Raw genomic sequence first — 67,762 nt, 5'->3', positions numbered from 1 at the left:
TTTTAATAACATGACATCATAGGTCCCTTTTGCATTAAACCATTCATTACCAAATTTGGATTTTGTCTATCCCGGTTTATAATTTTAGGTTTATAAGGCCCCGAAACCGGAACAAAATCTCGTAATGCTTGTATCTACATATCGAGCGGAAGTAGCAGTTCCAGAATGAAGGCACAAATTATGTACTAAGTCGTTCATATTCTATGTTTTGTAACAGCCTAAGTCTACCGTTATCAGATATTGTTCGCTTTAGTTCGTTACACATTGTCGTCCGCCTCACATTTTTAAAACATGTTTATTAGAGTGAGGTTTTCACACCTTTATAAAGAATAGTTCGTTCCCCTCTCCAATAATGTGAGATCTCATAATCCATCTACATAAAGTCTGTGAAAAGTCAAAAGTAACTGACGTGGATTTAATTTATATGGTAAAAAATATTGTTAAAACTTAATAAAATTATTATCACAATTCCTCTAATATTCAATAAATCAATCATGATATTATCAAATAGTTAAATTAAATATTATATTTTTTTTTTCATTAATCTAATCTAATTCAAACAAAATAGTCAATTGTAGTTGTCGGTGATTATTTTTTTAATATATAATAAAATGATATGTAACAACTATCATATTCTAATTATTATTATTATTATTATTTGGTAATATATTTTAGAAAAGTCGGGATTATAAATGTGTGAAAATCTTGGGCAAAAGAGTAATTGTACGCAGTGATATTTAATTTGTAATTTTAAAAATATTAAAAATATATATTTAAACAATATTCTTTCCATTTCACGACCGTTGGAAATTGCTCCCTTGCTTACGTTTCTTGTGTCGTCGTCCCGTCGGCGCCTTGCAAATCAGCTTTTAAAAAAACAATAAATAAAATGCAGAATGACCAGAATGCCCCTGCCTTTTGTTTTTTATTCGAAACTGCCATTAAATAGTTGCATAAAAAATATTTCATTTTGGACAAAGATTAAGAACCGAACACCTTATTAAGTCAATGTCTTTGAAACATTTATGAAAAAAGTCAAAAAAATAATATTACAACCTATTAAAAAGAAAAGAATAAATAATAATTTTGTCAATAAACTGATTTAATTGCAAATACTTTTAAATTTATAAATATTTATTATTCAATTTAATTTCTACCATTTAAAATAATTTTAGTTCTTGTGCAATTTAATTACTAAATTATTTCCATAAATTAATTAAGCCATTATTTTAGCGACAAAAACAAAAATAAACAAAAATTTAAAAGTGACCAAAAAATAAAATATTTGTGTTCGATCATCCACTCTACCATAATATTAAAATTAATATTAAATATTTTTGTTTTGGGATTAAATTATTATGCATTATTAAAAAGACAAATGAAAAATGTGAAATTAAATGGGAATTAGGCTCTCCTAATCATATTATAAAGGAATCCTATGACATATTATTATTTTATTTTCTCGCATTAAATATTATTTTATTTATTAAAAGAAAGGGCTGGTGCTATTTTTTGCTTTTAACATATAAGATTTAATCATGCCAACTAATTTAACGGTTACTTATTGAGATTTTGACTGAAAATTCAAATTAAAATAGCATTTATTTAAAGATATCGATGGAATGTTGTTAGTTTTTTTTTAATATTTATATGATCCACTTTTAATAAATTTATAATAAATTAAAATCATTCAAGAAATTAAAATTTATCAACTTTAAATTTTATGTATATTATATTCATATATTAATATATATATGATATTTTAAACTATTTTTTAATTATTTATTTTCTTATTACTCCTGAAAATAAAATAAAATTTGAATTTTGGAGTGTGATTTAAAAAAATATATTAAAATTGAGTGGTATATTTTAATTAAAGGTTTGAAAATAAGTAAATAAATATGGTTACGTCTTAATGTCTTATTTTTTATAAAAAAAAATAAATATTTAAATGGTTTATTAAATAATAATAAGGAAAAAATTATTTGGACCAATAAGAAAATATAAATATTTATTTTCTTTCTCCTATTTTCATACATTGTGCGTGTGAAAAAGCTTAGCTGGATGACACGTGACTAAAAATAAATCCGAGTGGAATATTTGAATAGGTCAAGGGTAGAACTGTCAGACCACAATTATTTTATTTTATTTTATTTTTTTATTTTACATCATCTCTCTGTTTTATTGTTCAATTCAAGACGAGCCAAACCTGACATAAATAAATAATTAAATAGTTTTTTTAATAAATTAAATTAATCATTTATTTCAACTTTCAGTGAAAATTAGATTATAAAATTGAAATGCAACACTCAGAAGCTTCTCCTTTTTTTTTTTCCTCTCACTTTAATTTTTTTTTCCCTGAATGAGGACAGTGAGAGAATCTCTCAGATCTCCCAATTCCATCATCCCATAATCTTCTTCCATTGTTGTTCTTCAATTTCAGGTTCTTTCTCAAGCTTTCATTATGTGAATTTCGATGTCGTTCTCCTGCTTCTCTGATTCCAATTCGCTTGCATTTTGATCCTCTGTGTTAATCGCTTTGACGGCTCACTCTGCTGCAGCAATGAGGTTGTGGTCGCTGCTTGAATTTCTGCTTTGAAGCGGTTTCCGGCGGGAGTTTTCCGGAGATAGGCGGAGATGTTTAAGTCGGCGAGATGGAGGAGTGAGAAGAATAAGGTTAAAGCGGAATTTAAGTTGCAGTTTTATGTTACTCAGGTATGGTTGAGATTATTAATTTTGTTTGTTCTTTCACTTCTGTTCTAGACATTTACCTTGATTTTGGAAGTTCTTTTTTGGTATAGCTGGTTTTGGATTGTGTTTGTGTGTAATGGAATTTGGAGTATTACTTGAAGTTAGCTGAAAAGATTGTTGAAAATGAGAGAAGTATTCGAGTCGGTGATTTGATTCGCTTGGAGCTGAGAAGTTAGTGCATTAATGGATTTGAGACGTTTCTGATGATTTGAATGGACGGAATAGAAACGGATTAATACATCCATGCCCGTGAACCTTTTTAGTTTTTGTTTTATTCATTACAAACAGAGTAAGATTGTTTGGCTGGGCATTTAGTTACTTGGCCGGTTACTTAAGATTGTAAATGTAAATTAATTTCAGGTTTCACAGTCAGTGGTGGATGCACTGACGTTATCCGTGGTTCCTGGAGATGTGGGAAAGCCAACTGCAAGACTGGATAAAGTCACAGTTACAGATGGGAGTTGCAAATGGGAAACTCCAGTTTATGAAACAGTCAAGTTCGTGCGGGACACAAAATCTGGTAAAATCAATGAGAAAACCTATTACTTCCTCGTCTCAATGGTATGTATATATGGAAGTTCTAGATTTGATTTGTTTTTTTCTTGTCAATGAAAATGTACTACATATGCAGCTTAACTTGGGTGTTAATATAGGGACGAGCAAAATCAAGGGTTCTTGGGGAGGTTTCTATCAACTTAGCTGATTATGCAGATGCCACGAAATCTTCTTCTATTTCTCTTCCCCTAAAGAATTCCAATTCTGATGTGGTTTTGCATGTGAGTATTTCGAACTGTTCCCTACCTGCGTGTGTGAACCTATCATTCTTAACAAGGATTGTCGTCTTTGGATATGAACATTGGGATCTCTGTTGAGCACTGTGATTTCTCTTTCATCATCCATTGTTACTTAAAATTTTGCTTATGTTGTTTCATAGGTTTTGATACAGAAGTTGCAGGCTAAAATTGAGCCAAGGTGAGAATCTATGGTTTCAAGTTTCCTTTTTTAGAGGATATTTTGCTAATGTTTGACTGAGGGTTCGATCTGCTCCTGATGGGGAAAAAAATGACAGAGAGGGGGAAGATTTTGACAATGTCAGCATTAGATCTCAGGAAACGAGCTTGAAATCATACTTGAGCAATGGTGAAGTAGATGAAAGTATTAAAAGCAATTGTACGGAAGTAAGGCTCCATTTCCATGTAGCATAATAAGCACATTTTCCCTTTCACTGTTTTGAGATTTCATGACGACTGAGTATTTTTATTTTCTTGTAAAACATAACTGTAGAGTAGATAATCAATTGAGTTTTTCCACAGCTGTTGGTATTGTTGCTGTAATTCTTTCGTTTGCTCTGTGTAAATAGGACGAGCAGATTAGCAAGAGCCCTCATGATTTTGAACTAAATGGTGACTGTAGAGAATCAAGTGGATCTGATATTACATTGTCAAGTTCTGAGAGCAGCTCTGGATTTGATACTCCACGAGAACATCAACCTGTTAGTTTATCATCACTTCCTCGCACACCAGTGACATCCCTTTCAACAACCACTAACAAGGAGAATCAAAGATCACAATCAATATGGCCCCTTGGTTCCGATCATGGAGTAAGCATAGATGAATCATCAGATGATATGCCTCCCGTAGACAGGTCTGGACCAGTAATGGGGTCTGAAAGAGTTGTAAATGTTGAGATTGAAAAGCTCAAGGCTGAGCTTGTTGGCTTTTCCAGGCAGGCAGAAGTTTCAGAATTGGAATTGCAGACACTTCGAAAGCAAATTGTCAAAGAAAGTAAAAGGGGTCAGGATCTGTCTAAAGAAATTGTCATTTTGAAAGAGGAGAGAGATTCACTCAGGGAGGAATGCGAGAAACTCAAATCCAAATCCAAAAATAAAATGGAGTTGGAGGATAAGAAAATAGAGGCTCTTCTGGAAGAAACGAAGGAAGAACTAAACCAGGAAAAGGAATTAAATGCCAACAATCGCCTACTACTCCAGAAGACCCAGAAAGCTAATGATGAGTTGATTCTTGCGATGCGAGATCTAGAGGAAATGTTAGAGCAGAAGAATGGTGCAAGAGTTCGTCTCTATGACAGATCAAGATTTTCTGAGAATGCTGAAGGGTTCTATAATACCATTTCCAAGTGTGAATCTGTGAACGATGAGGAGCAGAAGGAATTGGAAAATCTTGTTAAGCAGCATAGTGATGCAAATGAAACATACCTTCTGGAACAAAAGGTTGTTGACCTATATAGCGAAGTAGAATTCTACAAGAGAGAGAAGGATGAATTAGAAATGATTATGGAACAACTAGCACTTGACTATGAAATACTGAAACAGGAAAATCATGGCATGTCATATAAACTGGAGCAATGTGAACTGCAGGAGAAACTTGACATGAAAGAAGAATGTACGCCCTCAGCAACCATAGTAGAGCTGGAAACACACATAGAACACTTGGATAGGGAACTTAAGCAGCGGTCAAAAGAATTCTCTGATTCTTTGAGCACCATAAAAGAACTTGAAGCCCATATCCAGGCCTTGGAGGAAGAGCTGGAGCAGCAAGCTGAAAAATTTGTAGCTGATCTAGAAGATATGACATGTGCTAAAATTAAGCAGGAGCAAAGAGCTATCCTAGCAGAGGAGGACTTGAGGAAGACAAGGTCGAGAAATGCTAGTACAGCAAAAAGGCTTCAAGAAGAACTCAAACGGGTTTCTTTGCAGATAGTCTCGACATTTGATGCAAATGAGAAGATAGCTGCTAAAGCAGTGGCAGAATCTATCGAGCTGCAACTGCAGAAGATTCAATTAGATGAAAAACTTGTGTCTACTAATAAAGAGCTTCAATCAGTTAAGGAGGAGTGTGACTCTAAGCTCCGTGAACTCTCAAACCTGGTAGATTTGCAAACAAGACAGATCGAACAAATGTTTTTAGAACTTCATACAAAATCTAAGCTGCTTGATCGACAGGAGATTCAAAAAGAGGTTTGTGAATCTCTCTCTCGAGAGATTTTGTTACTCAAGTATGAAATTGAAAGGCTCACAAGAGAAAATAGTTCTCTCAAGGAAGGAGAGAACTTGAACCAGATCAAAAACATGGAAAGAAATGAACTGGTAACAACCATCGCTTTGATTATGAAAGAAGGCGAAAAGTTTCAAAACGAGTTAAATAGAAGAAGGCATCAGAATGTTGAATATGAGATATCAATGGGATGTCTACAAACAGAGTTGGAGGTGCTTAGAGATCACTGCAGTGACTTAAAACATTCTTTGGTCGAAGGGGAGATAGAGAAAGATAAACTTAGACATCAGGTCTTTCAGCTAAATGATGACCTGAAGAAGCTGAAAGAATTCAATGGTGTTGACATGCTCTGGTATAGCGATGAACACACAGCAACCTGTGATGTTGTTGAAGCTTTTACAGAAAGCACTAAGTTCACTTCTTCGGAAAGTAGCCCAAAGGAGGTCGCTGCTCTAAAGGGGAAAATTGAGTTGCTTGAGGTATCCTCAAGATCCATGTTTTTGTAAATGGTTGATTTATTTTTCAATCAAGTTATTCAATTTATGAATCCTACTCTTCTTTCCAGAGAAAGATAAGTTTGAAAGAAGACGCCATAGAAACTCTAGCTATTAAAATTTCCGAAAAGGCAATGGATTTTCAGCTCACAATTGAAGAGTTAGAAAGCAAATTGGAAGAAGTTGTTCCTACTAACAAAATTCAAGAGGTATGATATGTGCATTATTATAAGGCATGCAGATTTTAACCTCTATGGCTGTGTTAAAATAAGCGTGTTCCACTTCATTTACATTTAATTTAAAGCACACATTTCACGAATTACATAGTTATTTGTTAACAATATTATAGTTGATTTGTCACTACAATATCGTTAGCCTTTGTCATTCTTGTGCTTGTTTCCCAAGAAATATCTGGACCTCAAGGTTACATATATTTGTACACCGTTAAATAACATCTCATGATTGAATTGGAAGCAGGAAGATAACCAAGGCCAAAGCAAAAACACTTCATCATCCATTGAATATGGAAATGGCGCGTCAGTTGGGAGGTATGTTAGAAAACAGATAATAATCTCTCTCTCTTGGAAGTTTTTGCTCAACCTCTGATTCTGTTTGCCCTTTTGAAAGAAGGAAACAATCAATTCCCTGATTCTCTTCCTTATTCTATTCTCCACAGGAATGATATAATTTCATCAAAGACCGACAAACTTGACGACAGTGACAACAATTGTGACAAATTTTCAACAGAATTAGCATTATTAAGGGAAAGAAACAAATCAATGGAGAGTGAACTAAAGGAAATGCAAGAGAGATATTCAGAGATAAGTCTCAAGTTTGCAGAGGTAGAAGGTGAAAGGCAACAGCTTGTAATGACTCTACGCAGTCTTAAAAATCGCAGGAAGATTTAGTAATTCTTTTGTAGCATTATATAGAAAAAAGTACACATTTCATGTAGAGGAAGTAGCATGATACCACACAAGACAAGACATTCCATTAGAGTGAATAAATAGTTTGTTTGTAAAGGGGAAGAAAAAAAAAAAAAAAAACCAACGGAAGCCAGAAATGCCATTATCTGGCATTATCTGTTCCATCGAGTCAAATTTAAAATATTTTTTGTTCCAGTCAACTTTTATTTATTTAATTTAAAATTATGATAATTATTTTCGAGAGATTGTCGTGAAATACACGCGAGGTCTTTTTTATTCTTCTAGGGGAAAGAGACATTTCCTTGTGAAAATAGAAGTAGATTTATGGTAACTTTTTCTTGCTGGGAAGCTCTACTTGTAATTTTGTCTATAGCAGGAAGTTGCAGTTGGCAGAATTGAAGCCTTAGACATTGTCAGATAAATGCAGTGTAGAAGATTTCATGAGTGAGCTTTACAGGTATACAAAATGAATTAAATTACATACTTTTCAATGGCTGCTCTAATTCTCTTGAAAGAATTGAAGGTGAAAAATACACGAAAAGATGCTGCAGGTAGAGTTGGTCAAGTAGCTGGTTAATTTGGGTCCACTTTGCAAGTTTGGCTGCTGGAATTGTTCCAGGTTTGTCTCCTTTGTTTTCTCTTTTGAAACAATTGAATCATATTCTATGTTGAATCAATAGGTAGACAGTCACAAGTGCCATGAGTAGGGAATGATCCAAATTAGTCTGTACTAGGACCAAACTCATAACATCTTCTCCCAATTGAACTCCTAAAGATTGTTTTCTCTTTGCCTGCACAAACCCAGATGCCATTACTTCATTTCATAATCTGTTCTGCAACAAAAGCTTAATAGCAGGTGAGATGGGGAAAACCATAGGTTTAAGTTAGAATACCATCTTAAACGAGTGGAATCCAGCAATGAATTTGTATGGCTTTAATCAAAAGTAGACGATATCATACCAATGTAGTAGTATATCGAGGAAGATTGTAGCATTTAAGTTTGAGCGAAAGCGAAAGGCCTTACCTCTGCAACAAGTCCGCCATGGCTGTCCAATATTCTGAATGCTGTTCTGCCCCAAATTCCTTCAAACCTATATCCGAAACTTGGCCGAGATTCTCCTCCACATAATTTCACATCACATCTTAACTTTTTACTGAAAAATCTGAGAACCCTTTTCACTCTAAAGAATGGTTTTATTTCCTCTGTATTTACACCACCATCCTTATATCCTTCCCAATCACATAGAAACCAGATTCTCTGCCAAAGGAAACCAAAAATAACCAATGACAATAAGCAATGCATCAAAGCTACACCAGAATATCCAGTCCTTGTTCATCGAAACCCACCTTTTGACGCAGCGTAAAGAGAAGTTTCCCTCTGAGATCCATCAAAAAGACTTCCCTGCTACTCTTTTCATCATAGTTGTCTATTCGATAAACAATCTGACCATTCCCATTGAAAACAGTAAGCCCATTTCCTTGCATGATAAGGGACTTCATCCATACAGTGAAAGTTTCTGGGTTTGAATCAGCTGTCATACAAGGAAAACAAGCAGATTCACCACCAAAGAAGAGAGATATTGAAGAAAATGAAACTTTTAGCCATTTGGGACAGAAGATTCTGTCTTCTTTCCCAGATACTTTATGGCCCTCCTTGATCATCTAATCAGCATCTCAGTTTATGTGTTGAAATAAAACTAAAATAGGAGAAGAAACTCAAAACAAAACATGGGGTTCAATGATTAGTTTATTATTATTATTATCATGCATGACGACATATAGATATATTTGTTTAATGTAAGTAAAGTATATGATTTCATAGTCTTCCATTGAGATGGAAGAAACTATTTATTTTTTGTTTGTTTTCTTAAAAGTAAATGCAAGTACTTATTTTTGCATATAATATTTATAAAGAATAATATCCTCCTATTTTACTTTTCTTTCGGAATGAAAGTTGCTTGCTTGCTACCTTTTGCAGCTATATTTAGTCCACGTTGTCTTTTATTATTATTATTATTATTATTATTATATAGAAATTAGAATGGATAATTAAGATAGCAAGTGTTGCTATTGGTTGGACTTTCATTTCTTTTTAGTTATATTTATTTCTAAATTTATTGATTAGACTTTTAATTGTTTTAGTTCTCTTCATCTTGAGTTTGGTATTGGAATCTCATTGAAAAGCTATTGGCTGATATGACTTGTTTGCCTTTTAGGTCTGTTTGTGATGATTATCATTGGGTGGATGTTGAATTTTACACGAACATGGAAATTTCAACAAATATGAGGTAAGAAATCGAACTTAATGAATCATTACTCGTAATGTATGTTAATAGAACTATTTTTAATTTGAAACATCGAATTTAAGTGTGAAACAACGTAATGTTGAACATAACCAAACATTTTTTTTATAATTTAATCGAGATAAAGTTATATAGTTTATATAAAGTATCTCGTTAAAGGTCTCAGATAATGACCTAATTTCTAGAACATAATTAGCTTGGGAATGTTAATGTCACGTTATGCACGATAGGAAGGTCTTTCAACACAAGAGATACATCACTTTCATATGCATAATTTCACATACAATACTTTTGTATAGACCAAATACTTTAGACATACACCAATTTTATGTACTTTAGGCCTCTCCAAGTATGTATCACTTTCGATATAGATATGCATCACTTTCATACACATACGTACATTACTTTCATGTATCTAAAGCCTTTGGACATACATCTCTTTCGGGAAGTCAAATTTTATGGCAACATATGCATGTACACAATATAGTTTAATAACATGATGCGACAGAAATTTTTTTGTTCATCAACATAATCGTTTTAGGGACATACATACATACTTTCCATCACACAACATTAATGATTTTCACATAATACATGACTATTTTACAAACAATCATGCAAAATATACCGAACAACAAAAAAAATACCCAACAAAGTGTTCTAAAAGTGAAATCACTAATCTCAATATATTTTTAGTATCAAAATTTAAAATTTAGGACTTAGATTACATGTTACTAAAATACCGTGTAAATAGTTTATGGCTTTATTCTGTAGCCTCCTCAACAGACGATTATAAAAAGCTAAACATTAATCGTTCTTAGGTTTAACATAGCCTATTAATGAGCGAACATAACTGTTCTAATCTTAATTAAATCGAATCCAAGAAGCCAACCTTAGGATTTTATTTATTTATTTTTAACTTAACTATAACAACAATAATAATAATAGATGAATTCATAATAAGGAAGTTAAGGCGACCTAGCTTTGGTTGACCTTTTATAAGAAAAAAAAAATTATCCTTTTTGTGCTAAAGGTCTTCTAATACAACCTCGCACCCCTTGTTTTGCACTAATCCCATACATTGATTTGACAAATTCTCTTAAACCATATAAAATGATGAATTTCAATACAAATTAGCTAATTAATTTTGTTTTAATTCAATCGTGTTTTTTCAATTATAATTTTTATCGTTTTTATCCAACTAACGTTCATATTTCTTACTCAATTTAATTCGAAATATCTATTTAACCCACAAAATTTAACTCAAGATCCGCTTCAAATGAGGTAGAAAATCCCCGTTTAAATAGAGGACAAAGAGAGTTTTCTCCGTGTTGGCTAAACAGGGTTATATTCATTGTCTCCATCCTCATCCTGCTAAGTGGCATCTCTACAAAGAACACAAAAACTATTTATACACATACTTTCCTAAGCACAACATTTTTTCGAAAACGTCCTCAATTTTAACGAAATAAGCTTCTAGTTCCAATTTCAACCTTAGGTTGTTTAGAGCTCAAGGACACGATTATACCATCTAAGTTTTAGACATACAATCCGATTAAAAATAACGATAAATATAATTATACTTTCTTAAACGATGAAATTATTGAAAGAAGACTAAGTTTATAATTTGATCAGATAATGATAGTCAACCCGAGTATAGCACCAATTACTTCTCGAAAGGTCGACAGTTCAATTCCACGCTCCAAAACGGTATTAAAAAAAAAGTAAATTATAATAAAGTATTAAATAAAGGTTTGGAGAAGTATTGGGAAGTGGAGTCATGAGAATCACGTTGAATTCATGTTTTTTTTTGAAGTATGTAGAATGGTACATTGACTTAGGATTGGTTGAAATTTTATAATTTAATTTAATTTTCATATAAAATAATTATGGGACGGTTTGATGATAGGATTTGTCACTCTTTAAATTATATTGTTTTTATGTGATGATGTTTGAGTTTAATCTAACATCACGCTTCTAATTTAAATAACATAATTAATAATTGAATTAAATATTCGCCTAATATCTCGACATTTTATTAATATTTTAATTGACATTTTCGTAAATTAATATTTTAACAATTTTATTGATATTAATATTTAAATCACAACTAAAAAAAATAAAATCATAATAAAAGAGATCTAAATTAGCGTTTAATATATAATTTAATTATAATCATGGAAAATGAGTTTATATAATATCACAAATTAATTAAAAAAAATAGTTGGCTTTTAAATTACTCCTTCCTAGATAAGTATAACTTCCCTTAATTCTTTTTATTATTATTATTATTAACTTTGTCTTTACTTTATATAATATGTTTTTTTTTTTGTCATAATTAATTAAATTTAATAATAAATTCGAAATTAGCAATTATATTTTTAAGTTCGATTATGATAAAGATTCAAAAATTATTAATTTGATCGAGAATTTATGTTTTAGCTAATTAAATTATGTTTAGTCCTTTTTTTAATAGACACTTTAGTTTGGTGTTCATGGGTTGAGTTGCGTTAGATTAAAACATTTTTTAGACACAACTTAATTGTTCAGATCGTAAAGTTTTTCAACCCAAACATTTCTTATTAAATAAGTAGCATATCGACGCTAATAAACAAGTTCCTAACTTGTTTTTATGTACCTGAGCTTGTTGATTATGTGATTAGGAGTTTATTTAATATATGTGTTTATGACGTGGTTAATTGATTATATATAGATGCATGCATAAGATGTGAGCATGTGAACTAGAAATGTTATGACTCTAGGTATGAGTTAATTATGCTATGAGCTATATATGAGTATTGTTAGTCTACTAAATCTAGGAGGTCGTCTACTTGTTACAAATAACATCTTGTTGTTGCATCGAAACGTAGAAATGTTGACTAATCTGACTAACATTGAACTTGGTAAAATGAAATGGTTGAATAATTGAAAAATGAGATTATTCAGGAATACACATTGAATGCTAAGATTACGCATTGAGTTTCTGGTAGTAGATCCATAATCAAAAAAGTGTTTGTGATTGTTCCAGAAGAAATGAAACAAAAGATACGGTAGNAGAATGGGTGACGGTATTCTGCCTAAATAGTAGACACAGGTAATAAATAAGAGAATACTAAAGATTCGAGCCATAGAATTTCTGAATTCTGACACAAGGTACTTATTAGATCTAATAGAATTATTTTGCTGTATCCAGACTAATATCAATCCAACCCATTTCATGAATAAAATGTGACCAATTAACCAACCAACAAAACTACTTGTTACAAATAACATCTTGTTGTTGCATCGAAACATAGAAATGTTGACTAATCTGACTAACATTGAACTTGGTAAAATGAAATGGTTGAATAATTGAAAAATGAGATTATTCAGGAATACACATTGAATGCTAAGATTACGCATTGAGTTTCTGGTAGTAGATCTATAATCAAAAAAGTGTTTGTGATTGTTCTAGAAGAAATGAAACAAATGATACGGTAGAGCTAGGACAGTTATTGTATGCGTGACCGTTGGGTTATATGACATTACAAGCCGTCGGAGAGTTTAGTATAGTTAGTCTACTAAATCTAGGAGGTCGTCTCGTGACCGTTGGGTTATATGAGAATTTAGTAGACGTGTTCGTCTAATTTGACCGAAAAAATCTTACATACATGTCTAGTTTAGGGTGTTCATAAACATATAAATCGAGCCTATAGTTGTTTGTGATTATGAAAATGTTTTTGTTTTACTTTTTAAAATAAATTATTTGTGTCAGTATTGCTTTACATGTATAGCTGATATTTTAGAACAAATTGAGAAATGCTATTTTGGAACAAATTAGAAGAATAAAAATGAAACAATTTTAGGCAGAATGAAATCAGAAAAAGAAAAAGAAAAAAAAGAAAAAAAAGAAAAAGAAAGAATTTATGAATGAAATATTTATTTGTATTTCCTCGGTAACTTCTACTTCTACATTAATTCTTTACAAGAAACCAAAAACCTAAATGAAACAAACTAAAATCTGTGAAAGAAAAGGGAAAATTTGTATGATCTTCAAAAATAAACTAACAAAATTTACATTTGGCGACGGATTAAGCCATAAACAGTCACCAATGCCATAATCAGAGATCTTTCAATCTGAGAGGTTGCATTTAAACTCAGAACATCATCTCCCAACAGAATTCCATTACTTGAAACTTTTCGTTTCGCCTGCAAACGCAATCAATATCGTTTCAATCAGTTACAATCCGTAGGGAAATTATTTCTGATTATTCTATGAAAACGAAACGAAATCGGATTCGATGATATGAGATGAGATTGTTCACCTCTGCAACTACTTCTCCGTTGATATTGATTATTCTGAAAGCGAGTTTTCCGTCCATTTTCACCAATGAAAATCTCTCGAATCCCACACTAATTTCGCAGATCGATTCATTCCTCATCCGCGATCTGGATCTGTACAATTTCCTCACACGAAAGCTAGGGTTCATACTTCTCTCTGATTCGATCCATCGGTATCCCTCCCATCCTCGAAGAAACGAGAATTTCTGCAGAAATTTAACCAAAACTATGAACAATCGAACAGAACTCAACGATTTAACATCAAAATCAGGAAAACAAAACTCACAGAAACCGCCAAATTTCTTTTTATGTGGCGTACCTTTTTTCTGATGGTGAAAAGAACTTTTCCTCTGAGATCCATGAGAAAAACTTCGCGGCTGCATTTTCTGTCGTAGTTATCGACTCTGTAGACGATGTCGCCATTGGAGTCGAAGACGGTGCAGCCATTTGTGTGGTAAATCAGAGATTTCATCCAAATCGTGAAGGTTTCGGTTTCGGAACAGAGCGGTGAAGACGACGGCGACGGCGACGGCGACGGCGCTGATTGAGGGTACACTTTGGCCATGGAAATGGAAGAAAGAGAAGGTTTGAAAGTTCGATGAAGAAGGTGAAAATGAGGAAGAGAAGAATTTATAGGGAGTTTTTTTTTTAAATGAATTAAAAAAAAAAGGTATGGAGACCAAAACACAATTAATTAATAATTGATTAATATAAATATTAAAAAATGCTGTCTTTTTATCTAACAAAGAAGGCGGCCATTTTAACTTTTAAATTTCTTACATTTATTATTCCATTATTAATTTTTTATTATTAAAATTGTAAGACATAATTTATAAATCTTAATAAATTAAAAAATTTTAAAATTAGCAAATTTATTTATAAATATAAAAAATTTATATACTAAATTTATAATTTTAAAAGTTAAAGGATCAGATTGAGACTGATATGAATTGAAATTTATATATTAATTTTAATGCATACCATTCGCAGTTTTTAATTTTTTTAATTTTTTTAAATTTTAAAGAATTAATGTGAATTGAATTTAATTATTACTTTATTCTAAGTTTTAAAACTATGGACTATTTTAAATTATTATTATATTATAAGTTTTAAAACTATGGTAGATTGAGGATGAGGATAACTAATTCTTATGCAAATTTTAAGATATGATAAATTAAGTTATTTATTGTTATCTTTGATGTAATAAATAATTCAAAGAAAAGATTAATAAAGGAATTAAAAGATGACAAATCAAATTTGATGTTAATCATCCCTAGCTTCTTTTTTTATATAAAAAATAATAATTAAGAATCCGATCACGATTTGAAACCCAGGTTTACTATCTGATGGTTTTGGCGTTCTCTGCGACATACCCACGTTACCTATTCGCTTTGAATTGCTTCTAAGAGTGAAAATTATCCCGATAGATCAATACAAGTGCTTTCAACATATTTTATTCATCATCCAATATAAAATTGTTTCATACTAAGCACGATTAAGTTTTGAGCTCTTATATTGAGTCATAAAAAAAAGGTGCACCTTGTTGATATAGACACGAGCCGGTGTGCCAGCGAGAACGTTGGGACCCTAAAGGGGGTAGATTGTGCGATCCCACATTGGTTAGAGAGAGGAACAAAACATTCCTTATAAGAGTGAGAAAACTTCTTCCTTACATACGCGTTTTAAAACTGTGAAGCTGATGTCGATACGTACGAGCCAAAACAGACAACATGTTAATTAAAAAATATAAGGGTGAGTTAAAGCATAGTCCCACAAACAATTAGAAGATAATGGTTTTGAAAGGTGTAATGGCAAGGCCTAACAATGTTGGTGTGTAATTAAGTAATATTATCTTGGTGTAATGACAATTAATACAATTAATTTAACTTAACAAGTTCCTCCCCCACCCAATTAAATGTGCTTTTCTATATAATAATATGGTTTAAAAAATGGGAATTAATTTTATATGGTTCTAAGCTATTTGGTCCATTTCTTCCCACATTTTTTAAACTAATCCTATAATAAAGTTTGCATCTTTTTTTAAAATTATATAACCCACTAAATAATTTTTTTAAAAACATTATAGTAAAAAACTTATTTTAAGTAATCAACCCAAAAAAGGTTATTTATTTTTAAAAAAAACTTATAATGGATAATTAAAGGAACACATAGTTGACTTTTTGTCTTGTAGGGTCAACAAAGTTTATTAAAAGAATAAAACATAATTTTGTTTCCCAAATGAAAATTAGTAATTATTAACAAAAGTCAATCAAATGTCAACTTTTCCAACCCAAAATTTCATAACCCTTGTTGAATGTTTTTTTTTTAATGTAAAAATTGGGGTTTTTTTTTTTTTTTATTTTAAATAATTGCATATATGTTTTATTTATTTATTTATTATTATTTGGCTAGCATTGTCGTTGTTTCAACCTAATATAACGTGTGAGATTTCACATCGATTAGAGAGATGAATAAAACATTATTTATAAGAGCATGGAAACTTCTCCCTAATAGACACGTTTTAAAACTGTGAGACTGATGGTGATACGTAACAGACTAAAATGAACAATATCTACTCACAAGTTCATCATGGAATATTTTGATTATATTTTCGCATATGAATTATTATTGTTTTTATTAAGATAATAATAACAATAATAATTAAAAATGATATTAGAAATTACTCTACTTAAAAAATATATATAACTGAGAATAATCAAATTTTGCACCGAAAATTTTAACAAAATTAAATGAAAATTTCTCTAAATTTAAACAGAGTATGAAAATGAGGATGTTGTTTTTCGGCCCCACAATCGAGACAAGAATTTAAATGAGGGACGGAGACGAGGACGAGGACGTCATTTTCCAGCTCCACCTCATTGACATCTCTATTCACGAGTTCAACGACCACCATTTATAAGCAATCTCGAAAAGTAAAAAAAATCAAGTAACCCCATTTTTACGAAAACAACATGAATTATAATATCTAGATATTTAAAAAAATGCAATAAAAAAAAGATGAATAGACATTCACACGATATAATAAATTTGTGTGTACCATAAAACCCGAACATTTCATTATGAAAAAAAAAGAGGCGCGTTATTTTCTAGGGACAAAATTGACCCTACAACAATATGTAGGGGGGCATGTCATGTCCATTTATTTCCCAACTTATGTGGTCTCATAAGCTAACATGTTTTGTCTTGCCTTTATTCATTGTCAACCTTTCCCATTTATTATTATGTCTTCCATTTTTCTCAACAAATAATTATATATATTAAAAATAATAATATTCCTTGATTAAAAATGTCCAATATTTATTTTTTATTTTTTATTTCCATTGGAATAATAAATATTCTTCCATATATTCAAATCTTAGTGTGGACCCCACACGATTTTGATTATAATTATTATTTTCTCTCTTTTTTTTTTCTTTTGGTAGAAAGAAAATCCACGTGGAAAAGGTTTTGAGAATAATGTAAATTAATATTTATTTTTCAGTTTATTATATGAAACTAAATTAAAAATTGATTTGTTATTTCTTGATATATTTGAAATTATTAATATTTACTTAAACCTTATTATAAAATTTATCAAAAAATTAATTTTATATATTGTTTAGAATAGGTAATCATTAATATAAATTATTATTATTTTACCATTTTAAGAGTCTTATAAATATTTTTATTCATTACTCGTAGAGGATCCGGTTTAACGATGCCTATACTGTCCCTAGTAAGTAATGAACTATTCACGATTACCACGACCCTGCATAGTTAAATATTGATCTTCAATCCTACCGTCACTATGAGCTCGATCGGTCACACATTATCTAACTTCTATCTATAGTGATTATTTCTAAACGCAAATGAAAACGTTCCCAGATATGAACCAATTGTTTTAAAATCTTATTAGAGGCTAACGTATTATATTCAACGACTCTTTCCATTCCATTTAATCATCTCTCGAGCATCTAAAAGTAAAGCTAATCAAAACACCGAAACACGTGTAATTCAAAATCAATTACGTATACAAAAGAAGGATAAGGAATATGTTTAAAAAGATTATATAAAACAAAATGATTTATAAATATAGTAGCTTTATATGGCTAAATTGAATAATGTAACACATGGGGTATGTTTGTTTAATTAATTAAAAAAATAAAAGTAGTGAAGGAGAATATTATATGGTCATTAAATACTATGAATTTAGAATATATAATATATATAAATGGAATTGGGAATCATGATTATGAAGTGGGGTTGCTGACATCAGCTTCCACTTACCCTTCTTCTTGGGGTTCTTAGCCATTAGTATTTGCTGAGTCGGCACTACTTCTATTGATGAGTCAGTTTCCAATGTTTTTTTAAAATTAAAAAAAAAAAAGTATATTATAATTTGGTTAATTTTTTCCAAATTAAACTAATGGGTCAATAAATAATTGCCAACCCCACTTCCGTCCATGATATTTGGGAAAAAAAAGTTTTATAAATTTTAAAATATATACATATATAAATAGAAATAAAGATTAGAGTTTTTTTTTTTTTTTTTTACTAATTTTTATTTTAAAAAATACTTTTTAATCTATTTTTACAATTATTTTGTCATGTACTTTAAATTTCATTTAATTTTAATAATTCTTAAAAAAATATATATATTCTTATCAGCATTTTCTAATAATTTGTGAAAATAATGAAAATTATTGTTAATTTGGATAAAAATAAATTTAAAAGTTATTAAAAAATATAGGGATAATGTTTTTTTTAAAAAAAAAAAAAAATCCAAATTTTAAGAATTGAAAAAAGTTTTAAACGTATGGTTCTTAGAATTTGTCTCACATGCCTCTCTTTAACTTGATGGGTCCGTGCTCATAAACTTGTCATCAATTCATCTATGTCTAAATCACGTCAACTGTTATTTGTTATTTTGGGTCCGTAGCTATAAAAGTTTATTTGTTATTTTGGGTGTAACTGTCTAAATCTACTGCTAATAGATATTGTCTAATTTCACTCGTTACGTGTTGCCGTCAATCTCACAGGATTTTAAAATGCGTCTACTAGGGAGAGATTTGTTCCCCTCTCCAACTAATATGAGACCTTGTTGGCACACCACTTGTAATAGCCTCAAGCCAACTGTTAGCAAGTATTGTCCGCTTTGGTTTGTTATGTATCGTTATCAACTTCACGATTTTAAAACATGTCTATCAGAGAGAGATTTGTTCTCTTCTCTAATCGTTATCGTTGTAGAACATCACACTAAAAATCAGAAGAATTAAAATTTTTAGATGTCTAAAGTTATAAATGCTCTGACTGGTTTTTTTGAAGATTAATTAATTAAATTATTATTATTATTTTGTTAATGATAATGTCTTGAAATAATGTATTGTTTTAATAATATTAATTTCATATAAATCAACTTATATAAAATTTTAGTGTTTTTAATAATTTAATATTTTATTTTTTAATTCAAACTATATTAATTTATTAATTTATGTTGTTTTTTTGATTTTTTTTAATAAAATATGGCATTAAACATAAATCCAATTTTTATTTAAATTTTAAAATACTTGAACTTATTTTAAAAGAAGTCAATTATTTGATTTATAATATTTTTTCTACTACATATTAAATTACAGATTTGTAAATTTTTTTATTTAATTCTTCTTTAAGCTTAATTGTAATATAGTATAGTATATAAAATATTAATAATCATTTTAATATGGATAATTTGATTCTCTAAGTTCACAATTATTTTTGATCCTTTTATTGTTGTACTCTAACTCTCAATTCATTCTTGCTTTTGTTTCTTAGTCTCTCGCTATCGCTTCCATGTTCTCTCTCACTCTCGTTCTACACTTTTTCTTTTTGTTCTCATTCTTTATTTGTCCTCATGCACTCGCACCATATATTCTCTCCCACCACTTAATCGAGATAAGGAGTGAGAGGAAGAAAATAAGGAGAAAGAACCCGAGAGAAAAAGTAGGAATTATATCAAGAGAAGAAACAATCGAGAGAGCGGTAGGAGTTGACAAGAAAAAAGGTAAACAGGATCAGGAATAAGATTACTATGAGATCCCACATCGTTTGGAGAGAGAGCGAGAATGCTGGGTCCAAAGAAGGTTGGATTGTGATATCTCACATTAGTTAGAGTTTTTTTAATAAGGGTGTAGAAACTTCTATCAACCACACTCATTTTTAAAACGGATAGAATATGACAATATCTGATGACAATTGAGCTGAGAGAATCTGATCCCTACAAATTTAGGGCTAAATTAGTTAGGGCCCCACGTGTGCTCTAATAATAACTGGAATAGGCTGGATTACAGGGAAGCATACTTAGTGGACATGGGACCCGCTTGTTGACGTGGGGTCCACTGGCAAATGTCAATAGAACCACTTAAAATTTGTAACAACAGCTGGCATTATTTATATTTTTACGACAAAAATAAATTATTTTCCAGTCTTCCTTTTTTTCAGCAACATAAAATCATCCCATGAAACATGTTTTCTGATTTTTTGTTTTTATTTAATGTTTGTTTCATTTTATTATTATTATTATTCTTTTTACTCCAACTATATATTAAATAAATAAATATTTAATCATTTTTTTAATCAATAATATGCATATTTGTTTTCATTAAATTTTTTGTAAATAAGTCAAATTTATTTTTTTAATCTTTTTATGTATTTTTTTGTAAAGAATTTTTAATTGATAATTTCTATTTTATAAATAAAAATATAATATAATATTTCTTTTAAAAAAATGTAATGAAAACTTTGGTTGGGCTATAATAAGAGAAAGCCCAATGGGCCGGATCCCTATGATTGGACTAGGAATTATGAAGGCCTTAGGCCCATGGGCCTACATTTATGTGTCCAATACAAAAATAGTTTGTACTTAGCATAATGAAGAGATAAAATAAAAATAAAAATATAATTAAATATAATAAAGGGATATTAATAATAAATTATTACTGATTTTATATATGGGATATCCATTATTAAGTCTGGACTCAAGTCTAATACTAAATTAATTAGTGTAAGTATCTAAATTAATCATCAATTAATGTAAATTAATGATTATCACATAAAATAATATTATATAGATTACTTTATCAAAGTCAAACAGTAATCAATGGTTTTGTTGGAAAAAAGTATTTCTTAAAAGTAATTTTTTTAATATTATAAAAACACATTTGCATTTACCTTTACTTTTAAAAAATGCTAAATTTATAAATTAAAAAAAAAAAAAACAATCTTTGACTCAATCACATCGGAACGAGAGCGACGATGATTAAGAAATGTTTTAAAAATTTGAAAGCCGTTATGTATACCAATAAGATACATTTTCCTTTTTTGTTGTTCAATCATAGAAACTTCATAGTTAAACGTGTTTTACTTGGAGCAATTATATGTTGGTCTATGTGGATATTTTTTACTCTTAGAAGCGAGGAGTAAGTAATGTGACTATGTTACAAGAGATGTTGACCTTTTGAAAATGACTCGTGTTGGTCCGTGAATGAGTAAATTATGTGATCATGTCTCGGGAGATGCTAGCCTCTTGGAAAGGACTCGATTGGTTCGGGGGAATAGTTTTCCGTCTTAGAAGCGAGGAGCAAGTAATGTGACCATCGTATATTATTAACTGAGTGTAAATAGCTATAATGGAAATAACATTAATGATTAATAATAGTTTTTTTTTTTTTTTTTTTTCAAAACAAGAGAATTAAAATAATTAAATGAATTTAAAACAAAAGAAAGGACAAAGTTTAAGACAAAAACTTGATGCACTAATTTATTACACAAACTTTAATTTTTATATTTCTTATATTTCATTATTTTTCTTTTGATTTATTGCTTAATTTATTATCAAGTGAATACGTCGTCGTTTTGGTCTCTTTATTCTTTTTCACTATTTTTAAGAACATTATTTCCTTTTGTTTTTGTTTTTCTATTTTATTTATGCATTAATGTTTTGGCCGACAACACACGCAATTATATTAAAAAAATCAATAAAATAAAATAAAAAATGAAAATGAAAAATAAAAATGAAGTCGGCACGACCAAACTTCATTATTCATTTTATTTTCCTTCTAATTTCCACCTTTTTTATGACTTGGAATTTCCACCTAGATATATGTTTAATCAATTATATATTTTTTTACACGTTTGAAATTGTTAAAACCGTTGTGAAATATGTGTTTTTTTAAGAATAAATAAAAATATGTTTAATGTGCTTTTTAAACTAAATATAGATAGAGCCGGTTGTGACGAATATAATTTAATTTTTAAATTAAATTATTTTTCTTTTTTAATTTTCACAAACACTATCTTCTATTTTTTTCTACTAAAAAATTATAGCAATCTCAATTATAAGTCAAATCTGATTTTTTTTTTTTTAATAAAAATGAATAAAAAATTATTAATTTTTTATAAAATTGGCGAAAAATTAAATATTACCGATAATTAAAAAAAAAAAAGAATCGAGATTGAGATTCCTTATCTTTTATTCGAGAATCTCACTCCTCGTTCTTTGATGCTTAACTAGTAATACAAAAGCTTTAAAAACAATTCCATTTTATTATTTTCGTTTTCAAAATATTTTAAATAGTAAAAATTATTAAATTTGTTTGATTGTTCCATTTTTTTTAGACAATTTTTTTTTCTTATGATCCAAGGAATAATTTGCTTTCTTTTTGAAAGGCATCAAAATATATTAAAAAATAAAAAGGAGAATTCTTTAATATATATTTATTTATTTATTGCTATTAATGTGTCTGAATTTCAAGATTCTTAATTTTTTTTTATTTACTTTGTGAATATATTTTAAAATTTTAAAATTTACCTATTTAATATTTTTTTATTAGACACAAAATTAAAATTTTTGAAATTTACTGATTAATTAATTTTTAAAATATTTAAATATGTGTGAGATGTGAGCGCATTAAAAATTTAAAAATTTTATTTTTAAAGTTTATTAGGAATTTATTAAAAAAATAATTGAAAGTATGATAATTTAAATTTAATATTTATCCGTTTTCAAAATTAGAAGAGAGAAAAAANAAAAAAAAAAAAAAAAAAAAAAAAAAAAAAAAAAAAAAAGGGAAAAATCCTAAATCCAAAACATTCTGTATTGCCATCTATCTGTCACTCACACTTTAGCTTTGCTCCTTTTGTTCAATCCATTTCTTTAGACTTCCTTTTTCTCTGCTTCCCTTTATTTCTTTTTCTTCTCAGTTCATTCTCTGGAACCAAAAATTTTCTCCAATATCACTTAATTCCTCCATTTCAACTGGATTATTGCTTCTTCTTCCACTTTTTCGGGTTCCCTTTTGCTCTCCCTTCTCCCATTTTTTCTGGGTTTGTTTCAATCTTGCTCTTCTGGATATGAACTGCCCCTGAAACTTGATTTTCTTGTGGAAAACTGAGAGAAGAACATGAAATCGTTTGATTCTCTTGTGCTGCTTCTCTGTTTGAATTTGGGGGTTCTTTTTGTGTCTTCTCATTCTGTTTCTTCTAATGAAGGTATGTGTTCTTCTGTCCCTTAATCTCTTGGTTTCTTAGATCTTGTATCTTTATGTTCTTCGCTGTTTCAAGAAAATGGTAATTTCTGGAAAGAAAAACTGTTGAAATCTGCTTGCTCCGATGTTTGCTGTACAGATTATTGTGTTTATGTTTTGGATTAGTCAAGCTACTGCTAAAATTAGAAGTGGATTTTGGCTTAACGATCTTGTGAGGAACAAAAAGTGGTTTAAATCCTTTCTTACTGAGAATTTGTTTCTTGGTTTTGTTTAGTGTCGGCTCTTATGGCCTTCAGGTTAGAAATATTTGAAGATCCATTTGAAGTCTTCTCCAACTGGAACAGCCTTTATGAAGATCCTTGTTTATGGTCTGGCATTTCGTGTTCTCCCAATAGGGACCATGTTTCAAAGATGTTAGATATGGCTTCACTTCCATTCAAAGTTCCCAATATTTTCTTAGAACTATCACAGGCTTATGTTTTGGAACTCTTCTTTTACAGTAACATTTCATATTCTGCCATTAAAGGGTTTCTTCCACGAGATTTGGGTCAGCTCAGCTTCCTGGATGAACTGTAAGTCATTTTCCACTTCACTGGGAAGTGAAAACATTGAAGAGGTCTCTTCTTTTAAGTGCATTTTTGTGTGATGGGGTGTAGGATTTTGCATGGGAATAAGCTGCTTGGTCCAGTTCCTAAGGAGTTGGGGTGCTTGAAGAACCTCAGAGTGTTGGACTTAGGGGTGAATCAACTCACTGGTCCAATTCCTTCTGAGTTTGGGAACTTAACCAATGTTGTGAAAATGTATGGTCAATTCCTCTTCCTCTGTGGTTTCCATAAATGGGTTTCTTTAATGTTTGTTCCTTTGCTGTGGTGGCAGAAACCTCCAGTCTAATGGGCTCACTGGTAAGCTGCCTCCTGAGCTGGGAAATTTGAGATACCTTGAGGAACTAAGGCTGGATCGAAATAAGCTTGGAGGAGCTGTTGCTGCTGGTGACCATTCAGATCATACTGGATTGTAAGTGGACTTTGTTTCCATGGAAGGATTTGACTAACTAGCCATTTTTGTCATAGCCATTCTCTTTTAAGGGGTTCTTTTTATAGCCCTTCTCTGCTCGAACTCCTTTCATTTTTGCTTGCCTTATGTTTTGAGTTCACACATTGGTTGGTTAGGGAGGAGAACGAAACATTATTTATAATAGTGTGGAAACCTCCTCTTAGCAAATGCGTTTTAAAAACCTTGGAGGGAAGCCTGAAAGGGAAAGCCCAAAAAGGACAATATCTATTAGTGGTGGGCTTTGAGCATTACAAATGCTCTCTAAGTCAGACATCCGGCGATGTGCCAGCATGGAGGCTAAGGCCCGGGTGGACACGAGGCGGTGTGATTGCATGGACGCTGGGCCCTGAAAGGGGTAGATTGGGGGGCTCCTCATCGATTGGAGAAGGAACAAGTGCCAGCGAGGACGCTGGACCCTGAAGGGGATGGATTGTGAGATTCCACGTCGGTGGGGAAGAGAACGAAACATTCTTTATAACAGTGTGGAAACTTTCTCCTAGCAGACGTGTTTTTAAAAACCTTGGAGGGAAGTCTGAAAGAGAAAGTCCAAAGAGGACAATATTTGTTAGCGGTGGGCTTGGGGCGTTACAGATGTTCTACTCATGTTTCAGGTACAATGCGTCAAACATGGACTTGACTGGATTTTGTGGCTCATCTCAGCTAAGAGTTGCCGACTTTTCGTATAACTTTTTTGTCGGGAGCATACCGAAATGCTTGGGGTATATCCCAAGGTACCTCCTTAGTTTTCTCTCATTCTAGAATTGATAGTTCAGTTCCATCTTTGAACCACTTCCTGCAGGTCAAGTTTCCTAGGGAATTGCCTCAATAACAGTAACCCAAAACAACGTCCTTCATCTCAATGTGGTGCGTGGCATTTGTCGTAGTTGCATAGTTTGCTCGTAACTGAAGCGAAAATGAACATCTGATTTGAAATCTTGTAATTTCTAGCTTGTTCTTTAACTAGTACTGATTGCCATGCTATTATTGATTCTTAATGACCAGTTAAGACTAAGAGCCATCCGGGAAGCAACGAGCAGAACCATCACGAAACAACGTCGAAACCTATCTGGCTTTTGGCCCTTGAGATAGTAACAGGCACTCTGGTGGGTTCTCTGTTCCTTGTTGCTGTTCTTACTGCAGTCCAGAAATTCAATAGAAAATCCTCCATCATACTGCCATGGAAGAAAGCTGGAAGTAGGAAGTACTACGCTCCGGTTTATATAGGTTTGTTATCCTCGTCTTTTGCAGTGGATAGGAAGTATCGACCTCTATAATCATAGTGTATATGCATGTGTCGATAAACGCTTCATTTATTCATCCAGAGTCATGTTTTTAGGAAGAAAAAGATAGCAATGTTAATGCGGTTTTTTATGCAGATCCTGAGATTTTGAAAGATGTAACGAGATTTAGTCGACAAGAACTCGAACTAGCTTGTGAAGATTTCAGCAACATAATTGGCTCATCTCAGGACAGTTTGGTATACAAGGGCACCATGAAAACTGGTCCCGAGATTGCGGTTATCTCGATGAGCATGAAAGAAGAGCAATGGACAGGATACCTCGAACTCTATTTTCAGACGGAGGTATTGTTTCTTTTGCTTTCTTTTAATCAACGACGAGGAATTGATTTTGCTTGTCGACAATTTTCGAGTTAAGATCTCATCTCGAATATCTATCTAGGTAGCGGATTTGGCGCGAATCAACCACGAGAATACAGGGAAATTACTGGGTTATTGCAGTGAGAGTAGTCCATTTACGAGGATGCTGGTTTTTGATTATGCATCAAATGGCACATTATATGAGCATCTACATTGTAACCCAACATTTTCTTCTTGTTTCTTACTTTTGTTACTGATTTGGCATGGTTCTTCTCATATGTTCTTGTTGTTTACTGTCATACAGTGACTGCAGATGGAGAAGCGTCTCAGTTATCTTGGACGAGACGCATGAAGATTATCTTAGGCATCGGTCGTGGACTCGAGTATCTTCATACCGAGCTCCAACCTCCATTCACCATCTCTGAGCTGAGTTCCAATGCTGTATATCTTACGGATGATTTTTCTCCAAAGGTGAATCTCTGAAGTCATTGTTTTCTTAAGATGGAGATTAAGTAGTCAAGAGTATTTGAAATTGTCTTGAATTTCAGCTGATAGACTTTGAAAGTTGGAAGACGATTCTTTCACGATCGGAAAAGAATTCGGGCGCTATCGGTAGCCAAGGTGCGATATGTGTTCTTCCAAACTCTCTAGAAGCAAGACATCTCGACGTGCAGGGTAACATCTATGCTTTCGGCATCCTTCTACTTGAAATCATCAGCGGGCGGCCTCTGTACTGCAAAGTCAAAGGAAACTTGGTAGATTGGGTAAGAAACCAGTTGTGGATTAGTCAATATTTGAAAGTGTACCTGCTTTGGTACTCAAAACTTTTCTGATACAGGTCAAGGACTACATTGAAATGCCAGAAGTGATGGCTTACATTGTCGATCCCGAACTGAAGCATTTTAGATACGAAGACCTCGAGGTAATCTGTGAGGTGGTGAACCTCTGCATCTATCAGCAGCCGAAATCGCTATCGATGAAGGAGGTCTGCACCATGTTAGAAACTAGAATTGACACATCTGTTGCCATTGAGTTTAAGTCATCTTCTTTGGCATGGGCAGAGCTTGCACTCTCATAGAAGTAGTGAAGGTACACATACAAATTGACATATACAAAAGTTGTAATACTCTAATTTTCCCCTTTTTCTTTTGTTTTTTTTTTTTATAGCTTTTTGAAGTTTCTAAATTCGTTGTACATGTTCAATCCTAAAACGCAGGCTGTATCACAAAAGCTTTCAAAGTCCTAGCATCAAAAGTAATAGCTCTAATCAGAGTGTCATTTAATCACAAAGCAACAAAGAAGTTGAACAAATTTGTTCTCTGCTGTTTCGCTTTCCCCTTTGCTTCAAAGGTTTAACCTCTTAGTCGATACTCGAGAATATACCCTAACTAGTTGAACTATACATAACTTGAGGTAGATTCTGAAACCAAATATTTACCAAAAATGTTATTGGGATTACATATTCACAAATAAAGTAACATCGAACAAGTATTTTGAAGGAAATTCAGGACAAAATTGAACTCATTTAAGCTGAGCTTATCAATTTGAATAAATTAATCCAATCTCAAAAGATATTCATCAAAATTTGTAGTTATGAAAACTGTAATGAACATGAAATCCATAAATACTTGGGTCTACTTATGCTTAGATCGGGAGTAATGGTTATCATTCGGATTTCTCTTCCCATTAAAGACTGCTAAAGCCTGCCTTACAGGAGGCTGCAGAGGAGCCCTCTTATCAGTATTGTGGTGGCTGAAGAAATTATCCACGGGATAGAAGTCATCTCCCTGAAAATGAAATATGGAGATTACTACTTGGCTATGAAGTTATGGTGATGTAATAAAATCTGATCATAAATAAACCAAGATAGACTGGAGTGAGGCAATTTTGATTGGAAAATAACCTGCTTATTAACTTTCTTCTTGGTTTTGGGATGAAGAAATTTCTGCGGGAGTTGATCTTCACGTAAGACAAGATTTTTGGTAATGGCATCTCTTCCACCTTGCGGTAGAGGAAGTGAAAACTGTACGTAAAAGGAAAACACACATTTCTAGAAGGTTAGAAACCATGCTTAATCAACGGCTTTGTGGGAGAAGGGATCTGAAATATAAAACAAGCCATTGACTACCATACTGTTCATGAGCGAATATATGTAAGTACATGAGCATTGAGAAAGACAATTAAAAGTGTGAATGAAATTTTAAATAATTCTGAAGGGCAACGATCAGAAATACTCACTTTTGTGCCTCGCAGAGTGATCCTTGGCTTACGAGCCGCTAATACAACTCCATTCTCGCCAACTGTAACAGCTACCTTGCGTAAAGTTCCACCATTTCCACACTTTGGGCAAAAGATCCTTCCAATTTCAGCTGTGACATTGTAGCAGGCGTGACATTTCAAAATCCACCTGAGCAACACATTGTGAAATTTGAGTGTGTAATCGCATTAAACATAATGAATTTATCTCAAACAAACTACTCGACCAGTATACAAGGCAATTAACACTGACTCATAGGCCTGAAGGTTGGCTTGAGTAAGAAAAAACGAACATTTCTAAATCATCGGTTGGAAAGAAGATTGTTGAGGGGTTCTCAGAACTTAGAAGGTGGGTCAGAAAAGGAATGATTTAGTTGTAATTTTTGAATATCAAGTTTGATAAACAATTGGTAATTGGTGATGATTTAACAAAATTTGGAGGACCACGTAATATCAAATCACCCACTAAATATACATACCTATGTAGTTGCCGGATCTGCATTCCCCCTGGAGCCAACAATCGTAAACCCATTTGCAGAAGAACATTCTGCATCGCAAAGTCACCAGTTACACATGCTACACTTGATTCAGACAAGGATCTGAGCATCCAACTCTGATCACTGCTAAGATCATCTACATTTGACGTGTCTACACTTTCATTAGTCTGACTCGAGTCTTCTATGTGTTCCATTTCATCCTTTACTGTATAATCCGTGCCTTCAACAGCCACAGCATCCTCCACCTCAATTTCATCAGATTCTTCTTTCGTGGAAGTGCCAAGCCCTTCCACATGAAGGGCATCATTTACTGAATCTTCTTCCAGCCTCATCTGCTTCAAAATTTGTGAGAGGTTCTCATTATTGTTTGTCCCTTCTTCTATCTGACTCTCATTCCAATTTCCAGAATTTGGCAGTTCAGAGATTTTATCCTGTGATTGACCTGAACTCTTAGGTTCCACTTGGATGTCAGCATCTGTGGTTTCAACATCTTGCAGACCATCCTTTTCAGCTAAGGACTCATAATATTCACGTCTGGCTTTCCTCCTAATATATCTTCTCTGAGTACTTCGACTGACGGCAGGTGTCCACTCACCCTCATTATCATCACATTGTCCCTGAGATGCATCAATTCCATCAGCCACCATCTTCTTCCCTACAATATTAATTTCCTGCTTCTTTGGAGGATATCTCCTTGATCTTCTTGATCCACTCTCAGTTTCATCTTGATGCTCCAAGTAATTCCCATCATTGGGCTCTAGTGAAAGATCTTCAGATTGACCATCTGAAGGGATGATGTTCAAGTTTAAATCCTGCAAAGGAAGAATCTTTGATGTGGAATTGGACGGAGCATCAGCATCTTGCTCTAATGCTTCCCATTCTTCAAGATTAGGAACGTTAGAGCCCCACCCCGGCATGTCTTTCTCAGGTAACCTCTTTGTATTAACCATGTGGACAGGGGGAGGACACTCACGGAGATGTTTGGTTCCATGGATCTGAGTCTCCAACGTGTAAGTGAGGGCAATAAGTTTAATATCAACATCTGAAAGCGTCTGTAAGTCACCAGTTGCCCTTGCAAACTTGATTACTGTAAGATTCAAAAGAAAATGCATTATGACGGTGGAAACTAGGAATGCACACGGTGATATCAAGACCGTATCTAGTAAGACCAATTTCAAAAGGCCACCACAATGCAGACTATAATTTGCATGCTTCACATTTCTTTCTAATAAGAGGCCAGAGTTACAAACACATAAAAATTACTCTGAAAATTTAATCCAAATAAAAGTAATTCTCGAAAGATAAAATTTAGCAAGCCAAGATGACTCTGAAAATTTTAGAAACACTTAAAAAAAGAACTCCGAAGCACTTAAACATTGCTCTCAAAACCATCCAAACACACACTAATGGTAGTACAGCTTATAAACCTTTCATCCGATCGTTTCTTGTATAAACAACAACCTGTTCAACTTCCAAGTAACAACACAGCCAGCGCATAGGAGCAGAGAGGGACTAGAATTTGGAAGTCTACCTTTATTGAGAGCTTCAGGAGAGGGATCCATGGATTCGAGAGAGAAGGGAACGAAGGCGAGTCTATGGCGAGACACAGGATCGCGAACCTCATCCAAAACCTCAGGAACGGAAACAAACTTATCCGCGCAGGTGGAAAGCTTCTCTCCCCCTTGGATAATGGCGTTGGCATCAACAACGGCAACAGCAACGCCTTGACTGGACTTGCAGCTATCGGCGAATACTTGGACGGAGGAGGTCGGAGTTTGATGCTGAGGCTTCGGAGGCGGCTGAGATTTCACGACATTGCTCCAGCATGAAGCCGGAGAAGGGCTCTCCATTGTCGCAAGAAGAAGAGGAAGAACAAACTGAATACCTGTAGCAAGTGATGGGGGTTTGATGCCTAATTGAAACCCTAAAACCCTAGAAAAAAAATTGGAGCAAGGAAAAAGCTTAAACGTCGTCGGGTTGAACTTAATATCGCAAAAGATTAATAAAAATTATTTTCTTTTTTTGACATATTTATTATAATTTCATCGAACCTTTAAATATATATATTAAAATTGAATCCTCACTCGAACTTTTTTTTTCAAGAATTTTATTAAATGTGCCTTTTAATTTCTTTAATTTAATAAATCTATCAAATTTAAATGTACCTATTTTTTTTTTCAAATAAATTCAGAGTCTTATTAGATATATAATAAATCTGTAATCTTCAAACTTTTCAAATATATCATTAAAAATATTAATTATTTGAGAGCCTATCTAGAAAATTTTACACACAAAAAAAAAAAAAAAGTCTTTTTTTTCTTCTTAATTAGAGATTTTTAGTACAATAAAAACATTAAAAAAAAAAAAAACATATTCATTACTTTATAAGTTCATCTCTTTTGCTGGTTTGGTTCACTTCATACGGATAATTTTCTAACGCTTCGATTTCATTATATATTTATTAGTTAAAACGTCATTTTTGTTTCTAAACTTCGTTGTTTATCAGTGTCTATATTTTCAGAACGTCCATATTTAGTTCTCGTACCTCAAAGAAATCTTAAAAACAGTTCTCAAATAAATCTTAAAGACAGTTCCAAACCATGAAGTTCCAATTAGTTGGCTGTAAGCTTTCATCTATCATTGAAAAAGAACAAGAAGAGAGAATTTAGATGATAGGGGGAAGAATGAATGGAAAAACTAAATGGTTCGACGTTGTCGGTATGTCGTTGTAATGTATAAATTTCACAGGTTGAGGTCGGGTTCAAAGAAGAAAGAGAAGAGAAACAAAGGAGCTGCAGATAAAGATGGAAGCTAAACTTCTTATTACCAAATCAACTTCTTCCTGCACTGTAGTGTTCTTCTCCAGGTTGGTTGAAGATGGTTAAGTGTGTTTCGAGGGCTAATTTCGAGCAACATATCTTCTGGTGCTGGGAGAACTAACAGCCCCATCTAAATTTAATCCCCCTAATAATTCCTCTTCTCCCTTCTTCTTGATTAGGCTGGGGGTTGATTTCTTGGTTGCAGGTGTTGCTCTTCCCCAGAATTCACAAGTTTCTATCCACACTCATTTCTAAAACCTTAAATTTCATATCTTGAACGAGTTAGAACGAGTCCTTGTTCCTCGTGATTTGATCCGACCACATAAATAGTCTAGTCTCTACCATTAGAAGTCACTAACAAACTGAGTACGTGACAGTTAGCTATCAATGTGCCAATATTAGTTAAGTAGCTAGGGTAACAGGATATAAAATGCAATCAATGGGGTTTGAGCCAACGGGTTCAGATAGTAATTCTGGGTTTAGGGCCTTGAACGCTTTTACTTTTCTTTATATTTATCATCATCTTAGATTCTAGGGTGTCTCACGTACTCAATCGGTAGACTCGGTAGAGACTATTTATGAGATTTTATTAAACCAAAAGGATGAAATCCAAACTTTTAAAACCAAATTAGCCGAAATTTGTAATTTAACCTTTCTAGGAATAGTCAATCAGTCCTTACAAAACTCCAATCCCAGTAGCCCATTTCTAATCCATCAACAACCCATGTTCTATTCTAGCTCTACCCATTTCATCACTCACTCTTCCTCTCCCTGCTTCTTTACAAGAACATCCATCTCGTCACTAGAATAGTCTTTTCAGTTTACAGTGGTGACTGATTGCTCTTCTACACTTTGTTCTAACAGGTAAAACACCAAGACTTTGCTAGTTTTGTTGGGCTATGAAGTTGACTTGAGGCTAAGATTACTGGGTAATAATGTCTGATTCAATCGATGGGTAAAACTAATTGTAAAGAAACGAAAGCATTTTAACACGGGTAAAGAGCAAACATTAAGATTTCAGAATTTCTTTAACTAAGAACAGACAGTAGACGTAGACATATAAATCAATCAGTTCATTTTCCAAACATGATGAAAAAATGGAAAACGATTAGAGATACTCAAAACTTGCCACCTAAAAAGCGGGATGTGTAAGCATACTTGGATCATGAAGAAGAGAATCCCTTTAGAGCTCCTCAAGCTTCATCAATCCCTAACAATCACTTCATCGCTTTCAATTTCTTTGTCTTCACCTTTGTTCCATCAGCAGCTTTCGACTTCGAAACCCCACTCTTTTTTACCTTCTTCCCAGCAGATCCTTCATCTTCATCTTCCTTTTGCTTGATATTACCTCCATCCTTCTTCTTCGCAGCCACCTTATCTTTTTTTTGTTTGACACTATCATCCTTCTTTGTAGATATCTTATCCTTTTTTTGTTTGACACTGTCATCCTTCTTCACACCAGTTGATTTCTTCAATGTTTTCTCAGAACTCAAGTCATTTTGGAGCTCTTCTTTTCCTTTGTTCACTCTACTCCGTGTTTTACGCTTCAATTCATCACTACCCTTTTTGAGATTCTCACTAACCTCAGCATTATCCATGTCTTCATCAAGATCACCGTTCAGGTCATCTTCATCAGACAACTCTCCGCCATTACTGTCCATGTAGCGAACTTCATGTATCCTCCCCTTTTTCATTCTCGACTTTTTCTCTTTTTTGTTGCTAACCTTTACAGGAGTAGGACTCTTTCCTGCTTCATCTTCTTTTTCTGTTCCCTTTTCGTCCCCCTTCACGGCTGCATCAATCTTCAACTTCAACTCCGGCACTGTCTGGTAAATTGGCAATGCAATCGATTCCAGGACCTTCAAATGAAATGACCGCACATTACTCCACTTTTTAGGCACAATCTCAGCAATCCCATCAATGGCCGCAATCACATTACTCACTATCTCTTCAACTTCCATCGAAGTCTTCGCTACTTTCACTACACTACAAGTACCTGTCCTCAAATACAACAAAGCTGATGAACAGCTCCTCTCGATCTGTTCTTTCCAATTCTTATGCCTCAAATTCAACGGCACCGGAATCTTCTTCTTCTTGTAGAAGTGCTTCCCTAACAGACTCGGCAGCAGCGGAATAACCCGATCATCGGCGAAAAACATATCGTACGAATCACAGAGCTTTCGTTTAGCTTCAAAGGGACGGTAGTCAGATTTAAGCTTCGACAACTTGATGACCTTCGAGATTGGGATATTCTCCGACTGAATTTTCTTCCTGGCGTCATCTTTGGTAAGATTGGACCTGCTTCTGTCGTCAATTATGAGGCAGATTTCAGAAGAATCGGAGCGTAAGGAATGCGGGAGAGGGATTTTGTATGGGTTTGTGCGACCTTTGGGAGGTATTTTCTTTAGGGCTACAACAAGGTATAAAAAATCTTCCAGGTCGAAGAGTTGAGGTTTCTCTCGTTTCGAATTTCTCCATTGAAGGAGAGACTCAACGGCTTTCTCCGCCGTTTCCCGACGAACTCTGGAAGAAAGGGCAACAGAATCCGACGACGCCATGAGAGCAAACTGAAGTTGAAGGGGGGTTTTAGGAGAAGACGAAAATTTAGGGTTTTACAGAGGAAGGAAAACTAGGGCTCTATATATCTCTATTGGGCTTCTGGTCCATCCCTAGTTTTGGGCCAGATTTTATTAGAATAGTTTCCAATCTTAACATTTAAAAAAAAAAAAAAAAAATTGGAATAATGGTCACTCTCGAGGGATCTTACAATCCACCACCCTTTGAGTTCCAGCATTCTCATTGGATCACTACCCGGTGTCTAGCTCTGATATCATTTGTAACAAGCAAAACCCACCCTTAGCAGATATTGTCCTATATGAACTTTCCTTTTCGAGCTTCCCATCAAAGCTTTTAAAACATGTGGAGAGGTCTCCACACTCTTATAAACAATGTTTTGTTTTCCTCTCCAACTGATATAGGATCTCACATATAACATCACCCTTAACTCAACACGACATCTTATTATCTTATTACGATATATAGTTCTACATATAAGGTTAAGAAAAAGTGAATATTTCAAATTATACCTGAGGAAGAATTGAGACTAAAGAGCATACATTGCAAACCAAATGACAAATTAGACGGTTGGCTTTGACATGACCAGATGGCGGGACACACGGTGGCAATGATCGGAGACAGGATCAACGACTCACCTATCCTTGTAGCTGTCGATGTCGGGATGGCAATCAAAGCCGACACAGACATTGTCATTGAGGCAGCAAACATTGTTCTAATGAAAAATGACTGGCAAGAATCCGCTTGATTTGGCAAACAAAAAAATTAAATTAAAGAGTAATATAATTATTTTTTATTTATAAAAGACATTTTAAAAATTCATATGAATCAAAATACAATAATCTTACAATTTTATATATAAATATAGACCTTTTAAAATTTTAACAAGAAAAAAAATAGGATTAAAATTTAAAAATAAATAAAAGTGTAGAGAGAGAAAGTTTGATTCCCATAGCTCATCCATGACAATTAAGAAGGTTCTAGAAACTATAGATCGTTGACTTTTGTAATCCAGCCGTCAATATTGACGCATTTTCTAATTATGATGTCAATAAGTATTTTATATACGTTTTTTATTTCAAAAAAAGACGAAAAGGGAATCTTAATTTCATTCACACACAAATGACCAACCAAATTAAAATTCCATCTAAAATAATAATTATTATAAAAATTAACCCACATTTTTATATTTTAAAATAATAATATATTTTTGTCCAAAATCCTAATAATACATCCGACATTCTTCTATAACATAACATAATCACATTATCTAGTTGTCTATATATTATAAGAAATCACCCAATATAAAATTATTTCGAACTAAACACGCTTAATAATACATCCGACATCCCACTGCTCGCGCGGGTGCTTCCCTCTAAGGCGGAACGCTCCCCTACCGATGCATTTTTACATCCCACAGCTTCGGCAGATCGCTTAGCCCCGTTCATCTTCGGCGCAAGAGCGCTCGATCAGTGAGCTATTACGCACTCTTTCAAGGGTGGCTGCTTCTAGGCAAACCTCCTGGCTGTCTCTGCACCCCTACCTCCTTTATCACTGAGCGGTCATTTAGGGGCCTTAGCTGGTGATCCGGGCTGTTTCCCTCTCGACGATGAAGCTTATCCCCCATCGTCTCACTGGCCGACCTTGACCCCTGTTATTTTGAGATCATATCTAGTATTCAGAGTTTGCCTCGATTTTCTGTTTGTTAGTTATAATAAGAAAAGAAATGTATATCGTTATAATAAGTTATTTGTTAACGAGCATAATTATTTGAATTTTAATTTTAGTTTCGGGTTGTTCTTGTTTTTTCACCTTTTAGGTATAATTGTTTTATTCTTTCAAGTAATATTTAGTTTTTAAAACATTTATTCATATATATAAATATATATATAGTCTAATTATTACTTAATATTCTAACGTATTTTTCTCCAATATTAATTTAAAATATTTACGATGCGAGCGTATTTTTTAAACAAATCATAAGATTTTAATTTATTATTATTATTTTTTTTGTAATTTAAAATTTCAAGTAATAAAAGAATATTAATACATTGAAAACTAAAGCAGTGGGAAAAAGAAAAAAAGAAAATCAGCCGTCCATTCATATCTGAGTACGGTTCGAACCTCCGCCAGCTAAATCCCAACGTGGCAAAACATTGAGCGCCACGTGTCAAACGCGTCTTCTAAATCATATATAAAGCCCTCATGGTTCATGCATCCTCCATGTTCTGTATCTCAATTCGCTCTCTTGTCGAAAGAAATTTCTCAGCGTTTGATCATTATCTTCTTCACCTCTGGTTTTGAACAAGCGAATCTCGCCCGCTTCGAAGCAAACTCTTCTGCATTATTCGCAGTGTTTTTCTGTATCTCGCTTCGTTTCACCAATTAATCCAGGTTTTTCGCGTCTTGGCTCGGTGTTTATTCGGTTGGATCATACTATGGCCACCGCCTCCAAGACTTCAGTCCATGATTTCACCGTAAAGGTTGGATTTCTTGTTCCTTTTGCGTGTTTTTGTGAGTTTCTTTTGGTTATAGATCGAGTTGAGTCGAGTTGGAACTCCCATTTTGAATGCTGAGAATTTGGAATTTAGGGGAAATGGCTTTTGTTAGGGGTTTTCAAGTGTTAAGGTTATTGTAATCAAATCATATGAACTAGTAATCTTAATCAAACTTTCGAATAATTTCATCCTTTTTTGAGAGAGCTTTGCAGGTATGGTATCATCATTGTGAATGTATCATGTCAATTGCTCATCTCTGTTTATGAATTTCCCTTCAATTCAAGCTGCTTCCATATGCTTTTGATTGCTGGTTGAATCAATGGGTTTTGAGTTTGCTTTCTAATTAAGTAGGGAAATCCCCTTTTTCTGTGAAGCTCTGCTTGATTTTCTTCCTAGGCATGTGATTGTTTTGTCACTGCTTGTCAATGACGCCATGTTCATAATGTTACAGTTTCTTTTTGGAACTTCTTGCTAAAATCTTTTGGTTTTAATGATTTTTTTTTGCCTCGGCTTACAGGATGCTAGAGGAAATGATGTCGACCTCAGCATTTACAAAGGAAAGGTCCTCTTGATTGTCAATGTTGCGTCTCAGTGGTAACGTGATTTATGATGCCTTCTCTGTCTCAAAAGTTGTGTCTATGTAGTCAAAATAGTAGGATGATGACTTTGAGTTGCCATTCATAATCACATGAATGAAAGGTCTTCTAGATTTTCTAAGGCTTGCCTTCACGAGCCATTATAGATTTAAGAGAATTTTAGTATGAACTTGATGTATAGTATAGAGTTATGTCTATGCTAGATTCCAAGAGCTGATATTGATTCTATATCTTTTTAATGTTCTGTTTCTGATGCATTGCTGCAGTGGCTTGACTAATTCGAACTACACTGAACTGGCCCAACTGTATGCTAAATACAAGGACCAAGGTTTGTTCTAACGCTCCTTCAATCCCTCTTCTCTCTTGCTTCAATTCATCCTTTCTTCTTTTCCTTCTAAGTTCATATTTATCATTTACGCTTGTGTTCTGTTTATAGGGTTTGAGATTCTTGCATTTCCGTGCAACCAATTTGGAAGCCAGGAGCCAGGAACCAATGAAGAGATTGTGCAGTTTGCTTGCACCCGTTTTAAGGCCGAGTACCCCATTTTTAACAAGGTAAATAAGATTTATGATATAGACTTGACACCTTCAAAATTTTATTGGGATTATAGTCTTACTCGGTTGACACAAGGGATGTGAGATCCCATATCGGTTGTAGAAGAGAACGAAGTATTACTCATAAGAGTGTGAAACCTCTCCTTAGTAGACGCGTTTTAAAATCGTTAGGCTAATGGATATATAACGGGTCAATATCTGTTAACAGTGAGCTTGGTCTGTTACAAATAGTATTAGAGCCAAACACCGGACGGTGTGTCAGCAAGGACGCTGGGCCTCTAAGGGGGTGGATTGTGAGATCCCACATCGATTGTAGAGGAGAACGAAGCATTCTTTGTAAGGGTATAAAAATTTCTCCCTAGCATACACGTTTTAAAACTATGAGGCTAATGGAGATACATAAAGGTTACAAGGAATGTGGAAGATATTAGGCGCTATAAAAACTGTCAAAGATGAGCATTCCCAAGTTCATTTTCTTTTTCATAATAGGTGGACGTGAATGGAAAGAACGCTGCTCCTCTATACAAGTACTTGAAGTCGAGCAAAGGTGGGATCTTTGGAGACGGCATTAAGTGGAACTTCTCCAAGTTCTTGGTGAACAAAGATGGAAAGGTGGTCGATCGTTACGCCCCAACAACTTCCCCGCTCAGCATTGAGGTAAATGAATCCAATAGTTCTTCAAACCAAGTTATTTGAGTAGTCTTTTCATTCATTTCTTTTACCCATCACTGCAATTAGTCAAGAATCAATGAGCTCACTGTTTGAACTGTGGGGGGGTTGGGTGCATTTTTGCAGAAGGATGTGAAGAAGCTGCTGGTAGCTGCTTAGAAGTGCTGTGTATCTTTCTCTTGTTATTATTAGACACATGAATAAACCTAAAGCTGCAGTGTATTTGGTCTGGTTTCTGAATGATATCCATGTATTTACAAGGCTGTAGGTTGAGAATTATGTAATAAATTGCTCGAGCTTTGATGAATCCGTCTGAGAAATTGTCTGGATTTGTTGATCCCAAATGTGTAGCCGTGTTTTTATGAACTCGGTCTCGCTAAATTGAAATTTCTGAGCAGATTCTTCAAGAAAATGCAGTTTTCATCTACACGAATTCTTATTTCTTATTCATTAAGTTATGTTTCTGTCGCCTCGTTCATTATGATAGATCAATTGCTTCCAGACTTAGACCAGAACTATTTGATGGTCCCGATCAGTTGCTTCCAGACTTAGACCAGAACTATTTGATGGTCCCGATCAGTTGCTTCCAGACTTAGACCAGAATTATTTGATGGTCCCGACCGTGACATGATCACCCACTCAATCTTGCAGTACCAAATTGCTTGTTTTTATGTTTACAATATTAGTATTTTTATTAAATATGTTCATGTGGGTTCCGATTTTTTAGTGTTATTTTATATTAAAAGAGAATTTATTAATTAATAAATTTTTAATATGATTAATTGAAGTTAGTTAACGTTGTCTGATAGGAATATATATTAAATTATGGTCATGAATATATAAAAATAAAAGTATGGTTTATATGACAAATAATTAGTTTAAAATAGTGGATCAAACAATTTCTACAACTATTTATTTTATACCGACAAAAATATCTTTTTTTTCGCTTTATTTTATTTTAGTTCCCTTTCATTTGGAATTGGAATAAGTTCTAAAAAATATTTTTTAAAAATCCAAATTTTGATATATTTGAAATATTTACTAAATTTTAATATATATAGTTTGAGTATGATAAAATGAAATATTGTCTGTTTTCACCCATTTTAATACGGTTCTCTTTTGATCTATTATGTGTCGCTGTCAATTTCACAATTTTAAAGTTTTCACAATCTTGTAAGAAATGTTTTCGTTCTTCTTTCCAACTGATGTGAGATCTCACAATCCATCTTTCTTGCAGGCCAAATGTCTCGTTGGCACATTACCCAGTATCTAGTTCTGATACCATTTGTAATAGCTCGAGACCGCCGCTAGTAGATATTGTCTACTTTAACCTGCTATTAAGAATTTTAAAACGCGTCTACTATGCAAACGTTTCCTCACTCTTATGCGGAGTAGTTTGTTCCCAAACCAATGTAGGATCTCACAATTCATCCTTTTAGAGGCCCACGTTCTTGTTAGTACACCGTCCGGTGCATAACTCTAAAACCATTTGTAACAGCTCGAGTCCAAGGTCACCGCTAATAAATATTGTCTGCTTTAGTCTGTTATGTATCACCGCCAATCTCACGATTTTAAAACGCATCTCTAATTGATGTGAGATCTCACAATGCCTCTCTTGAAATGCTACTCGATGATGCCCGATCTTCAAACTATCCCAACGACAGTGAATTCATAGCAGGTTTTGTGCTCGATACAATCATATGAATGTTCGAATCCTAATTGAATATATTCAAAATATATGAAATTCCCCATAAACATATTGAATGGATAAAAGTACAAAGTTTATGAACAAAGAACTAATTTCTATTCCATTCCAGTTCTGTTTACCATTTTAAAAAAGGAAATTGAAATAAGAGAATACTCTGATATATAACTAAAAATTACATCTTAGAACACAACATAATGTCCTATAACTCCCTAATATTTTCATTAAATCGAAAATTCCTGCTCGAACTACCAAACGTACTTCCTCCGCTACAGCAGCCCCGCAATCTTACCCTCCAAAAACCCGAAACTCTGTCCAATAAAATCAACATCGACTCCACAAACTCGAAATGAAGCCTCTTGCTACATACCATATGTTAGCATCAATATGTTAACTGCTGCAAAAAGAAGTCGACTCGGTAAACGGTACAGTCCTCACAAGGTTCGGTTCGGTTCATTTACAACAACACATATGTACAAAATCAACATGTGTATGTTGCAACATATATTCATCATCCTCGCGTCAAGTCAATTCCAGTATGGGAGTTTCTCACATCAATCGAACGGGAACCGGGCCAACCACCAATCGGAGACGGGTTGTAGGCGTGGGCAGATGGGGCACTCGTAGGCGAAACCATATTATCATGGTGCTCGTTTCTGGAATCGTCGTTGCTTTTCGGACCAGCGACCTGCTTGTTTTTTATCTTTGCACCATAAACAAAACTACATACAACTACCTGCAAGAGAATAAGATATGCTCAACCCTTTTCTATCTTCACTCAAAACAATGGGGAAAAAGTATGAACTCAAATGGAAGGCCATGTTGCCTCGTCATGTTATCGAATGCATGAAGTACCTGAACGGGGCCAGCTGCCATAAGAACGGCAACGCCACCACCGACAACATGACCATCAGGACTAGAGAGGGAAACACTAATACCGCCCGTCCTACTTCGAGGACCGCCATCTTCAGCCACCAAGTAAGAACCAGACAAGCACAATATCTGGAAATGACCCTGCAACATCCGAACATATTTTATAACGAAGAAAAATAACAGTGCTACACAACCTTATTTAACCAGAAAATATTCAGTGTTCTGTGAACAACATTGCTGCTTCATTCAATCATGTCATTATTAGATCTTTACTATGCTTCGAATCCTCACCCTCCTACCTAGAGAAGAGCTATAGGTCATTAGTTTATGATAGCGATAAGAAGTGTGGTTAAAGCTGGCTTTCGGTTTGGAGGAACCTAAGACTGCAATCTTTTTGCATAAATAGGAACCACTCCTAAAAGCCCAATGGATGACTACTGTGAGATCCCACATTGATTCAAGAGAGGTACGTGTACCAACAAAGACGCTGGGCCCCGAAAGGAGGTGGATTGTGAGATCCCTCATCGATCAAAGAGGGGAATGACATCGATTGGAGAAGGGAATAAGTGCAAGCGAGAACGTTGGGCCCTAAAGGGGGGTGGATTGTAAGATCCCACATTGATTGGAGAGGAGAACGAGTGTCACCAAGGACACTGGGTCCTGAAGGGGGGTGGATTGTGAGATCCCAATCAATCAGAGAAGGGAACGACATCGATTGGAGAGGGGAACAAGTGCAAGCGAGGATGTTGGGCCCTAAAGGGGGTTAGATTGTAAGGTTGATTGATTGGAGAGGGGAATGAGTGCTAGCAAGGACATTGGGCCTCGAAGAGGGGTGGATTGTGAGATCCCATCAGAGAGGGGAACAACATCAATTGGAGAGGGGAACAAGTGCAAGTGAGGACGGTGATCCCTGAAGGGGGGTAGATTGTGAGATCCCACATTGATTGAAGAGGGAACGAGTGTCAGCGAGGACACTTGGCCCCAAAGGGGGAGAGATTGTGAGATCCCACATCGGTTGGATAGGAGAATGAAACATTCTTTATAAGAGTGTGGAAACCTCTCCTTAATAGATGCGTTTTAAAAATTTTGAGGGGAAACCCAAAAGGGAAAGCCCACAAAGGACAATATCTACTAGTAGTGGATTTGAGTTGTTACTAACTACAACCTTGTTTTCCAAGATAATTGGATAATATCAAGGAGTATGTAATAGAAATTGAAACCTATATCGCTTCTGTCAACACACAACAAGCAAACTCTAATAAGTCGACTTAACATACGTAGACCGAATGGGAGGTTTCACGCTCCAATCAACTTCACTGTGAGCCTACAAAATAGCTGTTCTTGTTTACACCAAAGGCATAAAACACTCCCACCCTCTAGCATCAAGAAGTAATTTCTCTACAACACTTAGAACTTCCTTGAAAAAATGAGCACTTAGAAAAAATGAAGATGGTCATTCTTTCGAAAGAACGAACACCATTGACTTTTATCCAAAGCTCTTCCTTGTTCGTGCTTTGACTACAATGGTGTGTTACCGTTCGAGGACAAGGCTTACATTCCTTGGAGGAACCCTTTCACCCAAACAAAATGGGAGAGATTCTTGCAGGTGTTCAGGTTGGCCTTGGATCATGTTCAAGATTATTGGTTGTAGAATGGAACATTTGGTTAGAGAGAAATAGAAACGTTTAAACAAACGAAGAGATGTCTTCGGATGCGGTTTGTACGTTGATGAGACCAAAAGACATTGACTCACAAACGCTAATCGTTCACTTTAAGATTGTTTACTATTCAACCCAAGTCATGTTCCAACATGATGGCACTTCTTTTTGTATAAAAAGTCGACTAAACAAGAACAAAAACAAAGTCCACAAAAGGGAGAACCTCTCATTCTCCCGAGAACAGCAGAACTTGTAACAGCCCAAGCCCACCACTTGCAGATTTTGCCCTCTTTGGGCTTGTCCTTTTCGGGCTTCTCCTCAAGGTTTAAAAACACATTTTCAGAGTTATGCAGCAAAACCAGTACTCATCCAAACATCCTTTTTGGGCTTTCCCTTCTAGGCTACCCCATTACATGTCTGTTAGAGAGAGGCTTCCACACCCTTATAAGGAGTGTTTTATTATCCTCTCCAACCGATGTGGGATCTCATAATCCACCCCCTTGGAGACCCAGCATCCCCGCTGGCATACTGCTCAGTGTCTGGCTCTGATACCATTTGTAACAATCAGAGCCCACTACTAGTAGATATTGTTCTCTATGAGCTTTCTCTTTCAGGCTTTCCCTCAAGGTTTTAAAACGCATCTTTCAGAGTTACGCCATGGAACCAGTACTCATCCAGATATTGTCCTATTTGGGCTCTCCTTTCGAGGCTTCCCCATTACGCGTCTATTAGGGAGAGATGTCCATACCCTTATAAGGAGTGCTTCGTCCCCCTCTCCAACCGATGTAGGATCTCACAACAAATATCAAATGAAAGAGAGAAAGAGCTCTAAGACTGATTCAAGACATCAACTTCAAAGAGATCTAGGCAAACGACAAACTACTCGAACAACTTAAAAACAAAATTCAGAAACTATACCGTATGATTCAAGACAGAAATTGCAATTTCTCCACATTGTTTAATAGAATTAACCACATGGGAGTTTTTTTTTCTGATTTATCGTGTAGTTGATGACAATATCTCTGTCGATAACATAGATAATAACATCAAAGTTGAATCAAGTCCATAGTAGATCGAAGATGCATAACAAAACTACTATGCCTTCGTCGGAGATCATTTCCAAAAGGCGAACGTGCACAAAGGTAACGTATTGATGAGATTCCAAGCAAAATATTTTAAACAAAAATTCAAAAATTCACATATTGTTGAACAGAGAGGCAGAGAAATCAAAGTGCAGTGATTCTTCGTAAAGCGAATATGAAAAGTCATTAAAATAATTCTTTAACCTCATATGTGACGCTCACGCCAGTAGATGCAGGCTGACGTAGCGTTACAGAAGAAACGGTACCATTCCCAGACAAGATGCAAACAGCCCTTGGCCTCTGCTGTGCAAACGACAATACTTTTGCTACGATGTCCTGCAAACAAAGATATTGATTCAAATGCTTTTGTTTCCTTCGAACGGGAAGTGGGAAAAAAAAACGAAGCAAATCAAGAATTAATTTGTAGTTTTCGCCGCCTGTAAATATCACAACCTCAAGAAACCAAGGTAACAAAAATAAGGTTTTACTTTTACAAGGAATACAAATTAAATATCTCGAAAGAACGGTTGAAACTACGCCATTATGAATCAGATCGACTAAAGCCACAGCGTTATAAGTACAAATGAACTGTTCCAGAAAACGCTATCACTGAACTCATAATGTTGTTTAGAAATATAAAAGCTCATAGCAATAGCATACTTCACCAGCTCCGACGTGAATAACATGTGGGGCAAAGGCTAGTCCAGCTGAATCGTTCATCCATTCACCTGAGAAAAGCAATAACTGTTAAGAACCACGAATCTCCACAATAGTATGATATTTTCCGAAAAGGCCTCATATCAATGGAGATGTATTCTTTACTTACAAACCTATGATCAACCCCTTAATTAGCCGATGTGAGACTCCTCTTCATCGATCCTCAACAATAACATCCATATATAGAATTTAAATACAAAGTACATATATCACTAAAGGCGTAAACCCGAACGTTAGAGGAGGAAAATAACAAGGCAACATAAGAATGTTAATACATCACTAAATTTTCCATGGTAAACAGCACAAACACATAGCATATAACTAACTTGAAAAGAATAAGCATGATCATGACCTGCTCACAAGAAGACATTTTTAAGATACTAAAAAGACCCTTTACTCGTTGATCAAACCATGAACATTGAAACCAAATAAGAACAAGAAAGAAAAATTTACCAAGTTGAGCTAATTGTTGTTTCCTTCCAGAACCAGGTGGCCGCCCTCGTCTTCGTCTGGGGGTCAACAAACTCATTCCCGGTGAGAGCTTAGAACCAACAGACATGGGAGACAGACCCAATGAGACCTGCCCATCTGGAGCATATTTCCGGGGCCTCCCTCTCTTCCTCTTTACAGGTTCACCAGAGTTCACTCCAGCTGAGGCATTGATACTCATCCCACGAAGATAATTTGAATGAGATGGTTCAACAGTATATGTTGATCCAACGGAATTGCCTCTGAGATTTGAGTGAGACAGAACACCCTGGTTAGCCATCGGTCGGAACACAGGGGAGGCATGGGATCCAGCCGTAGGCACCCCTGACCCAGACCCTCCAAGCCCTCCTCCTCTATGTATGTAATAAGAAGCAGAGCCACCAGACAATGCCATGCCTTCCCTCCCATCCATTCATTTACTTGCAAGAATAGCCTCACTGAACAAAGACTTGGGTGGTCTAAACAACCAACAAAATGGCTTTTTACAAACCCAAATCACTAACCATAACACAAAAGCGCAGAATTCCAAGACCCAACAAGCATTTTCTAATCAAGAGTTGTTTTTTCAAGATACCCTCGTTAGAAATTGAAGAGAAGATGTGAAAAAAATGTCAAACGGAGCCACTCGTAGCCACTCGTAGCCCTCTTCCAAGAACACCAACAAAATGAATGAAAAAAAGAAAAGGGTTTAAAAGGGGTTTAACAAGAGATGGAGAAGAACAAAACCCAGAAGTAAATTTGCACAAAGAGTGAGAAAACACAAAGAAAAAGCTAAAAAATGGAGGTGAAACAAAAATGGGTTTCACCCAAAACAAACAAAGCAGTGATGGGAAATGTGAGTGATAAGAGAAATGCAGAGGAGGGGAAGCAAAAAGAGAGAAAGTTGAAGGAGAGGTGGAATGAAAGGGAGAAGAGAATGGTGGAAAAATCAAACCCTAGATTCAAAATCTAGGGTTTTGAGAAGGGGAAATGCAGGGGGAGGGTGGAAAAGAAGAGGGGAAAAGGGAAAGAAAAGACAAAGAAGAGAGGGGTGGAGGAATGGAAGGAAAATGAATAGAAAAATTTGAGCTTTTTGAAATAAAGTTGAATATTGGGTAATCTGTAAACAGTACAAGTGTGAGTGAACTGTGTAAGCTTTGAACTGAGAGAGAGAGAGAGAGAGAGAGAGAGAGAGAGACAGGCTTAAAGGCATTGTCTTTATCATATATTTCTTTTTCTTTTTCTTTTCTTTTTCTTTTTATTTATTAATTATAATTACAAAATAGTCCGATTGGGGAAGAGAGAGAGAGAGAGAGAAAGTGTTATTAGAGAGAGGAAGTGGGACCCACACAAATTACCAAATCCATTGGTTGGTACTTATCAGAGAGTTAAAATATATATATATATTTTTCTTTTTGGGTTTAGGGTTAAAAAAAATAAGAAATAAATAAAAAAACCCTAAGCCCAGCTTTGTTGCCTTGTATGCCTATTTTTCTTTGTATTGTTATAAATAAATGCTTTTTGATGGTTTAGCTTTATATTGCTTGGTTTTTACTTTGGTTTTGGTTCGGGTTGGTTTCGATTTTTAGGAATAAATTTCAAAATTTGAGAGTAAAAAGTAACTTTTCTCGAACTATATGGACATATAGTTGAAACCTTCCCGAGTATTATTTAACCAAATTTCAAAATTCAAAGTAAAAGATGAAACTTTTCAAATTATATGGTTATTGTCCTAATTTAATTTAAAAAAGTGATTTTGTTTAGTAATATATTTATGAATAAACTTTTACTAAAATAAAATTTATTAACTTTCTCTATAAATTTTTAAAAAATATTTTATCGTACTTTGCATAAAAATTATGATTATTTAATTCATTTCAATAAAATTTAATTTAAAAATATTATTGTGAATTCGAATATAATTAAAATCAAATTTTAAAAATACTTATTTTATAAATTTAAACGATTAATATTAGATGGACTACAAGATTGACCAAAAATAAATAATTTAGCCTTATATATTATCAGTCTCTATTAATATATTTTATTTAATAAACTTTGTATTTATTATTTTATAAAGTTTATAATTTATAATATATTATATAGTTGACCTTATCATTCTTTGTTTACAAATATATACAAAGTATTTTTTGTTGTGTAGTTTTGCATTCTCTAAAAAAAATATTTTGCAAAATTTCCATATTTGAATCATATAAATCAAATTTGTTTTAAAATTTTAATTTACTAAATATATATTCACTTAATAATTTTTAAAATAAGGAACAGCATACCAACCATATATATTTTTTCAATAATAGAATTTATTTTTATGTAATTTTCTTGATAAGTACAAAACAATATAATTATTCAAATAAATTTTATTTTAATATATAAATTAAAAACTTTCCATTTAATATCTTCCAATTTTACAATAGATTTAAAAACTTTCAATTTCATAAAACCAATATGATCAACATTCTTATAAATGAATAGATACATCGTGCCCAAAAAAAATAAAGTATGAATAATAGAACTCTAAACCTAATTAATTTAAAAATTTTAACATAAAACAAAAAAAAAATAATTAAAATCTATCCAACAAAATATTAATGTTTATAAAAAAAATCTATTAGATATTAAATAAAAAATTAAAGGTTAAAAAACTAAATTAAGTTTAGAAATTTATTAAACCCAAATCGTGAAGATTTATAATAATTTGACAAAATAGATTTTTAAAGAAAGTCTTATAAGCTTATTAAATGGGACCAACCTAACTAATTAACTAGAAATACTCAAATTGAGCTCTATAGTTTACCTAAAGTAATAGAATTCAGAACATTTGCAATTCAAATTAACATAGTCAAATTAATTAATGATCTTAAGACCTTAATCCAAGATCTAATAAAAACTCGGGACGAGTAGAAATTACCGTTCAGTTTGTAAAACATAGCCGTGTCTCGACGCCTGAAAAGCATATTTATCTTTGAAATATCGTGAACGTAATTCATAAACACAACTCATTCAACATATTCCACAGCCAAGCATATTAACCAAAAAAAGATAATCAGCATATTAAAGAACATATGGACAATAGAAGTCATTTGAAAAATATATAAGCATGATCTGTAAAATAGACAGAGTATATGGTATAATGGTTGTCATTAGTAAAATTTAGAAATGAACAAACATGGAAACAAGCACTTGATGGAATTCCCATAAGGAAAATTCTAAAAAGAGGAATCCTGTTAGCTTAATTACTCGATTATGAGCAGATCAGATAATTCACTCATTTAAGATAAAATTGAAGATAATATCGAAGTAGATCCATCTCTTCCCTTTCTGGACTGAGAAATTCAAAATAAACTGTTCCGTCCTAAACTAAGAGGGGAGAATCAAATGTATGCATATATTGATCAAAATACTAACCAAACCGTCTTTTAGAACTTGCAAATACGACTACTCGACTCAAATACACTTTCGGTTCGGTCCATGGAGTTTGAACTTAGTTTTGATGTTGTCCATGAAATTCGAAGCTAATACTTTTAGTTCTTGAGATTTGAATTTAGTTTTTGTTTGGTTCTTCAGGCTACAAAAATGATATGTTTGGTCTCTAAAACTTATAATTAGTACTTTTCTTGGAGTTTGGAGTTCTTTTTTGTAACCGTCCAAGCTCACCGCTAGCAGATATTGTTGTCTATGAGCATTCCTTTCGGGCTTCCCCTTAAGGTTTTAAAATGAGTCTCCTAAAGAGAGGTTTCCACACCCTTATAAAAATTGTTTCGTTTCCTCCTCCAATCGACATGGGATCTTACAATTTCTAAATGAAGTAGAGTTGGCATTAGAAACTAAGTTCAAAACCCAAAGACGAAAAATGTATTTTACCCTTTCACCATGTTAGTCGGTTTTAATATACGAACTGAATTACATTTCTAAATTCAAAGGTTAATTTTTTATATTATTCTAAAATTTCTAAGAGTGCAGAAGTTTTTGTTGACATTTCAGCAAGATTTCGAAATTTCAATTTCAAAGAAAGCAACTTCATTGACAAATCAGTACCTTATCCTGTACAGTTCATCTTATTCGCTTTGCATCGTTTCCAATTCCTGTCTTCTGTTAAGATAATCCAAGCAACCCTGGGATATACGACTTCACTGTCAATGCACTGAAGCTTTAATTGATATTTTAAGATACATTTCTCACATTGTGAAAACTGGATTTGCATTTTACCAGCCAACCTTATCAAGATGATAGAAAGGCTTAAACCAAAGAAAAAGAGAAAATTGTAGATTACCTGAAGTATTCCAACAGCAGCAAACTTGTCAATTATTTTCCTTGACAAAATAGGGGGCAGTTTCAATGGCTTTATCAGTAGTTCCACATTCTGTGCATAGAAATAAGAAATCACTAATATAAATGTAATAGCCCACAGCTAGCTAATTTTGTTTCTTTTGGGCTTTCCCTTTTGGACTTCATCTTAAGATTTTTAAAATGCATCTATAAGGGAGAGGTTTCCACACCCTAATAAAGAATGTCTCGTTTTCTTCTCAACCGATGTGGGATCTCATAATTCACCCCCTTCGGAGCCCCAGTGTCCTCGCTGGCACTCGTTCCCTTCTCCAATCGATATGGAATCTCATACTAAAATTCAATCGAATGAAATATAGAGTAGTAGCCCATTCACAAGTCAATGTCGCGAAAATTAGAAGATTTTAACAGCTTGTCGACATAGACAATTCAAACATAATCACACTCGTTTGACTGAGTTAGTGCATTGACAAAGACATTGAAAGGCATGTTACATAAGTCATAAGACTAACAGGAATGGCTTGCCAAACTAGATGAACTAACCTTTGATGTAAATCACTAATCCCAAGATGTTTACTTTACGCCTTCAAGGTCATCAATAAAGATTTTCACTTACAACGTCAAGAGCAGATGGGAACCAATAATGATGATTCTGCAGAGATATGGAACACACATTCGGGTTGCGACGTTGTCCATCAAAAGGGTATCCAACAATGAACCCCGCCAGAGAGAGTTCAGGGATCTGTATACACAAACCAGAAGCAGCAGTAAATATACACAGGACGGGGATGACTGTGAATGTTGAAAGAAAGAACAGCATTGACAATTCACTATCATACGTTAAGATTAATGACAAATACACTGCACAGCAACACATCACAGGAAAAGAGGGAAAGAAAAGGTAAATTTAGAGCTGTGTAACTAACTACATTCTAATCATAGTGTCATCATAAGAAATCTCATTTGCACCTAAAATGGCACTCCCAGAAAATCAAGTAAATTAAAGTTCATCCTGCAAAATTTGGTGGCACCGCCCTTCAATCACCGTTTTCCATTTAGCATGTAAGATCCCACATCAGTTGGAGAGGAGACCGAAACATTCTTTATAAGGACGTGAAAAACTCTCCTAAGCATCTGCGTTTTAAAACCTTGAGGGGAAGTCTAAAGAAGACAATATCTGCTAGTAGTGGGTTTGGGTTGTTACAAAGAATATCAAAGCTAAACATCGGGCAACGTGCCAACGAGGAGGTTGAACCCCGAAGATAGTGGACACCAGGCGGTGTGCCAGCAAAGACGTTGGGCCTTGAAGGAGGTGGGTTAGAGGGTCCCATCAATTGGAGAGGGTACAAGTGCCAGCGAGGACGCTGCACCCCATAATAGAGTAGATTGTGAGATCCCACGTTCGTTGAAGAGGAATCGAAGTATTCTTTTAAGTAACTAAGCAACCTCTCCTAAGAGACAAAAAGCCCAAAGAGTTACAAGATTTGGCTGCTAGAGCATCTAATTACCATTCTACAAATCTTCACGGGAAGGAAGAAGATTAAAAAAACAGAGTAAAAAATCTCACCAATATCTGAAAATCCCGAGCCATCAAATGCATCTTTGTTTATTCCTCAGCAGAACACTGCAGCAAAGGAACACCAACTAGTAATGGTCACGTTCTGTTAACTTCAACTTCAATCCCATTACTACCAATCTCTCAGACACAATCCCATGAACAGACAAAGAAAATACCTAATAGGTGAAGCGATTTAATTATCCGTATCCGAGTCCGAGACGGCCAAGCCAACATACTTATCACCAATATCTAAACCGAGAAAACGGCCGCGTTCAAGGACATTTCTCTTCAACAGATCACGAAACAAGTTCAACGGCTTCACATACTTCATCTTGTATTAGTATCTAATTCAGTGAAACATGTTGATTCGTACAAACCATTTTGAACTCCCCACCACTGATACCTAAGCTAAAGAATCTGTGCTGCAACCAACATAGCACATTCAAATTCATTCTCATTCGAATATAATCCAAAGCTCAACAGAATTCATAGATAACAACAATTACCTGCAAATATGAAAATTCAAAGCACGACGAATGATGCCCGAATCCGAAGCCCGGAACGATTCATTTTTCCGAAGAAATCCCAATTGGATGTTGGTCAGGGTTGGTCCCTTCGGAAAGCCTTGAAATTCATTAGGCCCATTATGAAGCCCTACCATCTCACTTGGGCCCAAATCATGGGCGTCATCCCTATTTTTCTAATAATAATAATTCAATACGAATTATTTTTTTTCAACACAAACAAATAATGTAACAATCCACCCTACAGTTTTTTCTCGTTACATACTACCGTCATTTGATTCATGGTTTTAAAATGCATCTGTTAAGAAGAATGTTTCGTTCCCCTCTTCAACTGATGTGGAATCCGCCCCTTGGAGCCAGTGTATATCATTTGTAACAATTTAAGCTTACCGCTAGCAAACGTTAGTGGATACAATGTATATCATTTGTAACAATCCTCTTCAACCGATGTGGAATCCACCCCTTGAAGCTAGTCCACCCCTTGAAGCTAGTGTATATCATTTGTAATAATTTGAGTCTACCGCTAGCAAACATTGTCCGCTTTGGCCTATAACATGTCACCGCTTTGGCCTATTACATGTCACCGCTTCAGGATTTAAGTTCCACACCTTTATAAAAAAAATTATTCAATCCCCTCCTCTACCTGACGTGAGATCTCACCAATAAAAAGTATGAGAATTTGAATCTACGAGGAGGAAAAATAGATATCAATTATTTATATATAAATATAAAAGTAATATTTATGAACTTAGAAAATGATTATCAAATAGGAATTGTCATAATATTAGTAAATTAATTAAAAATACAATAAAAATCTTTGAACATCTAGAGAAAAAATTGTCAATTTCAAATCATTTTTTTTAATTAAATTAATTAGAAAAAATTTAAAAAGAAAAAGAAAAAAGGAAACGATAAAGACAAATGATTTTTATTTTAAGATTATAAATATAAACCAAAATAAAATATTTGAAAAAAATAACAAATATTTACAGATAATACTCATTTATTTCATATATGTCTAAGCATATATCCATATATCCCAGCTGGGCCTGAAGAACAGAAAATTAAGAATTTGGGCTTACACATTATTGAGCTCAAAGGTAGTGATCATATGAACAATTGAATCAATTAAATGGCTTTTGGCTAAACTACCTACCTTCCATCTATTCTTCATTATTGCTCAATGAGGAAAAATGGCGAGAGACTCCCAAACTCTGCTCTCCTTCTCGAAACTCTCCTGAAAGGCTTCCTGTTTTGCCACCATAAGCGTTCTATTCCACTTGGGCACCTGATTTCTCTATAGCAATCCGTCACGCTTCGAACTAAATTTCGCTTTGTTTTTTTCGATTTTGATCTCTGCTTCGTGCGTTGAGGAGAAGGGGTCTTTGGCTCCACAAACTTTGTGCCTATTGAACTGAACAACAAAACCAACCAACAGACGTATTACTCAACAAAACATAATTGGCAGACATCCGTGGAAATTTTTTTATCTATTTCTTATTCATTCAGAGCGTTCGACCCTTGATTGAGCAGTCATTTTTCGTAGTCACCCAAAAAAAAGCATTGAAACTAAGAAGAATCTCACTTCCGTGGAAAATTCAAAACTCAAATATGAACCATAGACCGAAAGAAATTAAATCCAATATCTAACTAAGCCATTGTAATCGAAGCCTAGTTTACGAGGTTCAGGCGGCACAACACAGCTAAAAGTCAGAGCATCCATACTACCTGCCTAACTCCTCGCTCCGAGGGACGGTAGATTGGAAAGCGCATGGAAAATCACCCCAAAGAGAACCAACTATGAATTCAGAAATAAAAATGGTCTGATTGAGCCAGATCAGCCTAGATTGGCATGAATTGCTCAGGAACTTGACAGTCTAAAACAATTCTCTAATACCGTCCAAACCACAGTTTAAAAAGAAAGAGGAAGGCTTTTCAAACAGAGGTATAAACAACACCAAGAGAACACCAAATTCAGGAAGAAGTTTGACATGGCCAGAACTATTTACCTTTCATATTCTGTAGATAGCTGAATCAACATTTTATTGTCTACTTGCGGCTTGCAGGCAGGGCAGATGTATATCTTCGGAGTAGATTCAATCTTGACACAATCAAAGTGATACCACTCTTCACAAATATCACAAGCAAGCATTGGTCTGCGATCATTAGGCTTTCGGCAAATGCAATAAAGCATACTTCGATTTCTCAATAACTGCACCCACAAGGTCAATCACTAAGCACCACGGCATACATATTCTCTTGTCTATAAGAATGAATAGCAGATACCTTGAGCTCCCTCTCGAGGTATGCAGGTAAATTTTCACCCTCCACGATCAGTTCGAAAACTTTCTCCAATTCAAGAGCCCCACAGTCAGCCGAAATCTGTAGAAAACAAAAGATGATGAAGTCTAAGAAGACAAGGTGAGGGAAACAGAGCATATCAACATTTAACAGACCTTCCTTGCAAGACTTCTCCACTTCGAGCAAACAATCTTCACTTCTAGAAGTTTCATTCTGTAGAAATCTTCAAGCGGAATGCTTATGGTCGATCCCTATCATGTGTTATTGAAGTCAGCATTTATATAACAAACAACCTTGACAGGAAACAGCACATGTACATCATAATTATCTCCCGTCCAGTTTGGCCAAAGGAGAGATGACATAGATGGCCAAGATGAGAAAAATAAGCTAAAAGTCATGGTTGATCGAATTGGGGTTCATTTCGTTTTCCATGCGTGTAAAATGGATGCATATGTATCATAGCTTCAAGAACTACTTTGAGATCCCACGTTGGTTGGAGAGGAGAACAAAACCTTCTTTATAAAGGTGTGGAAACCTCTCCCTAGCAGACGCGTTTTAAAAACCGTGAAACTGATGGCGATATGTAACGGGCTAAAGTGGACAATATCTACTAGCGGTAGGCTTGGACTGTTACAACTACAGTTTTGCCGAAAGAAATGGTGCGTCATTTAACAGCATCTCACTATGTCCATCAAAAAGACTCGGCAAAAGTCTTCCCCACCATCATTTCCAAGTCTTTAGTGTAAAATCCCAAACATAATTTTCAAGCACGTTATGTATTACTTGTTCTCCAATACACTCTTTTCATATTAGCTAATTCTTTAACGAAAGTATTTAGAGATTCTCTCAACATCTAACAATCTTGTACTCATCACAACCATTGTCATTCAAAAGCACCAAAGTTTTCCTACTGCAACAATATTTAGACTTAAGAATGCTTCAGCAAACCATGGTAACTGGGAATACCTCTTCGAGAAGCTCCAGGACCTGTTGCATTGTTGGTTTTTCAGAACCTTCAAGAGCTTCCTTGACTCTGAATCTCCACGAGTTCCTCACTAGTTCCATCTCAAGGCCACACCTACCTTCCTGATCGTTAATGCCTGCAACGTCCATAGCCTGTGACAGTGAAATCCAATCATTTTAAAAAACTACACCCATACATTATATGCATAAAGGAAGTATTACTGCTACTCTTCTATGCTATCTTGAAACTTCACAAATATTGAGCACTATGAATAACTTAAGAGGAAAGAGAATCACACAACCTTTAAAGCTACTGTTAACCTCTTGCAGGTGGTACTAAAATCTTTATCGAGACAACGTGAGGCAAAGTCCAAGACTTCTGTCAAGTGAGATTTGCAGACTAAAGCCTGCTCTACCAGTTGCTTTAATACATCCTCCTCTTCCATCCTGGAAATATTTTAAGACCAAACTTCAACAAGTTTTCAAGGGACATTTTAACATTTGCATGGAGAAGCATCATAAGGAAACACGTAGAGAAACCTGTTTAAAGTGATATGAATTGCATTTACATATATCTACCCTCAAGGGATTCAACAAAACTTTTTTAACAGTACAATTTAACTTCAATTTTGGAGTTGAAAAAAAAAAGAAAAAAAGAAAGAAAGAAAAGGTTTGTTTTAATTTTTGGAGTTTGCTTTTGTTTCATAAGCTTAGCTGGTAAGCACCAGTTCCTGTCTTTGTTTTAGCTGGTAATCGTTGGGTCAGTGCGGAAACTAGGGTTAAGAATAGCTTTCTATTTCTAAAAGTAACAAATAATTTTTTGACGTAGAAAACTTATTTAGCAGAATAATTTTAAAAACAATTTTCAGAACCGGAAACATAAACAAATATTTTTATGCCTTCTGCCCTTCACATGCTTTCTTTGAAATGTTGTCCATTGATTTTTCAGTTACAAATACAGTATCAGGAAGTACCGCTTGTGGAACCTCGATATCCACGGGTTTTTCACGTATGTAAAAGAAATAAATGAAAATAAAATATTAAATAATATCTTTCCAGACCGTTTTTAAATTTAAAAACAACATAAAATAGTTCTATTAAAAGATTAGAAGACAAAATAGTTTTTAAAAAACTACTCATACTAAAACAAAAATTATAAATAAAGAGATCAACTATCAATTATATAAGGATTCAACTAAAAACCTCAAAAAGGCAAAGATTAAAAAAACCAATAAAAACAATATAAAAGTTGGTTACGACGGGAAAAAAAAGGTGGTTACCAGACACAAAAGTTCAAGGCATCAGATTTGAGCTTAATGAGCATTCCTAGTTCAGGACGATTTGCTAAAAATCGCTGCAACAAGAAAAATACAAAAATATAATGACTTTGGAACAAAGGACGGTGTAGACAATCTAGAGAAAGAGAGTGAGAGATAGCACCTACCAAGGGACCTCCACTTTTATCAATTGAGGACACGGCCCTTAAGCCACAGCAATAATAGCACATAAAGGTATCTGTACTGTTTGTTTTTTCTTTTGCTTGTCCCAGGCACTGCAAATGGTAGCTGTTTCCAAGAACATATATAATGTTTAGTTACCATATTGTTCTTAAAGATGTTTTGTAAATAAATCAATCACAGGTAACATAATAAAATAATGAGTATGTAGTGCTGCATGCATGCATGCATGCAATAGGAACATGTGTCATGCTGTATGATTATACGTACGCACATACACATGCATGTATGCATAAAGGATGGATATATATATTCATTCATGCACGCAGTCTCCACTGTGCTAGAATGTTGGGATGGTAGGTGGCAATATGGTAGGTGATATAAAAGAAAATGTTTCAATGTTGCTCTTATGAGTAGTAGAACAGTATGTTGGCTGAATGATGACTGAGCTCCTAGAAAAAGTTAAATGCACATTAGCAGCCTCGTTAGTGGTTAATGGAAGATTATGTCAGTGAGTAATAACGCAGCAAGAGTTGGCAGTGATTGGTCTGACTTTAGGAATGTGACAAAGACTGAATGCAAGAAGAAAGAAAGGTAGCAAGAAGTATTTCAACGTCAATGAGGTAAGCGGGGCGATATCAGTGCAGACATGTAAAGTTAGCAACGTGTACTTTAATTCCTCATATGCCAAAATCAAAGAAGAAAAGTGGCATGACATCACGGAAGTCAAGTGGTGTAGCATCAGTAATAGCATGGGCATGTGAAGTTAGTTACACATGTTGACTCCTCATATCCAAGAAGTTATCAAGAGGCAAGTCAAACTACGGAAATGGTACAAGAGCAGACATTTGAAGCAGCTTTACAAACTCATCTTGATTCTCTTATAGGTAAAAGTTGAGTTACAGAGTGGGTTCAATGTTAGAAGTGAAGCAAACGAAGATGGATCCAGGTGGTTTAAGCTCCATTCACCCCACACAAGCTTAGATAGTCAATTTCAAGGTAAAAAAAAAAAAAGGTTTGCTCGACAGTTTGGGCAAGCCAAGCCATGTAAAGAAAGAGCCTGAATGAATAAAGCTGGCAAAGCATGCAGTACGGAGAATAACTAGATGTTTTTAGGCAACACTGGTGTTAGTTCAATTCAGAGAATCTGTAAGCAACTCAAAACCAATCAAAATAAGAGCTCAAGTAGGACAAGAATGACAAGATTGACCATACCTTTCTTTACAGACTGTGCAAGTAAAAAGATGCTGATCCTGTGAATCGCTAGAGCAACACACACATAAGTTTTGATCAGTGTAGGGCAACGACTTCTCATATATGTATAGGGATCTATCCAGTGATTTCTTTGTCTGCATGATAAATATGATATTAGACATTCATTAAAAAAATGTATTGTCAGCGTTCAGTAAGACAAAAGAAATATTATTTCATCAGAACCTCTAGTAGACAACCAAGCAAAGAACTTTCATCCCCAAAAGATGTTTTCATGATTTCCCGCATATGTTTCTTCCACTTTTCAATTTTTTCAGCTTCGGATAAAATTAATTGTAGCTCAGAACAATTGAAGGAAACGGCATCTCCTTTTTCCTGAATGTTCAAAAGTATAAGATGATATCCATCTAACATAATCCCTGTGGACGAATCTAGCAAAATAACATACCTTAAGTTTTAATAACTGAGTCCACGATCGTTCAGCACGCTTAATAACAAAAAATTGACGTACTTCTTCCAGCCACAACCTACGTGCAGAGAGCATACCATAAATCAACTATCAACAATAGCCACATATAAGTAAAGATATATATAAGATACTGCTACGACTGAGCAAGCAGAGACACACAAAATTGGGGGTTCACTTACAAATTCTAATCCATGTAAATTTCAGAAACGATTATCATTTTTATGAAAAGTCAATGAATAGTTATAACGAAGAAACTTGACAAATTACAGCAAAATGCCTTCATCCGAAAGAAAATTCCAACACTTTCTGATGTGTTTTAGACGAAGAAAAAACTTGATGTAGGATTTTGAGCTTCTGAAATCCAAGAATTCTTGCAAACTTAATGGGAGAGGCTAGAAGGCAAGTTAGAAAGGAAAAAAAAAAAGAGCTTTACAAGAAGCAGGAAGATGCATGCATACATACAACAAAAACAGAAATTAACAAGTCAAAGAATAAGAAAATTCACTTGTGCGTCCGAATAGCATTTACAAGTTGATCATTCATGGCTGAGAAGTTGATTCTGATACTCTGCAAGTAAAAGACATTCAAACCGACAAAACAAACATAAAAAATCTAAAAACATAATTAAAAAAACATTGTATTGTATGTGTGTGTTGTATGTGTGTGTTGTATATATTAGTTCAACAATTGCAAGGAAGGGGGGTCGAATCATTGATTTTTATGATGATAATTGATATCTTATCCATTGAGCTATACTCAAATTTGCAATATATATATATATATATATATATATATGTTCCAGATGTTGGGCTGTAAAGATACCTGAAATTTGGAAAGTAATTCCTCAGCATCACTCAACTTTCTTTGTTTAAAATTGCACGTTCCAGGAATCACCTCTAAGGCTTGCTTCAGCCATTTGACACCGTCCTCCAATAAGCTCCACATAACACCGGAGGCATATAAACATGAACTATTCTCTTCAACACTCAACAAGCTCTCAACATCCTGCCACAAAATTATATTCTTTTCAGTCGAATGAATTGCAAGTCCAATCCAACAAACCTAACCTCAACACTCATAGAAATAATTATCATAAAAAAGAAAAGTGCAAATAAATCCAAGATCATAAAAAAGGAAAACAACACAGTTCATAACAAACTTTCAAGTCTACCTGATAAGAAGGAATAACATGGCAAAGAGAAAGAACTTTATTGCACCAGATGAGTGTAGAACAAGCACTTTGAAGTCTGGAAATCTCACGGAAGTCATAATCAAGAGATAAACTGGCTGTAATAGCAGTATTGATTCTATCAATTAATTGTTCAATCTTAGGAATAAGACAATTGCTCAGGCCATCTCCTATATCACTCGCATTCAAAAGATTATCAATATCTTGCAATAAAGAGTTTGCTCCCTCTTTCCAATTCTCGCAGTTTCTCAGTACGGTTTCAAGCATTCTGCTTTCGTCCAAAGTAACCTTAAGGAGTTTTGACTGAGAAACTAACTCCTGCAAAATTGGAGTGGGTTAAATATCAAAGACCAGACTCCAGATACTAAATATATATATAGATAGATAGATAGATAGATAGATAGATAGATAGATAGATATAAAAAAAAAAAAACCTTTAGTGTTTCAATTTTGAGCCACGATCTTCGTGCAGAAGACATAGGGAGAACAGATTCTAAGAAAGGCTTCGAAAAATTTAACCAGGATTTGGCCAAGGATACTTCATTCTTTACATCATGAAGAGAAGGTAGAATAACACATAAATCTTCAGAAGTCCTAAAACATGCACAGAATTCAAACTTGTGATAGCTTGCATAAGAATGTCACCCCAATAGAGCTTCATTTTTATTTTTCCAAATTTATTAATGAGAGAAAAACTGAAAACCTTATAATCTCTTCAAAATCAGATAACCAGGCCCCATGGGATAGAAAATCCATTGCTCTCTTCTCTAAACTCATTGCTGAATCGAGAACTCCACGAATATCAGCAAACAATTTTTCCTTATCAAGTTCTAATCTGGAGAAGAAGGAACTCAAGCATTAACAGTCATGTATAGCCATAACCAACGTGCTAATGTTATTGATTAAAAAATATTTGCTACAATAACACATACTCAACAGCCTCCTCCATCAGTTTCTGCATGAATTCCATAGTAACCTTGGTGTCGTGTAACTGCATCAAAACTCCATCAAATTCATGAGGTGAAAACATAACTTCAAGAAAATGATTGTAAAATTGAAGAGAGGATGTGTAAATGATTAAAAACGCCTAAACACAGAGAATTACATGCCAAATATTTGAAGTGTTACTTTGAATCACCTTTTGAGCTTTTTCCCTGACAGAAGCCTTCTTCAACTCAACCTCAACTACAGGTACATCATCAACTGTCTCAGCCCACCCCCAGAATTCCATGAAATCAAAGATAAACTGCATTAGCACTAGCTATAAATTATAAAATGGATGGTATCGCTAACAGAAGATATCATGGATATAAAAGAATTAGCACGTGAAGAAACCTTTTATTGTCAGTGATAATCCATCTCTTAGAATGCAATTTAATTCTTCTATTACATTATGTTGATCCTCCCGTTCATGAATATTAACCATAATAGCATTAAGACGACCCTTCCATGAAACAGCATCATCATGATACTGTCTTAAAAGCTTCAGTTCAGGTATATTAACAGCAAAACCGTTTGATTCTTGAAGGAACTGTTTGACAGTCTGCAAGACATAGACAGGAATATTCATGCCTTAAATTACCAAATATCAAATTGAAGGGAAAGGGAAATGACAAATTAAGGCAAATGAAACCTTCAAATTCATGGGAGCCTTCATAATTTCTTCACATTTAGAACGACATAGTTCAGCTTGCCTTGTTAAATCCAGTACCATTTCTGTCTCTGGAAGCTGGATTCCTAGTTCCAAAATCTACTTGACATGAAACCAGGTATTATGATAAATACAATTTGCTGATAAATATGAACAGACATGAAATCCATCAAGATAAATTAATAAATGGGGAAATCACCTTAAACTTCAACTTGTAAAGAACCTCAACCTCAAAAGCAGCCGGCTGTTTCTCCAAAATTTCTCTGACACTTTCTATGCAAGACTAGTATATCACAATTGAAGCCTATTAGAACGTAAATGAGTGGAGCAAAAGCATAATCCTAAATATAAAGTTCATCTCCATCATACTCAACAAAATTGCTAGTACCATGCACTTCTTCTTCTTCTTCTTTTTCTTTCTTTCTTTCTTTCTTTCTTTCTTTCTTTATTATTATTTTTTTTTTTCGGACAAAACCGAATTTTCATTAAGAAAAAATGAAAGAGCATACAAGAAAACATAAGACCTAGTCTTCTATCTCTCCACCACTCTAAAAATCTTAAGGTTCTCTTGAGCCTAACACCCCACAAACTAGCAAAGAAACTAGCGTGCCATAGAAAAATTGCCCTTCTCCCGAAAAGGTAAGCTCAAGACACCTCCTTAATAATTGTGTAATCATCTCGATTCCAAGCCAAACACAAATTGAAAGTCTCCAAACAATGACGCCAAGGAGACTAAACAAACTAACAGCCCCACAACAAATTAAGCAAGTTTTTAACCTGGTGTCTACAAAGACTACACCACTATGCTAACAAAACAAGGGTAAAAAGTCTTTGAACCTAGTCCAAAGTGTTGAGTCTGCCATGTAAAATTTGCCATACAAAATTTTTCACTGTCCTAGAGATTATAACCTTCCAAACGGAGGAGCAAGCAGAGGCAATTTGGAGCAAGAAAAAGAAAGAACTCCAAGACAACCCTCGATAAGAATAAGGGGTCCAACGACTTGAATCCCTTCTCCCTCGAAACACCTGCTGATTATGAAGAATAGAAAGAAAATCCTCAATATCTAACTCTTCTCTATCATAAAGATGCCGCTTGAAGCCCACGACAAGGCGGAAGAATCAGAGGCTGAAGCCACAAATTACAGTTTCTTACTCAAAGAATGATATAAACACAGGAACAAATCATGAAGAGCTTTATCACTCACCCACCACCACAAATAGACACTCATGTCTTCCCCTACAAAGCATCTAATAAACGAATAAAAATGAAATCCAAAAGCAATCGCTTTCCAGAGGACTATATTAGGTCAATTTGACGCAACCGTCTACTACCCACTCGAAAGGGTGGGTCATACCATTTGACTCCATGAAAAACCACCACAACCATTTTACCAGCACAGCCTCGTTACGTTATATAATCTCAAGTTCCCAATGCCTAGACCACCCACTCCACCAACTTAACAACCATTTCACACTTAACCAGATGGGACCATCCCCCCTCATCTAATCCTTCCCTCAAGAAATTCCGTATCACTCTCTCAATACACTTACTTTGAAATCAAAATTTTAAAAGGAGATAAGACATAACTAGAAATTTCGCTCAACACTGATTGGATAAGAATGAGTCTTCATCCTTTATAGAAAAACTTTCTCCAGTTAAATAAATGTTAAGGAACCTTATCCAAAACTGGATTTCAGAACACTTGGCTCCTAACGTTACCTCACAGCAAAAGCCTGAGATAAGAGAAAGTTGACCCACCTCACCTCAAGAACTTAGCTAGGAGTCACCAACAGTTTAGGCCAAATAAATAACTCTTGCCCCTGTTTATCTTAAGCCTAGACATAACTTCAAAAAATTATAAAAGCTCAGTAAGGTATACAAAGGAATTTTACTGTCCCAAATAGAAGAAAAAGGGTATTGACCGCAAATTGAAATAAGATAAGTTAACTAACTCCTTTCCCACCCTGAATCCCTTAACCAACCCCTTCTCCAGACCAAGTGATACTAACCTACTCAAAATGTCCACCACTCAGATAAATAAAAATGGAGAAAGAGGGTTCCTTTGTCTAAGCCCTCTAGACTTAAAGATCTTATATCTCCATATAAATCCAAACCCCTTCTTTCCCAAGACATTATCTAAGAAATTCCAATCCACATGGACAAGCTTTTTCAAAATCAACTTTGAAGATCATCCATACCTCATTGCTTTGCCTATAATCCTCAATGGTCTCACTGGCAATCAACACTTGGTCTAACATTTTCCCCCGGCAATAAATGTCCCTTGAGAACCAAAAATAATACAAGAAAGGACTTTTCTCACTAAGGTTTTAGCACCAATCTTATATAAACTTGTGAAGCTAATGGGCCTAAAGTCTTTCAACTTGCTTGTTATTTCTTTCTTAGGGATAAGTCACACAAAGGCTCCACTCATACCTGCATCAATAATGCCCCTCACATAGAATTCTTTAAACACTTCCCACAACTCCTCTTTGATGCAATCTCAGTTATATTGAGAAAAAAAAAAAGATAGTAAGACCATCTGGCCTAGGGGACATATTCCTATACATGACAATAGTAAAACCATCTGGCCCATGCATCCTTCTCTCCTAAAAACAAAATTCATGTACCCAGATATCTTAGGCAAAGAAGAGATGTATTCAAAATATATAGAAACATATGCAAGGAAATGGTACCAAAAGATAATAAAAGTACCTTCGCTATTGATATTTTTTCCGATAACTTCTCACTTTCTTTGATATGGACTGGAAAGGCACACACTCTCGAGTACAAAATTTCCCATTCAGAAACCTGAATTGAGAGTTTCTAAAATAAGGATCACTAAATTTATGGAGCAAAAAGGGCATAACATTGGGATAATCAATCCAAAGTAGAAATAAGCTACATAAAGAATTTGAAAATACACGTTAAAAAAGGACATCAAGCAATGGATCCCAAAAGTAGTTACATTAGGGCATCTTGATAAGGTATTATCAATATCTTGTATCAACATCTTTGCTTCTTCAACATAATCCTGTAAGGTAATCAAATTTTTTTTTGACAAAATTAGCAATTGGCAGACAGGGCCACATTAGAATAAACTAACAAGTTCGGCAATATTTTACCAACCTTCAACTTGAGGTACCCAGGATGGTTACATGATATTGGGGGTAGACTCAACAAATTATTTACATGATCCATGCAAATTTTCTCTAAACTTCCAGAATGATCACATGACCACGCTTCAATTTTACAAATGGAGTCCCCGATGCCTTGAACCCACTTTTGAGTTTCGTCCAAGTTTCTTACCACATCACGAACCTATTAGATAGTTCAATAAAGACAAATGTAAAATACAACTATATACTGCATGCAAGTCAGAGAAAAAAAGTAACCATGAAGGACTTCCCATACGTGATCCATGTCATGACCAGCCCAAAGAAATTGCTCGGCTTCTCTCATAACCTTAACACATGCCTCATTTGAGAATGGATCTTGAAGAATCTTACTCGAATGTAGTAACCATTTTTCTGCAAGTTGAGTCAGAGTGACATGACCACCTTTCACCTGCAAAGTATTTTTCTGCTTTTAAAAACAATAACCAAGATCGTTGGTTTCATGCCTCAATTTGTTTTGTTTAAAACAATTCTCTAAAGCCTCCAAATAGACCGATTTTAGCACAATATAAATCAAAGAGATGAGACTTGAGATGAGTCTTGAAATATCAATTACAGTTAGAATTAACAATGGCTCCTTGACTCTACCAAGAAAAACCCTCCCCTCAATAAATGGCAACTTAAAGGACTTACCTTCAATCATACAAGAAAAAGAGCTATCAACTGTATTTAAAGTAGCCATATAAAAAACAAACGTGATTAAAGTTGCTAAAACATCAAAACTGAACACATGAAGATGAGAGAAGGGAATGAAGGAAGAAAGAGGAAGACACCATGTCTCCTAAAGCACTCACAAATTTTTAGTAAATTGTAGACATAAAATAATGGAACACTACCTTTTTTGTCAAAGTGCATCGTTCAGTGAAGCATAAGCCCACCCGTCGCAAATCCTTACTTTCAGTTGTCTCCCCAAAAATAGATCTGTCAACTATAGCAATCAAATCATATAGTTCTGCAAGTGTATAACGGTACCGAAGGCGCCGCCTGCTGTACTTGCATTCACAAAGGTGTTGCCAGTGCTGCCAGTAAGGAAGAAGCATATAATCAGATCAACATAGGAACAAGATCCTCTAAACATGAATCACAACAACTTTCCAAGCAAAGTAGAAATACTATAATTTACACGGTATAGTATAAACTTTTCCAGATAAGAACAAAGTATTGAGAACTGAACCTCCTAACTTTGAAATGGAGGTTGCTACAACTCTACGGTCTCCTCCTATTTGGAAGTTTGAAGCCACTTGAACTTGCAGTAAATAGTAAGTTCAAGAGTAGTAATTTATTTATTTTTATTTTTTATTTTTTACAACGAGAGAAATTCAACTCTTACTGCACAATGAACACAATGTTGCAGCCCTAGGCTTAAAGAGAGGAATTAACAAGTATGGAAACTAGGCTAACAGTAACAAAGATAAGGGAAAGGGAAAAAATTATCTAACGCGGAAGGAAACAAATAAAGAATAAGAAAGGCATCTTTACAAAGGTATAGTAAATATAAAGGAACTGGAACTCGGTCCTTGCTCTTGGGTCAAGTTAAACTCCTTCACTAGACCTTCAAGGATGGGTCATTTTTTATAACTTTCTGAGAGCATGGATTAAAAGAGACGCTCAAAGGGTAAGAGACCCACCAAAAAATAAAATCCTCTAACAATAAAACTTTGAATTGAAGAGTCCATTGGATCACACACCTCCAAACATACAAAAGCAGATCTCCTACAATGGCAACCTATAGCTGAGAGATAAAGGTACTTCTTACAAATTACGCATGTTGGATCCTGCAGCAACACCACCAGAAAATCTATCAGAATCAAGCTTCATAAGATAGTGACACAAGTATCAGATCATAATATGATACCTCCTCAGTGCTGATATATTCAGGACACTTCCGAGGAGGCAATGGAGAAGATCTGATTACACCATTTTTCCAAAGTTGTTCTCTCCAACTTTTCTCCTTAGAATATATCCTAAGTAACTCTTTCTTCAGGTAAGGAGAAACTCGGTCATTGCAGTCCATCTGCAAAATGAAGAGTACATTGAGACAAGGAATAAGAATCCACAAAACTAAGCTTCAACCTTACAAACAGTGATACTGATGACTAACAAGTTATGAAGTATCAATTAAGGTAGTCAGAAAATGCTGCTGAGTCACAACTAGATAATACAACCAGTTTATAAGAAGAAAAAAAATTAGCACCAAGTTCATGCACAACAAATTCCATCCCCCAAAATATTAAACATGATTTAAGGATTTGAAGAAGACAATGCAACAAAGACAGGAAATGAATATTAATGATACTACTCAGTTTGTGCGTAAAAATGACCAGATAAGAGGGTACTGCTACCTGAAATTATTGAAACACAAATTAAGAGTACTCGTACTCTTCGATCCTTCCACAATAATAAACTTAAGTGAGAGACATGCATAGTCTATCCCTCTCATCATCCAAATAAGAGATTTCAAGACATACATGTGTAGAGCTAGTTTTCTTGAAAATCTCTGAGCCAGCACGGCAGGCACCTTTTATACTAGGCCCTCATCTTTCCTCCTCATATTTTCCAACCACCAAAGAATTTAGAAGCAAAAGGTTCAAGAAGAATTGAAGTTCTAAGAAAATGAAAAGGAAAAGGGAAAAAAAAACATATGTTGACTCTTTCTTTTAACTGGTGTGCTTTATATAATTGACAGGAGAAACTCAGAGACCACCACTATATACATTGCAATTGCATTTTTGGATGATTGGAAAAGATCCACGTCATTCTCTTCAGTGATGTCAGTCGGCATTCTTTGGGGGTTTTCATGAACAAAACCAAGCAATTTTCTACCATAGTACTGTGTATCACAGTACTGTGTCTCAAGCCACGTTAAGGTCCTTTTATATTTGTAGTCCCGGGTCCCACCCACTACTTAACAAGAAGAATTTGTAAGAGTCCATCATAAACTTTGGGAGACAACAAAGCTTTCTTTCATTAGAGTTTTCACTTGAAGGTTCGAGCCAAGACATTTGACTAATCCCACCTACCCTTGCCTCCGGACCCAACCAGCAAGCCTTGCATCATGTTCTTAACTATACACAAAAAAAAAAATGCCAAAGAAAGTAGGTGATATTTTCATCTTCTAGATAATCACAAAATAACTACAATTTTTCATTTTAATTTCAGGTTCTCTTAAGTATGTTTTTATCAATAGGTCAATTTATACGGTTGGATCTCTTAATGTACCTTATTCAATTAAATCAATAATTCCTTACATAAAGTATATTGATCGATAACTTTTTTTATTATAAGAAACAACTTCATTGAGTACATAGACAGATAACTTGATTTGAGGGAAAAAAAATTAAACGTCCAGAACTTTTGAACCTTCGCTATCACACAGATAAGCTCCTCGTGAGAAAAAACAGCAGGTTTGTGATAAAGCTGATACAGTTCTTCTCCAAACCCACCATAAGGCATCCAGTCAGCTGGAGCAAAATTTACGGCCTCAGCACAATTTAATCCTGAAAATAATTGAAAGAGAATTTATAAACCTAAAATTAGTTGCTAAACTAATTATCAGATTCTCTTGGTTAATTAAATCAAACTAGATGACCATACCAAGATTAAAACCCCCATGGTAAGATCTAGGGAAGGTCACGACGAAATTTCCAGGCTCCTGGCAGCAAGAAAACAAGTCAAAAATGGCATAAAAGAAATCAATTAAATATATGAAATGGCGATTAAAAAGAAAGAAGAATAAAATTATGTCAAATAAAGGTAACAGATGCAAGAACAATTCAATTTTAATTGTGTAGATTCATGGACATATACACTGCGTTCTTTCATTTCAGACCTGCTGTACAGTATAAACAGGTACGCCATTTTCTTGTAAGACGGATGGATTCAACATGGTGACAAGTTGGAAAAGCAAATCAGGTTGTGCGTCAAAAAGATCAGGAAGGTTATTCCGCATAACCTACAATCATGTGAAGGATATTGGTTAATTTTACATATATCTTAATTGATAAGAAATATAA

General features: G+C 34.4%; 9 protein-coding genes and 1 pseudogene across 25 annotated transcripts in view; 3 read left to right on the top strand and 7 right to left on the bottom strand.

Moving 5' to 3' along the window:
- Positions 1–2,304: 2,304 nt before the first annotated feature.
- Positions 2,305–9,784, top strand: LOC111468926 (myosin-11-like). Of its 13 annotated transcripts, none has more exons than XM_023114082.1 (13): positions 2,305–2,443; positions 2,562–2,715; positions 3,112–3,312; positions 3,405–3,527; positions 3,686–3,723; positions 3,821–3,929; positions 4,112–6,244; positions 6,331–6,468; positions 6,737–6,807; positions 6,936–7,101; positions 7,559–7,629; positions 7,709–7,804; positions 9,402–9,784. In XM_023114082.1, the coding sequence occupies exons 2-11, from the start codon at positions 2,638–2,640 to the stop codon at positions 7,604–7,606; spliced, it is 3,105 nt and encodes a 1,034-aa protein (XP_022969850.1). In that variant the 5' UTR covers positions 2,305–2,443; positions 2,562–2,637; the 3' UTR covers positions 7,607–7,629; positions 7,709–7,804; positions 9,402–9,784. The 13 variants fall into 13 exon arrangements, with proteins under 13 accessions (XP_022969850.1, XP_022969849.1, XP_022969847.1 ...); XM_023114081.1 differs by having other exon boundaries at positions 7,701–7,804; XM_023114079.1 differs by having other exon boundaries at positions 7,559–7,642.
- On the bottom strand, positions 7,615–9,184 carry LOC111468928 (protein LURP-one-related 4-like). 3 transcript variants are annotated; one of them, XM_023114089.1, is made up of 3 exons: positions 8,533–9,182; positions 8,210–8,443; positions 7,615–7,976 (listed from the first exon to the last, which is right to left on the bottom strand). In XM_023114089.1, the coding sequence occupies exons 1-3, from the start codon at positions 8,845–8,847 to the stop codon at positions 7,842–7,844; spliced, it is 684 nt and encodes a 227-aa protein (XP_022969857.1). In that variant the 5' UTR covers positions 8,848–9,182; the 3' UTR covers positions 7,615–7,841. The 3 variants fall into 3 exon arrangements, with proteins under 3 accessions (XP_022969857.1, XP_022969858.1, XP_022969859.1); XM_023114090.1 differs by having other exon boundaries at positions 7,846–8,018; positions 8,533–9,184; XM_023114091.1 differs by having other exon boundaries at positions 7,846–8,013; positions 8,533–9,184.
- Positions 9,785–13,390: 3,606 nt separating the features above from the next.
- LOC111468925 (protein LURP-one-related 4-like) lies at positions 13,391–14,407 on the bottom strand. The gene is made up of 3 exons (XM_023114073.1): positions 14,128–14,407; positions 13,793–14,014; positions 13,391–13,676 (listed from the first exon to the last, which is right to left on the bottom strand). Exons 1-3 carry the CDS (start codon positions 14,371–14,373, stop codon positions 13,542–13,544), a joined length of 603 nt encoding a protein of 200 aa, XP_022969841.1. The 5' UTR covers positions 14,374–14,407; the 3' UTR covers positions 13,391–13,541.
- An 8,578-nt stretch (positions 14,408–22,985) lies between these two features.
- On the top strand, positions 22,986–27,290 carry LOC111469119 (probable LRR receptor-like serine/threonine-protein kinase At1g63430). 2 transcript variants are annotated; one of them, XM_023114361.1, is made up of 13 exons: positions 22,986–23,333; positions 23,604–23,742; positions 23,830–23,901; positions 23,986–24,129; positions 24,206–24,343; positions 24,994–25,101; positions 25,182–25,246; positions 25,385–25,606; positions 25,759–25,964; positions 26,062–26,194; positions 26,284–26,450; positions 26,528–26,743; positions 26,818–27,290. In XM_023114361.1, exons 1-13 carry the CDS (start codon positions 23,246–23,248, stop codon positions 27,055–27,057), a joined length of 1,938 nt encoding a protein of 645 aa, XP_022970129.1. In that variant the 5' UTR covers positions 22,986–23,245; the 3' UTR covers positions 27,058–27,290. The 2 variants fall into 2 exon arrangements, with proteins under 2 accessions (XP_022970129.1, XP_022970128.1); XM_023114360.1 differs by having other exon boundaries at positions 22,987–23,333; positions 24,994–25,113.
- Positions 27,291–27,412: 122 nt separating this feature from the next.
- On the bottom strand, positions 27,413–30,673 carry LOC111469120 (RNA-binding protein NOB1-like). The gene is made up of 5 exons (XM_023114362.1): positions 30,264–30,673; positions 28,715–29,819; positions 28,218–28,386; positions 27,883–28,002; positions 27,413–27,766 (listed from the first exon to the last, which is right to left on the bottom strand). The coding sequence occupies exons 1-5, from the start codon at positions 30,580–30,582 to the stop codon at positions 27,614–27,616; spliced, it is 1,866 nt and encodes a 621-aa protein (XP_022970130.1). The 5' UTR covers positions 30,583–30,673; the 3' UTR covers positions 27,413–27,613.
- Positions 30,674–32,519: 1,846 nt separating this feature from the next.
- On the bottom strand, positions 32,520–34,151 carry LOC111469121 (ribosomal L1 domain-containing protein 1-like). Its single transcript, XM_023114364.1, has one exon. It carries the CDS (start codon positions 34,107–34,109, stop codon positions 32,769–32,771), a length of 1,341 nt encoding a protein of 446 aa, XP_022970132.1. The 5' UTR covers positions 34,110–34,151; the 3' UTR covers positions 32,520–32,768.
- Positions 34,152–36,337: 2,186 nt separating this feature from the next.
- LOC111469123 (probable phospholipid hydroperoxide glutathione peroxidase) lies at positions 36,338–38,866 on the top strand. Its single transcript, XM_023114366.1, has 6 exons — positions 36,338–36,608; positions 37,141–37,217; positions 37,486–37,547; positions 37,656–37,774; positions 38,264–38,431; positions 38,570–38,866. The coding sequence occupies exons 1-6, from the start codon at positions 36,564–36,566 to the stop codon at positions 38,600–38,602; spliced, it is 504 nt and encodes a 167-aa protein (XP_022970134.1). The 5' UTR covers positions 36,338–36,563; the 3' UTR covers positions 38,603–38,866.
- A 1,358-nt stretch (positions 38,867–40,224) lies between these two features.
- LOC111469122 (AT-hook motif nuclear-localized protein 5-like) lies at positions 40,225–46,014 on the bottom strand. Its single transcript, XM_023114365.1, has 5 exons — positions 44,932–46,014; positions 44,422–44,489; positions 43,966–44,097; positions 41,004–41,162; positions 40,225–40,884 (listed from the first exon to the last, which is right to left on the bottom strand). The coding sequence occupies exons 1-5, from the start codon at positions 45,377–45,379 to the stop codon at positions 40,660–40,662; spliced, it is 1,032 nt and encodes a 343-aa protein (XP_022970133.1). The 5' UTR covers positions 45,380–46,014; the 3' UTR covers positions 40,225–40,659.
- Positions 46,015–48,872: 2,858 nt separating this feature from the next.
- On the bottom strand, positions 48,873–51,415 carry LOC111468890 (annotated as a pseudogene).
- A 903-nt stretch (positions 51,416–52,318) lies between these two features.
- LOC111468889 (lysine-specific demethylase 5B-B) overlaps positions 52,319–67,762 on the bottom strand; it is a 21,343-nt gene continuing 5,899 nt past the window's right edge. The window contains exons 4-34 of one of the 2 annotated variants that reach the window (XM_023114026.1): positions 67,579–67,701; positions 67,344–67,401; positions 67,110–67,246; positions 65,605–65,763; positions 65,438–65,524; positions 64,586–64,768; positions 63,988–64,140; positions 63,703–63,894; positions 63,542–63,607; positions 63,289–63,384; positions 60,775–60,858; positions 60,558–60,674; positions 60,260–60,467; positions 60,030–60,127; positions 59,857–59,915; positions 59,628–59,759; positions 59,359–59,518; positions 58,907–59,242; positions 58,558–58,740; positions 58,241–58,302; positions 57,715–57,793; positions 57,492–57,641; positions 57,270–57,403; positions 56,042–56,162; positions 55,878–55,951; positions 54,900–55,044; positions 54,601–54,750; positions 53,790–53,885; positions 53,620–53,715; positions 53,343–53,545; positions 52,319–52,747 (exon numbers count right to left, since the gene is read on the bottom strand). In XM_023114026.1, the coding sequence (XP_022969794.1) occupies positions 52,507–52,747; positions 53,343–53,545; positions 53,620–53,715; positions 53,790–53,885; positions 54,601–54,750; positions 54,900–55,044; positions 55,878–55,951; positions 56,042–56,162; positions 57,270–57,403; positions 57,492–57,641; positions 57,715–57,793; positions 58,241–58,302; positions 58,558–58,740; positions 58,907–59,242; positions 59,359–59,518; positions 59,628–59,759; positions 59,857–59,915; positions 60,030–60,127; positions 60,260–60,467; positions 60,558–60,674; positions 60,775–60,858; positions 63,289–63,384; positions 63,542–63,607; positions 63,703–63,894; positions 63,988–64,140; positions 64,586–64,768; positions 65,438–65,524; positions 65,605–65,763; positions 67,110–67,246; positions 67,344–67,401; positions 67,579–67,701 (4,182 nt within the window). In that variant the 3' untranslated portion in view covers positions 52,319–52,506. The remainder of the gene's footprint in view (positions 52,748–53,342; positions 53,546–53,619; positions 53,716–53,789; positions 53,886–54,600; positions 54,751–54,899; positions 55,045–55,877; positions 55,952–56,041; positions 56,163–57,269; positions 57,404–57,491; positions 57,642–57,714; positions 57,794–58,240; positions 58,303–58,557; positions 58,741–58,906; positions 59,243–59,358; positions 59,519–59,627; positions 59,760–59,856; positions 59,916–60,029; positions 60,128–60,259; positions 60,468–60,557; positions 60,675–60,774; positions 60,859–63,288; positions 63,385–63,541; positions 63,608–63,702; positions 63,895–63,987; positions 64,141–64,585; positions 64,769–65,437; positions 65,525–65,604; positions 65,764–67,109; positions 67,247–67,343; positions 67,402–67,578; positions 67,702–67,762) is intronic. The other variant, XM_023114027.1, reaches the window with a different exon arrangement.

Source organism: Cucurbita maxima, unplaced genomic scaffold (assembly GCF_002738345.1).
Source record: "Cucurbita maxima cultivar Rimu unplaced genomic scaffold, Cmax_1.0 Cma_Scf00038, whole genome shotgun sequence".
Classification (NCBI taxonomy): Eukaryota; Viridiplantae; Streptophyta; class Magnoliopsida; order Cucurbitales; family Cucurbitaceae; genus Cucurbita; species Cucurbita maxima.
This window is presented reverse-complemented; position numbering and strand designations above follow the sequence as displayed.

Excerpts from the sequence above, each read along its gene's own strand:
- LOC111469119 (XM_023114360.1), top strand. The coding sequence starts at position 23,246 with ATGAAATCGTTTGATTCTCTTGTGCTGCTTCTCTGTTTGAATTTGGGG. Across the intron at positions 23,902-23,985 it reads CTCAGCTTCCTGGATGAACT|GATTTTGCATGGGAATAAGC; the intron begins GTAAGTCATTTT and ends GATGGGGTGTAG. Across the intron at positions 26,744-26,817 it reads AAGGAAACTTGGTAGATTGG|GTCAAGGACTACATTGAAAT; the intron begins GTAAGAAACCAG and ends TTTCTGATACAG.
- LOC111468926 (XM_023114075.1), top strand. The coding sequence starts at position 2,638 with ATGTTTAAGTCGGCGAGATGGAGGAGTGAGAAGAATAAGGTTAAAGCG. Across the intron at positions 3,724-3,820 it reads CAGGCTAAAATTGAGCCAAG|AGAGGGGGAAGATTTTGACA; the intron begins GTGAGAATCTAT and ends AAAAAATGACAG. Across the intron at positions 6,245-6,330 it reads GGAAAATTGAGTTGCTTGAG|AGAAAGATAAGTTTGAAAGA; the intron begins GTATCCTCAAGA and ends TCTTCTTTCCAG.
- LOC111469121 (XM_023114364.1), bottom strand. The coding sequence starts at position 34,109 with ATGGCGTCGTCGGATTCTGTTGCCCTTTCTTCCAGAGTTCGTCGGGAA.
- LOC111469120 (XM_023114362.1), bottom strand. The coding sequence starts at position 30,582 with ATGGAGAGCCCTTCTCCGGCTTCATGCTGGAGCAATGTCGTGAAATCT. Across the intron at positions 28,003-28,217 it reads TCACTCTGCGAGGCACAAAA|TTTTCACTTCCTCTACCGCA; the intron begins GTGAGTATTTCT and ends TTTTACGTACAG. Across the intron at positions 27,767-27,882 it reads AGAAGAAAGTTAATAAGCAG|GGAGATGACTTCTATCCCGT; the intron begins GTTATTTTCCAA and ends TTTCATTTTCAG.
- LOC111468928 (XM_023114089.1), bottom strand. The coding sequence starts at position 8,847 with ATGATCAAGGAGGGCCATAAAGTATCTGGGAAAGAAGACAGAATCTTC. Across the intron at positions 8,444-8,532 it reads TCTTTACGCTGCGTCAAAAG|AGAATCTGGTTTCTATGTGA; the intron begins GTGGGTTTCGAT and ends TTCCTTTGGCAG. Across the intron at positions 7,977-8,209 it reads ATGGCGGACTTGTTGCAGAG|GCAAAGAGAAAACAATCTTT; the intron begins GTAAGGCCTTTC and ends GGGTTTGTGCAG.
- LOC111468925 (XM_023114073.1), bottom strand. The coding sequence starts at position 14,373 with ATGGCCAAAGTGTACCCTCAATCAGCGCCGTCGCCGTCGCCGTCGCCG. Across the intron at positions 14,015-14,127 it reads TTTTCACCATCAGAAAAAAG|AAATTCTCGTTTCTTCGAGG; the intron begins GTACGCCACATA and ends AAATTTCTGCAG. Across the intron at positions 13,677-13,792 it reads ACGGAGAAGTAGTTGCAGAG|GCGAAACGAAAAGTTTCAAG; the intron begins GTGAACAATCTC and ends TTGCGTTTGCAG.
- LOC111469123 (XM_023114366.1), top strand. The coding sequence starts at position 36,564 with ATGGCCACCGCCTCCAAGACTTCAGTCCATGATTTCACCGTAAAG. Across the intron at positions 37,218-37,485 it reads GTCAATGTTGCGTCTCAGTG|TGGCTTGACTAATTCGAACT; the intron begins GTAACGTGATTT and ends GCATTGCTGCAG. Across the intron at positions 37,775-38,263 it reads AGTACCCCATTTTTAACAAG|GTGGACGTGAATGGAAAGAA; the intron begins GTAAATAAGATT and ends TTTTCATAATAG.
- LOC111469122 (XM_023114365.1), bottom strand. The coding sequence starts at position 45,379 with ATGGATGGGAGGGAAGGCATGGCATTGTCTGGTGGCTCTGCTTCTTAT. Across the intron at positions 44,098-44,421 it reads TTCACGTCGGAGCTGGTGAA|GACATCGTAGCAAAAGTATT; the intron begins GTATGCTATTGC and ends CTTTGTTTGCAG. Across the intron at positions 41,163-43,965 it reads GCGTGAGCGTCACATATGAG|GGTCATTTCCAGATATTGTG; the intron begins GTTAAAGAATTA and ends CGGATGTTGCAG.